The 72,089-nt window shown below is 40.1% G+C and overlaps 1 protein-coding gene across 1 annotated transcript; it reads right to left on the reverse strand.

The window, feature by feature from the left end:
- Positions 1-657: 657 nt before the first annotated feature.
- On the reverse strand, positions 658-35,295 carry sema3d (sema domain, immunoglobulin domain (Ig), short basic domain, secreted, (semaphorin) 3D). Its single transcript, XM_029434353.1, is given in 19 exon segments — positions 658-3,401; positions 9,236-9,375; positions 9,582-9,646; positions 13,426-13,583; positions 14,288-14,329; positions 14,603-14,691; positions 15,069-15,291; positions 15,852-15,911; positions 15,913-15,997; positions 16,076-16,145; positions 16,326-16,440; positions 18,335-18,471; positions 20,496-20,624; positions 21,125-21,218; positions 21,326-21,445; positions 21,547-21,609; positions 23,821-23,981; positions 27,669-27,929; positions 35,165-35,295. Coding segments are annotated over 18 exon segments (2,424 nt in total). The 5' UTR covers positions 27,877-27,929; positions 35,165-35,295; the 3' UTR covers positions 658-2,936.
- Positions 35,296-72,089: the final 36,794 nt, after the last annotated feature.

Consider the following 72,089-nt stretch of genomic DNA (forward strand, 5'->3'; position numbering starts at 1 on the left):
ACAATGGATCAATTAGAACAGACATCACCAACAAGTAGACTTTTCTTTTGACTATTGCCACCCTCAGCTCGGTATGCAGCCTGGTACAACCTTTACATAGCTAAATGGTGCTGTTAACAAGGTGTGGCAACCGGTGTTGATGTGTAGTATGCAGCATCTCGGCAGGACTCACAGCGTATCAATGGTTTCTCCCAGTCTCAGGCCTTTGGTACACTCTCATACTGTTTCTCCACCTCTCAAAGTTTTCATCATATCTCAATCTCATTTAAAAAAATAAATGCCATTTCCACCACTGTCCTCAGTGAACTAATTAGTCCATGTTATTGTAGACCCATGAAAGTGAGGGGCAGGACCAGAAGAATGCAAACAGCCCTGATTTTTGCCAAAATATGTCTCCAAGTACATTTATTTCTACAAAATGTATGCATTTGCTGCTGTGCTTTTCCAACTAATTATATTGTGATTTTAACTTTATTTAAAGTGCACATTACCCAGAGACTTAAATTGTTAGTGGTTTAAGCATTTGTTTATTTATTTAGTAATGCTGTGCTAAAGTCTGTTCCAGTCCTTTCCTATTGTCCCTATTCTGTTTCACTTTTTGGGGAGATGTAGTTTGTTCTTTGCAGCAGACTGATAAATAAACTATAGACAAGGAGGAAGTGCTTGAAATATTTATTGTCTTTGTTACAAGAAACATAGAGAAATCACTGTGGAGAAACACAAATTGGGAGACTTGAATATTGTTCGTATGTGCATACGTATGGAGGGCTAGTACAATACGCACAATGACATGAGAGGCATGGTGGTTTCTGTAAAAGTCAAGGCAATAAAATGTTAAGTCTTCACCATAGAGACAGTAATAGTCGTGTAATAGGGGATGTCTATATATGAGATCAGTAAAATAATTAAAAGGTTATTGAAGAATATGACATTTTTCAATGCCTTCATATTAATATGGGCAGGGATTAGTGTCCGAAAGAATTGGGGGCAACTGGTATTTGCCCGAGAAGTAACAATCAAAATACAAAATAAAATGATGTGATTGTAAATGCTTAAATATTCTAATAGATGTAACATATGATATACCAAAAAAGAATATATTCAAGCTATAAATGGCATGTCACTATACGCAAACAACCACAGAGACCTCATTTTCAAATCCACACAACAAATGTTCCTAATTATTTATTATTTTTGTTTTGTTTGTTTCACCGGAACACTGCCCTCCTACGGCTTCCATTCTCAGTGTATCATGTGACTTTTGTTTTTACTTGACTTCAAATCTAGAAAAGTAGGCTACAATACTAAAGACAGTAAAGTACTTAAGTAAAAAGTTAATGTGTGGTGTTTGTGTGCACATGTACACGGTCTCTGACGGGAACAATCATGAACACTGAAGGGGAAATAAGAAGTAAAGACCTCCAAAGTTACCACAGGTAACTGATTACAGCAATTCAAATGGTACATAAAATGACTAATGTTTAAAAAAAAAAAAATCCAAAACATACTGATAAAACCTGACTTAGTTACAGTAATGTAACAGTACAGTTCATTACTCCCACCCCTGAGTGTGGGACACATTTGTACCCTGTGATACCTGCAGTATTTCAGCAGCTCCACCTCTTATGAATGAGTTAAAACATGACTCATGTCTTTCACAGAGAAATCTTTGTAATATTGTTGTCATCATTATATCAAAGCACTGTGTATGATATTATCTACATCATTATGTAGGTCAAACACATTGGGTTGCATGATTTCTCATGAAACTGATGTTAATGTATTTGGAGCTTTACCAGTTTATTCTAGGAAACCTGTAAATTACTTAGTTGGATCAAACTTCTGAAAACTCTCTCGCTTTTACAAACACACACACGCACACACGCACACACACACACACACACACACACACACACACACACACACACACACACGCACACACAACCACTAACAAAGGACCAGCTGGTCCTGAATCATTCTGACATCTGCATACAGTGTACAGGGACTTGTGCTGCTATATCAGGAGAGGCTCAGCTGAGCTAACCCTAACCCATTATCAAAAGCTGTGTGCTGTTTGCTTGAGACTGGCTGAAACTGCATTTTTATAGTAATAGATTTTTTGTGTATTTGTTTTATCTCTTCACACAAAGTAAGCAAGCAGTTCAGGGCACAGAGTCTCCAAGACAATTTATTTAAATAACTTTTAAGAAAACATCTAATGAACCTACAGTACTGTATATACGAGTTAAACGTTTGTACAAAAATATGTCATTTTGTCAGCCCAAACATAATACATGATTATCATAGTTATACAAATCAGTAATAAGACTAAATTGAGCATGCCGTATCTCCTGTACATGGTATATAAATATTTACAGTCATTCAACATGAATGCATTGTCATCACCACAAGCAAACTCTTTTTTTTTTTTTCAATCTCCTTAGTTCAACCATATGTTTCAATAGCATCAAATGATCACCTCTATTACGCGTCAGTCTGGACTGTTGGGGAAACTATTTTGCCAGTGAAAGCTGTAGGAAAGACCAGTCATGTTGCAATCCTTCATCTGGTCAGTTTATCTCCAGTAGCACTGTGTCTGAAATAGAAGTTGATAGATGACTATGCAAAATGAACATTTTACACATTGTAATAATGTCGTTATTCTGCCTCTGATGTTTTTTTAAAAGGCATGTCATCTGCAAACAGGATAGATGTTTGCAGACCATTCAAGTAGTCAACACTACTTATTTTTTTAACTCTTGAACTGTATATTTCAGGGTTAGTCTTTCACGCCCAATTAACTCTGACGTAGATTTTGCTTGCTCATGAATTGATCTTTCATTGCAATGTTGCAGTTCTGTGTCATGTTCTGCTTCATCACCGGTAGTATTGACAGCTAACCCTGAATGTTTTTTGTCTTTTTTTTGTCACATCCTTCATTGCTTTGCTGTCCTCACCACCCTCCCTCGCTCTTGTTTTTCCCACTCTTCCTCCCTCTCTCTGTGTTGTCTCCTGTTCCTGCTCTTCTTCATTTCCTGTATATGTTTCCATTTGCCAGTTCCCAAGCCTCGTCCTCGCACCCTTGACGGCCTCTTCTGCAGCCACAGTGAATCGCAGTACTCTTCGAGAGAGCCAAATGGTGAGCTCATCACTCTCAGGTAGTCTTTATAGTGCTGGCGGGACTCCACACCGTGGCGTAGCTCCACCACGGGTTCTTCACTGGGCTTGGGCTTCCCATCCAGTTGTCCATGCGTAACAAGTTGTAGCCTGAGATGGAGGAGAGTGTGAGTGAAGTGTGTGTGCTCTTGAGCCACGCAGACATACACACCAGCATCAGAGGTTTGGAGGGAACGAATCAGGAGACCTCGATCTGTGTGCACGACACGATCATCCAGCCTGACCTGGGAGACAAAAAGAAACGTATAGAAGCTTCATTAACAACAACAAGGTCATGTGACTACAACTGCCTTCCCTTAGTACACAATACAATACAAAATCATGCTAAATAGTCCTTTCATAAATCAAGATTCAAAGCTTATATAAAACACAAGAAATCTTTACTATAAAATAAAAATTAATTCTGCGTACCGCACACACACCGTACCTACCCGTAAACAATCAATCAGAGTAACTGCACTACATTGACTGCATTATAAATCACCGGTTTGATAGCTGCCACCCTACACACACATGCATTTTCACACCTGATTTATATCCAAGGTGCGTTAAACATGGTAATGACCCCTGAGACAGGAAACTTATTGAATTGGGTGTGGGGAGTGTCACTCACAGTGTGGGTGTCCAGGGTTCATTATGTGGTGTGGATACATGATGAGTACAAGCAGTAAGCAAAGGATAAATGAGGTATTTGGCAAAAATGTGTGTCTGTGTGTGCGTGTCTGTATGCGTGTGTGTGTGTGTGTGTGTTTGTGTGTGTGTGTGTGTGTGTGTGTGTGTGTGTGTGTGAGTGTGTGCATGTGTGTATGTGTGTGTTTGTGAGTGAGTGTGGCTCTAAGGTGCAAGGGTAAGAAGTGTGCTAATGTTCATGGTCCGCTCTTTTCATTTAGCATTTACCATGATTCATCAGGTGGTATGGCTGCTGTCTGGGCCTAAAACAACACAGCTGTGTTCAGAGGACAGAGCAAGAGCATGACAGTGTGTGTGTCCGTGCATGTGTGGATGCTTCAAAAGCATACCTCCCATGGCCCAGCTCCGACCCCCCAGAGGTGTAGGATAAGACAGAGAAGGAGGCCCAGGCGTGAACTGCATGTAGGAAAGCTTGAATATTTGCCTGTTTATCCTTCTACACAAAAACGTGGTTGTGTGTGTGTGTGTGTGTGTGTGTGTGTGTGTGTGTGTGTGTGTGTGTGTGTGTGTGTGTGTGTGTGTGTGTGTGTGTGTGTGTGTGTCTATATAGCTCTGTGGTGGTTTCTTGGTCTGACACTGATGATGTGTTGTCCAGCCAGAGGCAGACCTCCAGGCCTCAGAGGCTCTTTGGATCTTGACCCTTACCCACTGGTCTGTCTCCCATCACATTCTCATTTCCTGACACACCTGACTGACTTACACAACACATGGGATGTATATTAAAAACATAAAATATCACTTGTGCAAAGCATCTGCGGAAACTTTGGGCAATTATTTAATCATTCAATCAGCATTTATTAGTGTGGCTTTGAAGCCGACGCCCCTCTGCCATCCAGGCATCTGTGACTAAATGACAATGCCAGACATTTAAACTCACCCAGATGGTCTGTCTTTATTTGTGTACCTGTGTCTGTCTGTGTGTGCCTGGGCTTGTGATGAAGCCTACTCCTTCAAGGAATAACAATGCAGTACTTTACAGAGCTCTGTGTTTGTAGAGACTCTTAAATGCATCTTTGTATGTGTGAAGAGGCATGCATGCATGTAGAGTCAATCCAATGAAACACAGCTTTTAATAGTTAAATGAAACGCGAGTGTGGGTGTGTTTTAAGAGCTTAAGCTTTAAGCAAAGTTTAATTACGAAGTTAAGAACTTCCCATGCTTTCAGGATAGCTTTGATCTAATGAACACCATGGATGACATTTTTACATCATCTATAATTTTCTTATTGCAAATGTTTTAATAGCTTCGCATTCTAGGCTCCAGGAGGTAAATACACACACAGCCACTAAGACACGCACATACAAAAACAAACATCCTGTGAGAAAGTCAGAGGAATCTCTTCCATGCTCAAATCTTTATTAGCTTACTTTTAGGGGGGGGATAAGTGTTTTTTATTAGTGTATGATGAGAATAAGTGCGGGTGGTGTGCTGCGGGTGGTGTGCTGCAGGTGCTGCGAGCAGCTGGTCGAGGATGGCTTCATCAAAACCTATCAGGAGCCAGAAAGTGATAGAAACGCAAAAGGGAAGAGACTATGGGAAATTATGGAGACGACACTAAAAGTATGAGGAAACAAAGAAGACGGAGTAGGAAGCGTGAAGGCTGGAATTAAGTGAGGAGTGATTAAGGTGGAACTGATGAAGGAGGTTGAGGGACAGAAGAGGGCAAGTGATGACAGATGGAAGGAAACAGAGAGGGAAGAAAAGCACAGGGAGTGAGAGGGTGAAATGAGCCAGACACTTCAGAAATCACCTGCTCCAACACCACATATCCAGCTGTGAGAGGGATGTCCTACATCACCATCATATTTCCCTCAGGGCTGTGTGATAAATTCATCTTAAAACCAGAATTGTCCTTCAACAGTGATCAACTTTGGGTGTTTTGGTTTAATATGGGCATGATTTTAATATTCTTACCAATTAAGTTCCAGTTAGTATTTTGTACTTGACACAGCTACAGCTGGTAATATAAAGAGAAAGCAAGAAAAAATGACTATGACTGAACAAAAACAACTGCAAAAGCAAGAGACAGTGAAGTCATGTCATGTACAAAGATGAGGAAATCAAGTCAAATAGAATCAATTGCAAGAAAGCTATTTGAATATCTTTAAAGTGTGACGGCCTCAGAGGTGGCTGTCCTGCCCTTCCCAGGCTGTGTGCTTAACATGTCTTTCAGGAGGTTGATTGGTGGAGCTGAGACCTCGTCATCTCCTCGTTAGTGATGCAGTACACCTGAGCAGGCTGGGGTCAGGCTATAAAGCAGACCTGCAAGATCATCTCGGTCTCTTCACCTTGGGCTGCTGACTGATCCTATTATTTGCTTGTGCTTGTGCTTGTGCTTGTGCTTTGTGCTTTGTGCTTTGTGCTGTGTGTTCCTGTCATTCACTTAACTAAACAATAGAGCAAAGTTATGGATTGTGTGGTCTCCCTCCTTGTCGCCTCCTCTCGAGCCAGGTTGTGACAAAAGTAACAAGGCTCAGACATAGACACTCAAAAACATGCCGCATTACACAATTCAAATCAACACACACACGATCACAACTAATCTCATCACCTGAAAAAGTGTGTTTCTTTGACTTCCAGCTTGGTGTGTTTCACTTGAACTCTTTTACTTTGCTTTGACCGTCGGCAGCATTGCTGTGGTACAGCCAAGAAAACAATCAATCAAATGCTTAGTCGTAAATATGAACCAACATGAGAGAAGCACATTTAAAGAATATTATACTATACTATGTTTCATAACTTAAGACTTACTATTTGTCCTGCTCAGTTTGAGAGCCGGGTCAAATGCAGCCATGAATCCAAACATTTGTGCTGCAGTTTCCTTTTGTCTTTTGTATTCTAGGTCTACAAACATTAGCGATGTTCATTGACTGCCTCGCCAAAGAAATACATTAATTTATGCAAAGGCTGGACTATACAGCTGTGTGTAACCATTTAAATAGTTGTTTTTTTTCTTTTTTCTTTTTTGCTATTTTTTTTTTATCAGCACATTTTCCAAGCAGCATTTATAAGTTATGTATCATGATAAGTATGACACACTTGTGTAAAAGCTTTTGCTAGAACTGAGATCTACTGTAAATCAGAGTTAATTTCTCAGAATAATTGTTAAACCCAAAATATTGTATAGGGCTGCCAGTTAGTCCAGGTGGTAGCTCTCTCTACGTTTTCATTGGCAGAGAAGACACTGAGATACAATTTCAGTCACATAGAAATAGGTTTTATGAACTTGCTCTTGGACGCATTGCCATTATAAATACCACCGAACTTGCTGCTGATCCAACAGATTCTGCACATTCTGTCGTATTTGTTTAGCTTCTGTGTCTATCACATGACAATCCTGAGGGAGGAAGAACTCCTGCATTCACTCCTTCATCACTTTGTCTAGAGTACAATAGGTCACATATCATTGCATGTCTAGACACACAAACACAGAAAACACCCCATTGTGTTCATTACCCAAAAACACATGGCTGTCCCTAGGGTGCACTGTGTTATGATTTCTGCTGTAGGGGATCATAAAGAAACACGCGCACAGACACACACACACCAAGTGAAACACAGGGTTTTCTGTTGTGCGGGCCTATAAAGGAACACATGGGTCTTTAGTGGCCTCTGCACCTGTCAGTTTGTTTACATTCAACCCCTGAGCGAGAGGACAGGGGACCAGTCGTGGGAGTAAAGAAGTGTAGCAGGAAGTGGGAAGAGAGAGGAGGAGTGAGTGGGTTGAGTGGTAAGCAGGCCACTCGCAGTGGGTGGAGGAAGGTTTGTATGTTTGGATAGGGGAGGGGAGGGCACTGAGGTGCTGAGTAAGCAGGTCTCAGTTCTCTCATTCAGGAGACGAGTGTCATCTTCAATGAGTTTCTTTCCACACCTCAAATACAAACACATTAAACTCTCTGTCCCTGTATGTCCTTCTCTGTCCACCATCCTGTCTCCCAGGATTTGAGTTTTAAACTGACTTGTTCAAGTGGTCCTATGCAATGGGAAGTAGCACAAATGAAGTAGTACAAATATGTTAAACTGTGGGATGTAAATTAACACTAAATATGCACCACTTTGTAACATTTTCTTTACTCTATCACCAACTAATCCATCGCTTGATAAATGTTCATTTAATTTAATGTGGCTCAGGACCATGATAAGATGGTATGGAGCACAAACAGAACATAGTCCACAATAATAACAATAACGACAACAACAATGGCACACGGCATGGCTAAAGTACAACAAATGTTACTGTAATAAAGGAAGGACATTATTCAAAAAGACAAGTAGTTTACCCACAACCTTTGGCTTATGTGATTGTAATAAAATAAAAAATTGATGGCCGGTTTAAAAAATCCTTCCTATTTGTCTCATATACGATTGTCATTACAAAGGTTACAGATCCTCTGGTTTCTATCGAGCCCTTTATATCTTCCAAAGAGCTCAGGAATTATGGTGTTACAAATAGCCTGCCTGTACTTGAGTTTTTATAAAAATAGATACTTTTCTAATTTAAGCTCTAATGCTAATCATTCAGAATCTGTTCAACAGTTAGTTTCAATCAGTTTAGGTTGTGAAACTTTAGTGTGAGTGAGAGTTGCGACAACCAACAGTCATCTAAACAGTGAACTAAGGTAATGCTTTGTCTAAAGTCAGTACTTTATACAGTTTTACTGTGTTGAAGTGGTCACCGATCAACCACTTCATTTTCGGAACACAATTGAGAATCTATAGTTTCCCTTGAAACTACGGTGGCCCACAGGACTGCATTGCAGCACAAACACTTAATAATAATAAAAGAAAAAAGGTTAAATTCAAAGTAAAATGCAACGCTCAATGTTCTTTCCCCCCATTTTCATATGAGATAGAGAATGTCCCATCCCCTCAGATGGCTCATGTTAAGGTCATTTCTCTACTGCACAATATTTCAGAAATCCCTTGACATAAACATCAATAATGACCTAATGGCTCCTTTATTACCTATAATTCCACAACGGATGAGACTTTTGTGTATCCCTCTTTGTATATGCTTGTAAGCTTCATCAGCATCCTCTTAGTTCAAGCACTGCTTTAATCTTCACCAAGATGAGCAGTACCTGCGGCATTGTGATTTGTGCTACAAACATTTGCTGATGAGTTTTTGGTATGTTTTTGCATGTTTTGAAGTAATTATGTAAGAAATGTGACAAACGTCTGTCTTTGGCCGTGTAACTTCTCAGCTTTGTGACTTGGCATGAAGAACATGTAACCCATCATGTACAGTAAACTCAAGAAAACAAGGTTGGAAAAATAAAGAGGAGGGAGGAAAGGAAAGAGTGACAGAGATGATTTATGTTTGGGTGGTGTGTGGTGTACAGGTGTGTCGATGAGTGCACTCTCTGACCTCTTCCCTGCGTTCAGATCCAAGTCTCTGTGTGTACCACCGGATCTGAGCCTGTTGAGATTTGGGGATACACTCTAGGAAAGTAGAATTGTTCTGCACCCCATAGAGGACCTTCTCCTCCACCCGTCTCCCAACAAGACCTAAAGAAAACACAGCTGTTATTGATCCAAATTCTTTTCTCTGGTTCTTAAAAAAGGTATCTCTTGCAGGTAACCTCTAGTGACTTGTTAAGTAATTCATGTATCTGTTTGCTGGATGTGGGTTTACAGCTTGCAAAGAAACAAAACAGACTTTCTTACAAAGAAAGATAAAGGCTGAACTTCTTAAGAGAACAAAGTCTACGTACCGTCTTGTGTGTCCCAGCACTGACTGGCAGGGTCTCCATGCTTGATGTCCTGTCTTCTGGCTCGCCTAGAGAACAAACACACAGAGAGTATGAAGATAACGAGTTCATGACAATTGAGAGAAAAAAAAAAAAGTTTCTGATTTGGTAAAAAGGTGGGTTTCATTTAGCAATTAGCATTTTAGTATCAGTATTACCACCATCCGAGTTCAAACACACAAATGCTGAACATATTGAACAAGCTGAAAATAACAACTTATGTCATAAGGTCTTGAAATAATTAGATATATGAATAACATTAAAGGGACAGTGCCAACAACCATATTTTCACATACAGAACATATTAAAATCTGTTTTTCAACTGAGCACGAACCTTTTGACACATTCACACGTACTGGCAGAATGTCATTCGGAGCTACAAAGAATATGCGTTGTATTTTATTGCTAAAGGCGTTTGCACAACACATTAATAGCTGTTTCCAAGTTGTTGTTCCGACTTCTGGGACGTTCAATTTTCACAGTAGGGAAATCCTTTTTCCAAATATTCTGACACCACATGAATGCAGCACAAATGCCCTATCTCCCAATGTTAACGAAAGTGAAAAATAATTTGTGTATCCACCCTGGGATTCGGATCCTTTACAAAATGTAATGAGTTCTTCCGTGGCCCATGCTACACCCTTCTACCAAGTTTCATAAACATTGGGCCAAAGGTTTTTTCCATAATCCTGCTGACAGACAGACCAACGGAAAAATAAACCGAGACAAAAGCATCACCTTGGTCCTTGGTGGAGGTAATGACTGGAGAAAAGAAGTTAATAAAAAAAACACCTCTCACACATCTCAAACTGGGGTGTTTTTTCTCAAATGTCAGAATTGCATATACTGGAAAAATAAGAATGCTGTGTTGAACATGTGAAGAAGTTACACAACAACACTTCTCAGTTCATTCGGTCTACTTTCCTGTGATCTTGCAATACAAATCTGTTTATTGGAGGAAATGTTACATGCCAGTTTCTTGAAGTGCACAAATCTCTTGTTTGCCTGAAACATGGAAAACTCCATATAGATTTTTGTTTACCCACATTAATGTTACAGTAGTAAACGTTTCGTTGGCCTCTAGCTTGGTATTGCTCACTGAGGCTCCTTCAGTTTGTATTGATTTTACTTCCTCCACCTCCTGTCAGTCCTCAGTGATGGGACATCTGTAGCACACACTCAGGGACACTGTGCGGATCAGCTTTCAAAGAGCACTGGAGACCAAATGCAGGGTCTCCACTGATCCACAAACCATAACAGCATCCCCACTGGACAATAATACGGCAGTGTGACCTCTAACTGTAGGGTGTAGATTCTGTAGAGCAGGGGTGTCAAACTCATTTTAGTTCAGGGGCCACATGCAGCCCAATTTGATCTCAAATGGGCCGGACCAGTAAAATCATATCATATCAAATGTATACATAAAAAATACATAAAAGTTGTGGCTCTTTGTACTGAAGCTGCTGACTGACATTATATGTCACAATGTTCAACGTCTTAAAATATTTCCAAAGTAAGTATTCATTTTCACAGAAATATATTGTTCATGGTGCAAAAGTGTCTGAAGCAGCATTTGCAATAAGTGTAGTATGGCAGGCTATAGGTAACGTCTTTATCACTGAGAAGGCTGTCAAACTGACGCTGATTCAGACCTCTGGCTCGGATGAAATAAACAGTTCGGACAACCACTGCCATGACGTGATCCATTTTTAACGACTTGCAACACAACCCTTCCTGGTGCAAAATACAGTGAAATGTCCAAAAACCATGTCCTCCATTTGCAGCCTGTACTTTCTCTCTGAGTTTTGTCACAACACCTGCTTTTTCCCCGATCATTGATGGCGCACCATCTGTAGCCACGCTAACAGCACGGGCCCAGTCCACTCCGACCCGGTCCAGTGCTCCAACGAGAGCGTTGAAAATGTAATTTGCTGTTGTGGTGTCCGTCATAGTACCAACTCAAGGTACTCCTCGGTGACGGTCAAAGTCTCATCAACACCACGAATGAATGTGGCCGGTTGAGCAACATCCGAAATGTCCGTGCTCTTATCAATTGCAACCGAAAATGCAACAAATGACTTGACTTTGTGCTTCATCTGGCTGTTTAACTCTGCCGCAAGATCTGAAATCCTATCTGCCACAGTGTTTCTCGTCAGGCTAATGTTGGCAAAAACCGCTTCTCAGGGCACACGAGTCCTGCAGCCTTCAGCATGCATGTTTTCACGAACTCACCCTCACAATCTGGCTTTGATGCTAATGCTATTTCGCTAGCAATAAGGTAGCTAGGTTTCACTGCTGCATCGCCGATATCTCGGCTACGGGTAAAAACAGACTGCTGCTTCTTCAGACCCTCTAACAATTCATGTATCTTCTCTCTTCTCAGTTGTCCTTGCAAGCTGTTGTATTTTTCGCCATGATGAGTCTCATAGTGACGCCAAATATTATATTCTTTGAGCACTGAAACCTGCCGCGAACACACCCTGCACACAGCTTTCCCATTCACCTCTGTGAATAAATAGGAAACGGTCCATTTGTCTTGGAAAACTCTTCACTCCGTGTCCACTTTTCTCTTTTTTTGACAAAGACATTTTGTGTAATGACGGTGCCACAGAGTGTAATGTTGACAGAAACCCGCCAGCTCCAGAAGTTCTTTACCGGCAGCTCCAGCAACAACAGTTTGCTTGCTTGACAGTGTTGTATGCAAGACCCAGTGGACACATTTTAAATAAAGTTGCTTTCATTGAAAATTGCAGTTAATGTCTTCTCTGTAATCTTTACACTTTGCAAAATCATCCCGCGGGCCTGGAACTGGCCCGTCAGAGGGTCCAATCCGGCCCGCGGGATGACCGTATGTTTGACACCCCTGCTGTAGAGTCTGGATTCGTAAAAGCAAGCACACAAAACAAAAAAACCACAGACACACATGTCGTACACACACATGTGCTTTTGCACCTCAAGCACTGCTCTCTCGAGATGTAGAATGACAGTAGCATTAATCAGTTGAAGAACAGCCTCTATAATCAATGCCTCAAATGGACTAATACCCTCTGGCATGGAAAAAGAAATGCTGAAGCGGTGAAGAGAACCAAAATAGAAAACATATTTAGGTAGAACTATGAACTTTGCCTGAAAGTCCCAGAATCTCTCACACACACACACACACACACACACACACACACACACACACACACACACACACACACACACACACACGCACACACACTCAAAGCATGGAGAAGTAGGGCAACAAAAAGGATATTCTTTTGGATCAGATATATTAAGTGTAAAAAAAATGAATGTGCACATTCTCTGCTCCTGAAAGGAAGTCAGTTTAAATGTAAATAGTAAATGTTACATGTTAGCTTTTGTGCTCTTTTTTGTGTGAAAAACTTATATATTTTCTTATTATTTTAGCCAGCTACTTACTTATATTACTCATTTAATTAACATTTTTGACTCTGCATGTTTTTTAAGTGGTGATAAAATGGGTGATGTGAAGCAGTGTAAAACTAAATAACTACGTACAATGGACGGACATGACCATAAACATTTGTTCCATCGTCTGTCAATAGTTTAACTTTGTTTTCTGCAAAAGGTTTCACAAATCAACACCAGACCCTCCATCTTCTTTTCTGTCCCTTGTATGTGCAGAGTGTTACAGATTTGAGCTTTAACAATCCTACATTGTTACTGTGAATGTATGCCTATACAGGCTCTAAAAGGCTCTACAATAATTAAAGGGACACAGTATCATGCTTCGGGTAATGCTACATACTCGCCAAAGTGAACGTTCAAGAGTTTAGCATACCTCTTGGATGCAGGGACGTATTGTGAACATGTGTGTCCGTCCCAGGCGCAGTAGGGGTCTCGTGCCAGGCAGCATTCAGCACAGGCTTGGCCATAGAGGTGACATCTACTGAGTGAAACCTGGGCTAGCCCTTCACTTGAACCCACGTAGAGCTGTTGCTACAGTGAAACACACACCACAGTCTGCTTTAGCTAAGGTAAACATACAGATCGATTTCAAGTTCAGATTAATTATCCATAAAGGAAATTCCTTTGGTTATAGGATCAAAAAAATACATAAATAGAGAACAGAAGGAGCCCATACAACAGTGCATTGTGTGGTTTCTTCTAAAAAGAAGTTTAAGATTTGTTTCCCCCTCAGACATATTTATCCCTCAACATTTCAACAGGGTTCCACCTCGTGTATATTAAGCCCAAAACCTTAACACATTTCTTTAATGTGAGGAATTGTTACAAAAGTGACTCTAAGGATCTGCTCTGACTCGTCTGAAGTTCAGGAGATTCCTGAGCAGAACTTCCAAACAACCTCTGGAAAACACTAGCGAGCATGCACATACAGACACAAGCACAAGTCAAACGCTGCTGGAGATTTATGGAAGCAATGATTGGAGTGGAAGTGTCTACTGACACCCCTGACCCTAAGATAATGAGGCAGAAGGGGGAGAGGGAGAGAGAGCTACAAGAAAATGGGAAAGGCTAAAGAGAGATTGTGAAATTGAATAGATGAATGAATTGGGGATAAAAAAAATGCTATGTCTTGTGCTACATCAGGCGTATACACATCATTTGAATGCATGTGGCATGAATAAAGGCAAATAAATTGCGTGGGAAGAGTAATGCAATGGATGAGAATGAGGCCAAACCTGTTTAGAAGACATCTCCATACTGAGGATTGGAGTGGGAACCTAAAAAAAGGAAAACAATCGAATGTCAGCAGCTTTATCACCTTGGTAATTATACATTGCTGGAGTAATGTTTGAGGAACAGATGAGTTTGTTGATAGATTGCTCAGAAAGATCCATCAGTGTTGCACAGTTTGTAGCAGAGGCAAGATGAGTATTCCAAGCGTCCCACGGAGGAAAGACAGAGAACAGTTGGCATCATTCATCAAAAAGCTCAGAGAGAATGAAAGTGTGTGTGTGTACTTGTGTTTCTGTATTTGTGTGTGCACACAGAACCTGGAAAATTTGAAGTTCTTCAAGCACCACTTCCTCTGTTGACCAATTCTCCTGAGTGATGCTCACCACCTTCAGAATTGAGCCGGCATCTACAACAGAGAGTGATGCAGAAAGCAGGATGGGTGATTGGGATATATCAAGCCACATACCACACAACATTCATTTTTAATTCAGTAGTGAATACTTTAAACCAGCCAGGTACTGTATTGTTTTCATAACCAATGAAACACGGGTCCGTACACTCACACTCTTCTTCTAAGGCACTGAAAACATCTCATCTCATTTACCTAAGTAAGGATATTGGATCCAAGTGCAAACTTTAATTTAATATTTTTTCCAACAGCAAGACAATAATGGCATCAGCAAATTTGTTTTTGGGGACAAGTCATAGTGATCTAGTGCCCTCTGCTGGTTAAATATATAATTTTAACAATAAAAAAAAACTGAGAGGAGAGGTGTATCTTACCTGTTCCCAGAAACATGACCTCATATTGTCCATCTTCGGCCAAAACTCTGTCCACCACGATCTGCGTCAGGGTGTAGTCCACTCGGATGCGTGTGAACACAGGTCGGCCAGTCAGAGGGTAGACGGAGCGATACATAAGAGGGTGGAATCGAATGAAACTGACCACATCATCTGGGAAGTCCTTGGTGGTCTTGATCCTTGGATCATATGTCTTGCTGGGACACTAAAGGACAAAATAAAAAATGTTGATCTTGTGCAAAAGGTTTCACAACCACGTGACAATTCCAGTTCCCTAATGTTTATTGTGAAAGTATTTTTCCCATATTCTTTTCAGCTGGTGGTTTCTGCCTGATAATGTAATGGTGCATGGCTCCCTCTGGTGGTCAAATGCAGAATAGCAGGAGGCAAAGCACATCTGGAACATCTGTGTCAGCTACCCTTTTATGTGCATATTATAGTTCAAACAGCTGTACACCTGAAGCATACATTGAATTCTCCATACATCCCTTTCCCTTCCTTGATTACATGTTGTAAACAAAATTAAACAAGAATCTGATTAACATGTTGAGTAATCTAATTGAAGCAAAGGTTACATCATACATCATGTGCAGATGTGAGCATGCATACCCTAAAGCATCTTGAACATTTCACCCTTGAATCCACCACTTTTAAATTAGGCCATATTTATTATTCTGTAATTAGCGGTAAAGTTGAGGATTGTATTCTAATTTGTGAATAAAAACAATCGTCTTTAGCTTTTGTGCCCTTCAGTGGGAAACTCACAGTTCCAGGACGAGGATACGGTATCCTTCCCTCGTATTCTACCCATCTGTGGTCGGGCCCCTTCCTTGTGGGCGTAAGGTCCGGTAAAAACGGCCCTTATATCTGCCATGCTGTATACACACACTGCTGAGCCACGGAAAATTGAGCTAAGAGGAAACAAGAGAAGAGGTTGAGGAGAGACCGTGGCTGGGGTTGATGGCAGTTATAATGAATAGTGAACTTACCTGGAGGTGGTGAAGACTGCATACACTTTGGGGTTTTTTTCATCTCTGGTAGGGAGCAGAAAGATGTCCTCTATAAAAAAAAGACGGGAAGCCACATAAAGGTTATTTATTTTTATCTGCACAGAAGATATTTTTCTACCACTGCTGGCATAATTGGAAATGCTGTCCCTTTCTAAAGTGCACTCAGAGGGGAGATGAAACTCAAGTTTATTGGTCTAGTTTTTCACATATTATTCTCACAATCACTTACGAAGCTCATCAAAGTGTGTGTCCACTCCGTCTGGTCCAGGGATAGAACACACGAGTCTGCTTTTTAGGAAGGTGGTCCATTTATTGGTCAGACTCCTCAGCCCACCCACATCATTCTGAAACACAACCAATCACATTCACTGTAACACAACTATAAGTTAGCAAAGTGCAGCTGTCCAACATGACCAAAAGACAGCCAGAATGAATGAAATACACACTTTGTACTTAACCACAATCCCACTGTAATATATCTACTGGATTTATACACAGAGTCAACACACAGCGTCACAGCCTGAGTCCGATTTCCTGCGCTAATTAGGAAAATAAACGGGTAAACCGTCATGACTCTATTTATTTAATGAATCTGTATGAATCTGTTTATTTAACCAGCATAAAAGAGACCTTCTTGTTAGTTTAATGACACTCGGGAGTAATTGAAAAGGGAGGGGAAAGAGAAAAAGAGGGAAACAGAGATAGATGACTGTAAAACATCAAGGGGGAAGAGAAACTAATGGAGGTGCAGCATGTTGGAAGAGCATTAAAATCAAGCAAGGCTGCAGACTGATAATGCAGGTTTTATCTTTGCATATGAATTGCTGTTTTAAGTAGCAACTTCTGATGAGCTATTGTAAGAGCATTCAAGTGTACCTCTTTGTAATGCTCGGAAAACTTAAGAGATCCTCCCTTTTAAAGTCGGATAGTGCGCTCACTAAGTTCTATAGAAAACACACACAAAAACACACTTGTGTTTAAGAGACAAAAAAAAATGTAAGCACTTAATGAGGATGTTTCACAATGTTGATAATCTTCAAAGAGGATTGAAGTGAAGAGCCCTCACTCCTTTTACATGCAGGGGAAAACACACTTATGATTAATGAAAGAGAAGGAAAAATACAAAGACCAAAAGAGAGTGATAGCTGAAAGAGAAAGAAAAAGAGAGGGCTGTAATCCGGAGGAATCTCCTTCCAGTCTGCTTTACAGCTTACTCCCAAGTCATAAATAAACTGAACGTTTTTTTCTAAGAATGTAGCAATAGGCCTCCGAATGCTAATAGCAAACTGCTGCGTGGGCAAGTCCCAGTTGGAATGACTAATGGTACACTGTATGGTATACAAAAGGTCCCCAATCATGAATCTATTCAGTCCTCAGTCAGCTGTGCAGTGCCAACCAAGCTTACAGTTGTTTTGACATGCTGTCAAATAGCATTTAATGGGCACTGACACATGATATGCCTCTCAAATGTCTTGCAGCATCTAACAACTGAAGAAAGAGCACGCTTGTGTTAGCATAATGGTTCGGTTTTGCATTGTGCTTCTAGCAATAGACCTTTTTAAATGATGACATGTAGCTCTTGTTCAGTTGAGGCTAGATGCTCTCACTGTAAGTTGTATTGGACAAAAGCATCTGCCAAATTAACATAGTCTCATGTAATGTAAAGGTACCACACAAAATGTCCTTTCTTTATCATCCTTTTAATAGAGAATACATGCAAATCCTTTGGGGAAAACAATATGACAATGAGATGGTGAAAAGCTACCTCGATGTCAGTGGCAATGTAGGCAACAGCACTAAGAATGTCCTGTCAGCAGGGCACAAAGGGGCTGAAACATGATTTACTGCCCCTGACAGACTCTTTTAGATAACTACAAAAGCAGAATGTATCAAGAAGGCATCCTCCTGGGGGACATAAAATACTTCAGTGGCCACCACAAAGACCCTTATCGGATCAGATCACTGCAGGAGTTCTGACTCACACTCTGTAAGAGGTCTTGCGTTCCTGTCTTTCTCTATACTCCTACTATGTCACACCTACTCTATCTTTCAAGCACCATTTCATTTACTCGCATTTCCATCTGGGTCTCAAAGTCCATGTCCAAAGTATCCCAGTTGGGGCTTTCCCTTTTCGATCCCCTTCTTTCTCCCCTACCTGTTCAACCATTCATCTTTTCCTCACCTCCATACCTCTGTATACCTCCGCACTTTCCACACCCCTCTCGTGTAATATCTCACCTTGCACACACGAGCCACTCGGGACAGGATGCTCTTGTCATTGCCTTCCCACGACACCTCGCGGAAGAAGAAATATATCTTATCATCATCTGGATTGTAGGTGTCTGCGATGGGATGAGCAGATATAAACCTGGCCTCTGAAGACACAAAAAGGAAAAGGGAGAGAGGGGGGATTGTTAAAATAATTCAGGTAATGCATTTTCCATGAACTGCAGCCTTGAGGTGGTATTAACACTACACTTAGCATATGTTTATTTACAACCATGGTCTATTTCTACAGAAAGGTCTGACTTATTACCATTTGTATTTAGTAAGCTAACGCTTGGGCTTCTTATAAATCTTCAACTTGCCGTACATTTTGATTAATGAGCCAATACAGTGATTGCTAGGATATTTAGGTTAGTTTAAGAACACTTTTGTTTACTTTTTTATGATTTTAAGCCGGGTCTGGCAGTATCTGTTTAGCAGCAGGGTGGCATAGAGATCCTCTTTAGCTGGAACACCCAGGCTGAAATATCTACCTTAATCACAAGTGTTTGAAACAGCAGTCACATCCTTTTATTAAAAGTAGGGGCAGCGGAACAAAGCTGTAAACACAACATTGACATATTACCACCTTACGGAGTTGAACATGTTGGCAAACAGTTGCTCATGTACACATCGAGCAGACACAGAGCAACTAGCATTTATTTGGAATCGTGTTCTGAACGCCTAATGAAATAAGACAAATATAAACTCTCTGTCTTCCTCTGTTTTGGTCTCCAGTAAATCAAGGGGAAGATCTGGCTCTTTAGCTGCTAAATGTTTCATTAGGTCACCAGCTAGTTGCTAACTGCTATTTGGTGCTTGACAGGTATATTACAGTGGGTTTATCAGAGATGTTTTAGCTAGAAACAGCCTACTGCTGCGGCAGCAAACTGAGGTTGATTGAAGTGGTTTAGAAAGAAGAAAAACAGCAAAGTTATCAAAAAAAAGAAATGATGATTAAACACTTTGTAGAGCTGAGGGAAACTGCATAGTCGGGTGATAGTTTGACATCATTTGACCTATTATTAATATAAAAATACTGATTATTGCAGGTTTAAAAGTCATAAAAGTAATAGCATTAAAGTCTTGTATAAAATGTGTCATATTGTATAAGATGATCAGCACAATATTAGTAGCTATAGCTGTCAAATGCATAATAAATAAATGTGCTGCAGTAAATACTACTGATATTAATATGATCAAAGGTTTTCTGGTAAAACAGGAATGTTTAATTGTGACCATTTTTTTGCTGTTACACATTGTGACAAGAAGAACAATATATCCTAAATATTATGTAGGAAAAAGCAGAGGGGAAAGGAGACAATCAACAGCATGTAGCCATCAGTGTCCTGATTCAGGCGGGAACTAGTCCAAAGGCTTAAGTGTTGCAGTGAAATTACTTCAACATTAGCTCAACCCCTAGAATCCGAGCCAACCACCAGAGGGTGATTCCCCAACTGGAACAGCTTAATGTGCGACTGCTAACACACTCAACAGAAGGTCATTGTTCATCATGCAGCACTGAAAAGATGTTCCACAGGCTCACAGGAACAGAAACACTGCAAAAGAAGTGATGTGCTCTTTCTCTCTGCCTGCCCTGCGGCAACACATGCCGTACGCACACACTTAGAGGGAGAGAGGGAGACATAATTACTCCAAACATCTCTGACTGCGTGGTTGTGAAATGTGGAGGCCATGTGTAAGGATTTAGATCCCGGTGACCCATCAGTGGTTGTAAAACACTTGAGACTGGAGGTGTATGCACAGAGAGAGGTTTCCCTCCTCGGTGATGTGTGTGTGTGTGTGTGTGTGTGAGTGTGTGTGTGTGTGTGTGTGTGTGTGTGTGTGTGTGTGTGTGTGTGTGTGTGCGTGTGGCTATGCGGTTGTGCATTTTGTGGCACACTGTAAATTCCCCCGTAGGTGTGGTAGCCTGTTCAGCTATGGCATTCATATAAAAGTTCCAGCTAAATGAATAAGTGAGCTGTTTCCTCCTCACTGGAATGTCAATAACCATCCTGAGGGCACAGAGAGGCTCTTTGTGTCAGTAGAGAGGCTGGAAGTTTGGAGAAAAAGCAATAACAAGTGTTGAGTGCACTCAACATGTTAATGTGGATATGTGCAAGCATGTGTGTACCATTGATCCAGTATTCTTCAGACATGTCTGTGCGTATGTAGTGTTGGTCAGGTGGAGGTCCGAGGGATCGTGTGAACGTTGTGTCTTTGCCCAAGAAGTCTGATGATGTGCCCGCATACAGGTACTGATCTGGACCAATTACAGACACAGGTCAATCAATTATGGCATTATAATATGCAGAACATAAATCACCACAATTAGAACATTATTGTACATGAAAAGACAAATAGCTTCTTACAATCCTATTAAACATGTACACCATAAAAACAAAAAGTAGATTTGACAGTTATTGTTTAGCTTTTCATCCATTTTTCATTGACTTACCTCAGTGAACACATATAGAAAAACATTTTAAAAAACAAACCAGAGAGAGAAAAGGCTCAAAAACAAGTCAATACGTTGCTGCCTAAGTCATTTTTACTTGCATCTTTGTCGAGGAAAATAATTTGCAGAAAAGTACCGGGCAAACAGACACAAGACTGTACATTTACTCAAACAGCAGAGTGGAGACTTGAGAACAAACTGTATTTATTCCTGGTTATATGGTGCTGTGCAGCAATCAACTTCTGGTGCACGACAGATAAGGCAGGCAGAGGATTGCCACAGTGTTGTGTGATGGCTCGTAGTACCTGTGAGGACTGAGGTGAACGGCTGCAAGGGATCAAAAGGACATTTCAATCTGCCAGACTCCACTGTACTCGACAGCAGTTGGAACACGCCATCCTGAGAGAAAAAGGGATAAAAGTTACACTTTCACAAATTTAAACCCAACTCTTGAACTAGTTTCAAAATGATTCCTGCTGAGGTCCCCTCGCTCATGGTAACTTTACCTCTCTGCGGCCAGTGATTTCAATGAAAGCACAGTTTGGGTGGAATGAGCCGGTCCCACAGGCATAGACGTGCGTTCGATTGTAGTTGTGGAGGACCCTGACAAAGTTAGCACACTCCAACTAGGACAAGCAGGGACAGAAAAAGAGCAATGATTTACTATTATAGAAATGTGTACAGATAGATTTAGAATCTATATGATTTTAAGTAGTCAAGTACTTACATTTGCATTTTTGCCTGCCAGTTTGCACATGTCAACACGGTCCCGGGGAGCAGGCCAGTGAATCTAATGACACACAAATAAAAGGTGAAACATTTCACATCTCATAATGCAACCTTTAACTATGCTAATCATACAGTTATTTTGCATTTACATGCAACTATATAACAAGGTTTTTTGACACCGTCATTTACACATTCATTAAATCTCTGCCAGGCTAGTGCAATGTGCCTTTATACCTCTTTAAGTTGATAAAATAACAATATAATATGTTCAAGCTGCAGTAGGTTCTGAATGCAGCAGCCATACTTCTCACAATATCTGAAAGGAGAGTGCATATTATTCTGGTTTAGCATCTCTACACTGGCTACTTGTGCACTTTAGAGTGGAATATAAGATGTTATGGGTCACTTTAAAGGGTACTACTAAGTAAGCTCATGACCCCCTAACCTGATATGAGCCTAAGTGCTGCTCATGATCCTCCAGAATGTTCTTTGTAGTGGCTCTTAAAGAATAAAAACAAGAGGACGCCAGGCCTTTGCCATAAGGGCCCTTCATTTCTGGAGAGAACTGCCAGAGAAGGCAGGCAAGCCAGTTCTTTATTCTGCTTTACCGTAATTATTCTAGATTTATGTTTCCCTCTGAACTTTTATGGTTTTCTGTATGTTACTTCCCTTTGGTCTGTATAAATGTGTAGCTTTATGTTTAAAAGTGTTTTATGAGTTAATTGAGAAAAATCAATCTTTCTGCGACATATTACAAATGAATAACTTGGTGGTGGTGGTCTAGTGGTTGAGCTTCACTCTGATTAAACAGCACTAATTCATTATTAAATTAATCAACTGAACTCAGTTGTACAATCATTAACAGCTCCAGGTGCTGGTACGAGAGAGCCATGCGCATATAACATCCAGTGTTCCTTCAATGTAGCCCACCATGTTCACACATGTGTTATAACAGGCTTATGTGCTTAGCGTGTTACTTCCCCTAAATCCTACCAAGGAGAGCTATCGCCAAACTTATTCATGGGACTACAGAGCTGGAATACGCATGCAAACACATCGGCATAAATATTAAAACATCTCATGATTCCAAATCGTTGCATGCCGGAAAGGAATTCATACAGAAAACCAGTGTTACAACGTGATGTGTTGACTGAGTACGGTGTGGGGCCTGTGACAGGTTTAAAGTAATCAGTGGTTTTACCACAGCATATGGGGATATTTCAAAAATGTAAAGCGGTTTACAACATAGCAACTATCTCCTGCAAATCAAGGCAGAAACAACTGGAATGTTTGCTTGCGGTATATTTGTTTGTGTTTAAAGACGATCCCTTTTTTTTTTTTTTTAAGTATGCCTCTTCATTAACTGATAAACACTAAGATTTGTTTTTTTTAGATCATATTCACTGTCAAGGGCTTATCCCAGAGGGCAGAGAGAATTTGACTTGTTGGTGCATATCTCCCTGGCATCAGTATCAATAACCAGAGAGGCAACAAAAAGGCAACACTTTGAGAGCAAGACTTTAGAGTTAAAACAACCAGATAAAAAATCAAATAAACACACCGTCGACCCACTTGCGGATCAACCTCAGCTGCATAAACACACAATCACATCTACAAACTTTAACATATGGCATCTGTCCAAATGCATGTGTGTGTTAGTGTGAGCATTCATAGTCCTTAAATGTGTATATACGTGTGTGTGTGTGTGTGTGTGTGTGTGTGTGTGTGTGTGTGTGTGCCCTCCGACATGATGACCCTGACCTCACCAGACAGACAGTTTCAGACTGATGTTGACTGAAAGGTGAGCTCTTCTCTAAAACAGTACAGGGCTGGGTGCTTTTCAGCTTAGCCACACAGAAATAGAAGGAAAAAAATAACTTACATCACCCAAATGAATCGCAAGACATGTATAAGTGTCATGGGCTGAAGCATGTGCTCTCTTTATAATAATGAGCTTCTCACAGCATGTCTGATGTTTGCATGTCTGGAGATTGGGGCTTTCAACTATGTGCAGATCCTCCATCTCCTGTTAAAGCCCTATCCTCCTTTCAGAGGGTGTTCTGGATTGTTAAAACAGCTGTACACACTTCAAAGTCTACGTAAACAATCTCTCAAGTATAGCAAATGGACGCAATAGCTAAAAACCCAAAAGCTGATGTTTATTTATTGCACTAAATTCATTCTTGGACTCATTTCTCTGTATGAGTTTGGATTGTTCTATATCCTTCTATATATAGTTTACACATTCTGTGCTCTTCACAGCATAGTTCACCTTTCTGGGGTCTCTGGCCAGATTGTCAGGGTCAAGCAGGTAGATGTGATCCCTGGCTCCCAACAGAAGACGACCTCTCTCCTCATCCAGCAGCAGTGAGTGGGAGTGGAGGCCATCGGAGGGGCCCAAAAATAGAGATGCACTGCCAGGTTGCAGGAGTTCTGGCCCAGAGAGAGTGACAGACAGACATAGACACAAACAAGGAGATTAATAAATTCCTGTTGTACAGTGTATGCATAGAGCTTACATTTAAAAAAAGCACCATCTAGAATTGAATTACAGGATGTTTCAGCAGGATTACGCTGCCAAATGTAATATATTCTCTTAAATTCACTCATCCCAAAGACAAGCACTGGGGTTCCTCCTATAAAAAAAGAAAACGTGTCTTTGCTTGACTTGACACTTGGCTAATCCTCTGTGGTTCAACACCTTAGCTTCACGTGCTGATAGAGAAGACATACAGTGGCAGAAGAATTCAGCAGCACGCTACGTCAGTAGACACACTGTCAGATATCTTCATCAGGGTATTTTCATAGCTACTTCATTAACCATGAAGATATATCTTCAGTACTTTCCTGCCTAGACTTCATTTGCAGATGACTGAACATTGTCATAAACGTGAGCTGTGGTTGTACCACAGGTATGTCATGGGCAATGTGAGATAAGCCCATGATAAGAGCAGGTGGAATACCTGTTGCTCACCCATTAAATGACGGTGTAGTTTGCTTTTGACTTCTATATGATTTGTTGAGGTAACTTTTTAAATATTAAATATATATATACTGTATATATTTAAATACACTGTGTATATAGGCTGTGTAGCATCACTAGGACTCCTAGCTTCCAAGGTCTATTTCTGGGAGCTGAACACTGACAGCATTCTCAGCTCAGTTCTGTGTCCTTGATCTCCTTGATCTGAGTAAATCTATTCTATCACCGGGCTCTTTTCATTGTGCCAGTATAGCAACATGCCTTGAATAAACACCGGCTCAATGCGGTGGGGTCCTGTGGGAGTCACTCTGAAAGGATTGACATTGTGATTACCCTCTTGGTGTGAAGGATTGAAGAGGTTAACAACCTTCAATATTTTAACTTCTTGGACCCCTCCACACCGCACAATTCTGCTTAATACCTTCTCCTATACACAAGCTCACACACACACAGCACCGCCACATGCTTATATCTCTCAACCCTACACACAGATCATGCACCCAGCAGACTAAACCTCACAGAGAGATTAGGCATGCTAGCCCTTGGCTAACACCATTCTGCTCTGTAAACATGTAGCACTGCGAGCCCATTGAAGTTTAGCTGTTGCTGCTTAGCATAGGGCTCTACACCTTACTCCAGAGAAGAGAGCCCCCATCCTCCTTAAAAACTCCTCTGCTGGAGCTCTGAGGCACTCTCATCCACAGATTTATTTGAGTAAGACGTCACCATGTTGGCTTTAATCTCTGCTGATGAACTTAGAAAGATTTCATGTCTGCTATTAAGTGCAGACCACCGAACACAGGATGAGCAAGGTAATGCTTCATCAGCCGCATCGTTCCGTTTGGTCTGAAGGTTGAATTTGATATAAAAGCATGGATGTGAAAAAGATACATTGCTGTAATGAAGCTGTACATGAATCAGTCATATGGGCTGGGAGAAGACTCACATCATTTAAGCATGAATTGAAACGATATTCATTAGAAGCACATACTGATCATTGTACTCTGTTCAGCTGTTTTCATGTTGCATGATCACAGCCTCGGTCTGGCGTTATTAATATGCAGAGTAGGATGTTCTGTCCAAGGTTTCAGAAGACAGAGAGTAACGCCACAGCCATTAATGTTGATAGGAACTATTAAATAAAGGAACCAATAAAGATGAAATATTCATCACTGAAATGTCTTTTGATTTGCGGTTAATATGGAAATTAGTTTGGGTCTTGAGTAACTGTTTACGAGAAGGAAAATGTGCTATAAATTGTTTCTACTGTATGACTAATAAACTGTAGTTTTTCAGTAATACAGGCCACAAGACTTATGATAGAATGCATGTGATGTAACTTAGTCCTGTTGGTCGCACATTAAGAACAAAAGCATAACAACAAGCTGAATGTGCCGCTAAATAAACATACATAAAGCAGATGACTTCACTTCTCATGTGGCGAAGTTCAAGTTTCGTCCAGAGTCACAACATAGACATTGGGGCCCAATGTCTATGTTGTGACTCTGGACGAAACTTGAACTTTTTTGAGGGGAGAGTGTTTGGAGTAGAAGGCAGTTGTTTTGGAGGTGTTCACTCAATCAGGGATGATTTCACTTTGATCGTTTCACCCTTCACTCATTGAAGCTGGGCTTTCACTGGAGAGCAATGTGATGTTTGAAGAGTGATCGCTGGTGGGAGGTGTTGCTTTTGAAGAGTGTGCACTGATGAGATGATGACAAGTTGTGTGCGCATGATTTGTGCACTGGGTTGGCGGCGAACTTGCCTTTGATAGATTCTTCTTTGCTTCAGCCATTCTGACTAAGAGAGCCAAAAATGGGCATTGTTCTACTGTTGTTAATCTGATGTCCAAAGGAAACCACTGCACTGTGTCAGATGGCCTCCTAAATAAACAGTGAAGTTTATTCAGCCGCGTTCATAGTCAAAGCCAAGAGACACACCCTGATAGAGTATCAAAAAAGTTGTCTCAGATATATGGTCCTATTAAAATGCTATATGAAATGATTAACTGCTTTATTTCATCAACTTCTTGATTTGGAACTAATGTAAAATGAGACAAACTGTAGAGCTAAACCCGAACATAACTGCTGAGTAAACACTGTCCCTAGCAATCATTATTCCTTCAGCTACTTACATATATTTATGTTGGACACCCGGGACTTACATGTGTATCTATTTCCAGCCATGGGTTTTGGATGCCTTTGACCATAAGAGAGCCTTCGGAGGTTGAAGTCGGAGTGAGTTTACTTTTAGGCCACAGTGGGGATTCAATTTTATGGAGCAAGACAGAAGTTCATTTGTGTAGTTTCTTGTAGCTGATGCATAGCATGAGGGATGAAGACTTTGAAGTAAAAGTTTGCACAGGAATTTAGGATGGGTTTTAAGCAGAGCCATAATTCAGCTTTCCCCGGGTGGCACAAAACAAACAGTTAACGTATGGAACACATGGACGCAGTGCACATTGCCGGCTAATATACACAGAGCAGATTGATCTCCTATGGACCAAGAGCATCAACATGAAATGTATGTTCTGCATGTAAATTAGACATTTATGACCGGGCTACAACAACACTGCATTTTATTAACTGAATGCTATTTTTTGTAATAAGGTTAGGTCAATGAGAGGAATAATAGATTGTGTTTGTGTTTCACAAAAAGTGATCAGGGAACATTCACATGCCCATCAAACGTAACAAACAGGAAATTATGAGGTGGGCTAATGATCTTATATCTCTTACTCCACTTTACAGCGCTGTTTCAAAGACCATTAACTTTAACAGCGCAACTGAGTGTAATAATCTCTCTTTTCACTTTTCCTCTTGGCTGTCTGCACAAAGCCACAAGAGAAGGAGAGACAAGATGCACACTGAATGGCTGAAATACTAACAGAAAAAAAGACAAACAAGACAAAAAAAAGTCAATAGAGTCATATATCTCATATAACTTTAACAATAACTTCAGCTAGGTGCAAGTGCACTAATGACGAAGGTTGTTGGCACAAGATAACATATCTATAATCACCTCAAATTATTCAAACTTTAATTCGCTCAAACTGCAATACAGAAAGTATCAAAGTAAATGTAAATATGAAATAATAAATAATAAAAATGAGCAGACAAATCAACAATATTTCTTACCTCTGTGGCTGAGTTTCACCCTGGGGACAGTTTGTTTGATGCTTGCTCCAAAAGGGAGGGTGGCCAACAACATCAATCCCACTAATGGAAACCCTGGATGGGATAGCACCTTAATCCTCTTCCCTTTGCTGCCATAATTACTGCCAGACATGCAGAGCATAGCCCCAACTTCATTCAGACTCTGATTATCATAGTCTTCTTTCTTCATGGTGTGTCGAGTGGTCTTGTTCCGTTTTCACTCTGTCCTTTTTCTCTGCAACCCTGGAGGGAGACCGGAGTAAAGAGTCAAGCTAGGGAGGAGCAATCATAAGTGTGTGTGTGTGTGTTTGCATGAGCAGGATATGCACACAGGTTTCTGTTGTGACTATTCAATCGTTTCACCATGGAGCCCTACAAGCATGTCCCCTCTCTTTACCCGTCCTACATCAGCTGTTGCCTGTCACTGGCTTCCCTTTTGTGTCGCCTTTAAATCTGTTTGCCCAAAACAAAGGTCACGCTAACAAAACAGTCACAATCTACTATCTTTCACTCGGCCATGCCTCTTTCAGTTTCTCTCTCTCTCTCTCTTGACTTGGATAACTCATTTAATTCTTTAGCTAAATGATTCTTTCCAATAGTTTGAGCATTGGCTGATGACCCTGTCAGCGTCTCCTTTATGTCCTGTGAAAAAAATGGGCCACGTAATGTCTGGGACTTCACAGTGCATTAAGGAGGCCTGTAGCACACACATTAGTTCACACTCAACGCAAAGAGAGACATATGAGTGAACAGTCATGGGAACGCTCTCAGGTTTTTCTGGCACTAATAAGCAAGGAGAACTTGAGCGATGTGTACTAATTGAACACGGGACTAAGTGAAATCATTGTGGCTGAAACTGGACATTTTTGTGTTACGTTCACTAAGGAACATTAACATTTAAACATTGGGATAGAAAAATGAATCCCGGTCATTTTGAACTGACAAAGATCCAGGTGGGATTGAAAAGTTGTCCATACAAATTCAATTTGGTTGGTTTGGTTAATCGTTTCTACGATGCTGATTTCCAAGAGCGTTGCACTTACATGTTACGTGCACATAACTACGCTCTTTCAAACATGCAAATGTGATCATCCCTAAACACAGGATGTTTGAAGGACAATTGACAACACAAGTCTGCAGAGAGGATGTTGTTTTCTTTGGTAACATTTTCATAGTAAGAGACAAGTAAGAAAGAAATCATGAACTAAGCACTTTTAACAAGTCAATAACAAGTTGTGCTTGAAATTGGAAACTATTGCAAGGAACCAGAATCCAATTATTTATAGGCATCTGAATCTTCATTGTGATTTCTGTCCTAATTAACTCCTGCTGATTTACTCTGAATCAGGTGCTAATCAGCACAATTACGAACTTATTGGCTGTTAGTCTGTGCCACCTCAAGAAAAATATGCATCGTACCACGTTGGAAAGCATCGTTACCTCATGATAAGCTTAATTAGAGTTGTTTTGTATGTAGAGCATCACAGTACCCAAGTACCAACTGAGTATCAACAGTGTTTTTAAACCTGCATTCCTGCACATTCCACAGCCATCTAGCTACTAATTAAACCAACAATCGATGAAGAAATTAATGAATGCATCACAAGAATGCCTCCCCCCAAGACCTTATTGCTACATTCCACCCCCAACTCAGATAACACACATCAACCTGTCTTGAGACAACATAAACAATGTCAACCTAAATTAATAGATCCGATGTTGCAAACACACAAAAGAAGTCTCTCCCTTTACTGAAATGAAGCATGTTGAAGAACTGGAGATATAGTATACAAGAGAAAATCGTCTTTTGCGCTGAATATGTGTAAGTAGCGCCTAGGAAATTACATAAATCGACCTTCTGAGAAAAAATATTCATTCAGGCCTATGAACACAGATTTGCATGGCATGTTGGCAGACAGATACCAGCTGTAAAAGTACAATTTAATTTCACTTCATTTATTTTCCCTGTCCACTTTTGGCATCTGGTGTTTGAAACGTGAGCCCATTACGAAAAATCAGAGCAGAGTGGCACCCATCCAAGCCCCCTGTAGCTTTAAACTGGAGAGGATTAGACCCTGATAAACAGACTGCTGTTTACTTAAGATGACAAATTGAAGCACCTTCACACCTTCAGGGTTAGAAATACAGATATAGAGCTGTGTGTGATGGATGGGCAATCAGCAAACAGAGTGAGAAATGGAGCAGGTTTAAAGCTGAGCGGTCTTTGCACACTTTGTGAGCGACAGTGATAGTGCTGGCGGTGGGGCTCATCCTTCCTACAGTATCTTCAGGAAAGCAGTGACACGATTTCACCCATGTGAGTAGTGTTCGAGTAATGTATCTCTCTTTACCGCTTGAGTGCCCGCATCTATCAGCAGTACAGGCCTGTGCAGCACCCCTCTGGAAAAATACACCTCCAAACATAGGAGAAAGCTCAAGTGTTAGAAGAGGAGCATTAAAAACCCTCCATCTGTTGAGAAATAGATGACAACATGAGATCCTCAAGCGATATAGCAGGAGCGGACATAATATGCGTGGCCAGTCAGTCAATACTTCGAAAAAGGTGAATAATAGAGATGAAAAGAGAGATAGAGAAAAAGAATAAGAGAGAGACAGAGGTGCGAAAGAAAAGAAACAGACAGCTTGTGCCATGTGGGTTAAGCTAACACCCCTGTTTCCTGGCGGCTAGAGTCCCTGTTGTCTTTGGCAGCATGGCCGGCACACGGTGTAGGGGGTGATGGGAAACAATCTTGATGGCGATGGTGACAGATTTAAAGCTAGCAGCCAATATGTCGCTGCTGGCTTCTGATGTCAGCCCAACGTATAGCATCTTATAGATGTCACCTCCTCAAATAAACTGGCTTTTCCGTTTTGAGGCACAACTTCAAACAAATACAGTGTATATAAAACAATCATTCACCAGCCATTAATTAACAATGATCCATAATCTATTATTACTAAGATGCTGTGTAAGAAATGTAAAGTAGCTGAACTTTTAAAAGAAAGAATATTCACAGCAGAAATTGTCAGTAGACATTAGGAAGGAGCAGATGGTGAAGAAGTGCTCTGGCTATGGGCATTTTCACACAGAGACCACCCCTAATGAGGCATTTAGCAACACCCAGGTGCCCTGTAGAGTACATTATTATCAAACCCCTCCATCTCCACAGGACAGAGTGCATTAGCACGACTATTTGTCTTTATTCCCCGACCACAGGCACTGACCTGGCAGAACAACATAGGTAATTGTTTCTAGCTCTCAAGACATTGAGTTGTTTTTCTTGGCAACAGTCAATCATCTTTTTTTAACCTTGTATTTAAGCAAGCATTTAACTCCCCTGTGAGTCTGTGTGAGTTCATGTCTCAAAGGGAAAATACAGGACAGCCACCAGGCCACACTGTTTGTGTTTTCACTAAACACTAACTATATGGCAGAAACAAGGAGCATTAAAGTTGTTGTGTTGGCTATAACTTCAGTTACAGATGGCAGTAAAAACATTTTTCAAATAACGAGAAGCACCGCTCTTTGACTTTATGTCTTGGCACTGTAAATTATATTTACATAACAAGCTAAACTACTTCTAGATACAAAGTAAAACAACATTGTCAGCTCTGTCTCCTAAGGCTACTATTAAAAACTAGTAATAATAATCTATAGGGTCCAACATTGATGTCCCCTGTCTAAACTATATGGCTTTATTAATGTTAACACATCAAACACTTGATGCAGCTCTCATAGTGTTTAACTGTATGCTGAGAATTAACTGTTGCCACAGAACAAGTAAATATGAAACATGTGATCTTTGTGACGATGTAAGATTATTCTGGACTGAGATCAAAAACCTCAACGTAAATACTCCACTAAAGCTTTTTGGCAGCTTTTATTGTATAACTCCGTTTTTTTTTCTGTACTTTGTTTACTCAAGTCATAAAGTAAACATCAAGGCAGCAAGCTGTGATTCATTTTGGATTTGAACCACAAACATTACCCCACATTATCTGAGTGAAATAACGTATCTATCGGCGCAGCATGTGTATCTCTTGGGAAATTACAAATCACACCAAAACAATGAATGCAAAATAAATTGCAAAAATATCCCCTTACGCGCAAAATGTAATCATCCGAACTCTGTGATAAAGATGGAGATGGGCTTTGAAGTTGAACATGCAGCCATAAATTAGCCCTAAATAATGAATGAATGCATCGCAGAAAACATGTTAGGTAAGGATATCTATTACCTCTCCGTGGACTAGAACAGGGATAATTTGATCCCTTGCCATTAGGAAAGCCTGGATTTCCTGCAGCCGTTTACCTGCAAATAAATCCTATAAATCATAAATCCACAGCTGTCTGATTACAGAAGGCCCCTCTCACACAACTAAACCACTCTGTCAACTAACTCAACTGCCCTAGAGTTTATGTGACGATTTCTCTGAGTGAATCATGCAGGCCCTGGTCTGCATCACATGAACACATTACCAACACCACATTAAAAATAACAGACATCTCATGACAATCACACTTGAAAAACTCTATGCATGAAATCATTGGACGGTAAAGCCCAGACGAGACGACATTCCAGTGGAATTTCCTTCTATTTTGAGGCGAAGCGTATGTCTGTGGCGAAAAACCTAAAGAGATGGATAAAATTCCAACCCTGAGGTCCTGTCCACATTGTGTCCCTCCCTACGCAGTTATCTGAAAAAAGAACCTTGTAAGAGAATACTCTACAACTGTAACCAAATACACAAAAGACACATAATAGTGCTTGTGATGCCTTTGTTAAGTCTTTATGTTTAATGTTGCTGTTTAATCCTCAAATCTTTGTCTGAGGAAGACGGAGCCCACAGCACCGAGACAGTGCCAGCTCAGGTCTGCTGTCACACCAAGGGTGAAAGGAGAGGTGGGAGTGTGGGGGCGGGAAGGGTTACTGGATCTGTGGTTTAACTCCTTTCAATAGAGAGGATGGAAACGGATAACAAATGGGAAACAAAGTTGAGAGGGTATTTAAAACAGAGAGGAGCAACCATGTAACTGAGACAACGGCATAAAGATAAACATGTCGATAGGTTTGTTAACAAGGGACAACGAGACAAGTAACTCTACACATGCTGAACGGGGCATGACCCGGGCGTGCAACTCTGAATGTGTATGAGTGTCTGCATGTATGGACATATGTGCATGTGAAAGCTAATACCATCCTGAGGTAGGCTGATGGGAGCAATAGGGCATGAAAACACTAAACAGTGACTGACAGTTGTAAGTGCTCTCACTCTCCCGACAGCCTGAGGATACAAGGGTACACCCATGTATGCTATGCAACAACTCCTCTCAAGAGCATTAAAGTCTCCAACAAATATAGGAAGCAACTCTATTGTTCTTTCTCAGTCCGGGGAGGGCTTTTGTTATATAGTATTCTCCACAACAGCTCCGTTATAGTTCAGTACAGACAGAGGATGGCCAAAAAGCTGCAGGGCAAGCAAACCCAGTGTGTGTGTCTGCAAGTCATTGGCACCTAGCTGTTGTAGACTTTCTAAACATACTAACATCACCACTGCAGTAAAGGTGCCCAGTCTGCTGCTTTGTCTGTGTGCACTGAAGGATTCTGGAAACATGACTATATAAGGCTAGGACAGTGTGCAGCATGGCTACAAGAATGTTTTAATAATACTTTCCATCCAAAACCTATAGAGCTTTAAGAAAGAACTCTTTCACTTTTTAGTTTTCATCACCGTCCAGGAAAAAAACCTTGACATGAACGGCGTGAGGTTGTCACAGAGCGCAGACATGGTGTTGTAGGCCATTCATAACACAGAGTTCTTTTGGGGAGTAAAGTTGGATCAGTCCAGACAAGCAATATAGAACAGTTGGGAATTAATGCACACAGCTGTGGCTCAGGGTTAGCACAGCATGGGTTTGAAGTGATACAATGAACAAAGAAACCCACATACCCTACCAAACCCCTTCAATCAGACTCACATTCGAACGTATTATCAAATCCACTTGCTATCAAAGCATGCCTTTCAAAAGTCCCTTCCAAGTCCTCAAAGATCCCTAGCGTACACTTGCAGGTTGTGATTTCAGCAGCAGTCCCTAGCCTGCCCCATCCGCAGTTGCTGTGTATACAGCCGTCTGCATTAAGTATGCCTAGCAGACACCACTTCAGTGACGTAATGTTTGGACAAATGTTTAAAGGAGAAAATCAGACAAGTTGTCTTTCTGTGGCCCGAAGCAGAAATCATTTATTTACCCCAGTCATGCTGATCGAAAGCCCTGAAACACTGCCAGAGAAATCAATATCCACACAACTCCCATCCCTCTCTCTTTCTGCCTCACTTTGATAGTTTCTTTGCCTCTCTCACAACACCGCCTCAACCTAAAGTGCCTTGTAGGGAGTTAGATAAACCTTTAGAAGCACAGTAGGTCTGGAGTGGGTCCTTAAGACTGTTAGATGTACAGGGAGGGGAAACATGGTTAAATAACTACACTAAACCACAGAAAAACACATATCACAGTGAGTTCTATAAGTACTTTCACTGCAGTATGTTTAATGCACTGTAGCTCCGCAATGTCAATATTTTGGATCATTGAAAAGAACTTGGCTGTGTAAGTGCACCTAGTCACATTCAATTTGAGTTTGGAGCCCCAACATTTGCCCCCTCGTCAAAAAACTGTCCAAACACTCGTCAAACAGATTTGGTACCCTAACAAACAACTTCTCTTATATACATATATACTTGTATCTTTCTAGATCTATGTATCTCTCAGTAGAGTAAAATATAACATTAATGCATCAAGACACATTGATTTGAGGTTGCAAATCCAGCTGCATTGATTTGAAAAGTTTGAATAGATTAATATCACATTAGTGTGATTGTATCCGTAGAAACACAATCAAACCATCAGTGTTTGCACAGCTGTCTAATGAACAGCAAATAAAGATTGATTATTTACTTTTACATTTCCAGTAATTCAAAAGGATTATGCTCCTTATTGGTTAATAACAAATTGACAAAAACCCAAAGCATTAGTGAAAGGTTAGCTGTCACCATGCTTTAAACAAAGCTGTTTAGAATTTCTTAGAAAATTGGTAAACTGTTCTGCAGAACCTAACATTGGAGAAGTGGTCGAAATAACAAATATTAAAATGATAGATAGACAATGGATGATAGAAAGACAATACACGATAAATGAAGGTGAGTAAATTTAGAAAACTAAATGTCTACAACAGCATTCAACTCTACAACATGTATTATGTTAAAAAGCTATGACCATGACCAACGAAAACAAGTACTGATAGAAGTCTCTGTCTTCTAATCGGCTATCGACTGACTTTAATAATAATTAATATCTTAAAAACGTTAATTTCTAGTATCTATGTATATTTAAGTATCATGACATAGGATAAACTAAGTTTTTAATAAACTGCACATGATTTCCATTGTCGTTGTTGTCGTTATTGCGTGTTTCATCCTACCTGCGCATTCAACTCCGTCTCTTCTCAAATGCAACACATGCCCACGCCGTATACAGCAGCGTAACTTTCCTTAATTGCCTGACGTACAGCGAAAAGTAACCACAAGTGTGGACACTTGCACGAACTCGTCCCGACCAAAAGAAAAGTGGATGGATAAACTGGAAACTTCCCCGAAATATGTCCACTCCCCTTAATTGTAGTCAAACGCACTCTAGCGCTCTTGAACTCTCGGTGCACTCTCAGTGTGTGTGTGTGTGTGTGTGTGTGTGTGTTGGATGACTGGTTACTCTGTGGCAGTTCGCCGCGGGAAAGACAGACGGTAAACTCCCAATTATGCTGCTGCTGCTGGAGGGCTGGAGGGGAGGGGCCCTCAGCATCTGCACCGCTGCCGGCCAGGACTGAGTTGGGACCGTTCAGTGGTCACTACACATCCTCAAAATGTTAGAAATAAGAGGAAAAGTAGAATTACATTGATATTCTACAAGATATGCATATAAGCTATTACAGTACAATGGAGTAAAGAACGCATTAATAAAGTGTTCTTATAATAATCCATCAAGTCTGCAGTTGAAACAAAAGTTGTTTACAAATGCATTCTGGTCCAGATGCTCTGCAGCCCTTTTCTAGAAAGTGGTTGAACATTGATGGAGTATTTTTGATGATAAACGCAAAGAAAGTGCTGATGGAGTTTCCACAGTCTAGCAACCCAAAAGTTGTTAACTCATCCATAAAGCATTAGTAAAGCCATGATATACAGCTTATAACTATTTATAAATGATGTCTTGCATAGATATACATTGAATAAGTATAAGATTATTAGAATGGTATAGGGTGGAGAGATAAAGAGCCTTGTATGACTTATTTTCTATAACGTGTGATTGACTAAAATTAATTTGATAATAAAAATATGTGTCATGCCACTGGGATAAACCAATAATTGTTAAGTGTGTGATATGTGAGCATGCATGTCCAGTCAAGGCCTAGTGGTGATCATCTTTCTAAAACGTTGGTTCTCTAGGTTTTCCTTGGGCACTGGTAAGAGGAAAGAACAGCTGTATTTGGGGTTAGCCAGCAGATCATGCTGGGTGGGATGCTTTGGCCACATGTCGTTTAGACGGGAGCGTGCTTTCCCAAACCCTTGGTTCATTTTCAAGTAAACATTGATTTTTTTCTCAAAGATGTACACCCAGACATGAGTCAGTCCAAATCCACACCCTTTTTTTGTGTTGTGTAAGGGTCAGAGCCAAGTACACACAGAGGTCACCTTTATTTAAGATGAGAGCTGTAATGTTGGACCCAGAAAAGAGAGTTGCAATGTGTCCCACTCATAAAGTGAGATGGGATACGCTTGTTATTTCACTTTGTTGGCAATTAAGCTATTACTGTTCCAGCTCTGGGTGTGTATCTACAGCAGATGTGACTGGGTCCCAGTTACCCAAGAGGGTTAGGTTAAAGGTTAACAGGTTAAAACATAGTCCTCCCACCCTGTTGGGAGGTTCAGTGTCAGGGTGAGCACTTCCTCAGGACAACTCCCACAGACACACACACACACACACACACACACACACACACACACACACACACACACACACACAAACTGAGTAAAACCATTTGTGATGAGCAGCATTGATGACATAAATTGTTTTAAACATCGCATATTGTCAATCCTATCCCTGCCCATTCTCCTGAGAGTTGTGCTAAACGTCATGTGTGTGTGTGTGCATGCGTACGTGTGTGTGCGTGTATGTGCTCATGTACCATTTATCATTCTGAGGTCCAAATTTCCACAAAAATGAAGAATGCTTGTGATGTTGTTAATGACTGTACTTGTAGCCCCTTTGTAGGATTTTAAATTGTTCCAAAAATTCCTAGTCTGAAAAAAGAGCGATGCTGCAAATTAGTTGAGAAACTGTTTTTTGTGGGTAAGTTCAGAGGATGTTGGCAATGTTCCCAAAACAGCTGCCAAGTTATTTAAAAATCAGGTGCAAAGACCGATGACAGCACAGCAAGTGGTCCATTCGTCCAATTAGGGGCGGACAAAATTGTTGATCATCTATTGTTCAGGCCTCCTCAAAGAGATATTTTTGCAACAAAATGTCTGCTGAGCCAAATTGTGGTTGAACTACTTCTGATTATGGTGACAATTAAAAAAAATACTATTTTATTTTAAAGTGAATTTTCTTCTCTATGCATAGATATAAAGCGTGATGTGTGTATAAATGTGTTTGTGTGCACACCCAAAGACATGCCTACACACATATGATAATTGTGTTTCTCCCCACTACTTACACAATGGTAGCTTGTTTTGTGTTTCTTCTATCCCGCTCCCTTGATATACTGTATGGCGTGTTGAGTGAACGGTGGGGGTTTGGCAATGCAAGACATAGTAAAGCAAACCAAAGAATAGCCCCATAATCCCCAGTCATTTCCACAGTGTTGTTATCCAGTTGATCCTCCATTAAGGAGGATCAACTGTTCACTCAGGATGAGGTGGGAAGCTGCAGAAATGTGAGCTCAGCAGTTAGTGATTTTCAGAAGAATATACCATCTTGGATAGTGCTGATTATACTCCCGCACATTTGTGAGGATATTACTCAAATGTAAACAGGAGAAGATCATGGACACTGGAGGAGGAATAGTGTGTTATCTGAAGAAATAAAGGAGCAGAAATGTTTCTATCAAGATACAAAATCTTCTCTCATTCTAAGGGATTATCTCATAACAAATTGGAAACACTTTCCCTAGTACATTATGTGTTTGGGATATGTAAGTGGTTAATATATCACCTCATAGTGTTTGGTCCATATTTCCTCTCTCATTTTGTTAAACGTCTGCTTAAGAAAAGTGAAGTTATAGTCTCCAGTAGGGTGAAATGCTCTGTGAAATCAGGTGAGAGTGGCGAAATTCTTAGAAACGTTGGAATTAATGCGCCATTAGTAGGTCTGCAGTCCTCAATTGTTTATAGAGTGAAACAGCTTTTCTTACATGTTCATGGTATTCTTGTGAGAGAGGGCCTTGTGCACAATCACATAAATAGTGGATGTTAGGGTACAGATTGCAGAGCAATCTGTGAGTAATTTCTAACGGTAATCGCGAAGATCTCCAGTGAAAGGGCAGTCAGCCAGGCTTGGTATCCCAGGGAGCCTCTACTCTATGTGGGACACTCACACACATGCAGGCCTCCAAGCTTTAGTGCCAATAGACTTGAACTGATTAACTAATCTTGATTACATGAGCTGCCACCAGGCTTGTAGTGCTTTAGCTACAACTGGAGCTAATTATCAATGATTGTTACTTATCGATGATTAAGGATAAGGAACATTAATTAGATCTCAACTAGACATGTCAACAAGCATGGAAGGACTTTAAATTTAACCAGAACATTTAAATTTACAGATGAGCAGCAGACTAAATATACACACAAAGCATGAAAGTTGATCAATAGAAATTAGGTGAAAATACTAATTTCTTCATAGGAGTGGTAAATAAAGTTGTGAATGCCTTATTTTTCAGAACACCTTTCGGCATATACAGTCACAGACAGTCCTACTTAAGCTGCTCCTTCAGTGAATCCAAGATAGGTAACCATAAAACTCTTTAATGTACAGTAAAAGTGAAGAATGACAGTGAACACAATAAAACTAAATGGCCAACATTCAAACCATTGTCAGCATATATCAAGGTTATAGCTGTGTTAGGATGACAGTAGCAGTACTGTATATATCACATGATTGGCTGTTTTTTACACTATGGGTGTCACTTTTTAACTGTAGGATCCAACTTTAACAGCTTCTCTGCAGTAAATAGCTGGAAGGTTGGAGAGAGTACAACATTCATTCAAACGTAGGTTCTCTGCTTGTTTAAAAAGCTACTGAATTCCCTTTAAAAAGATGCTCACTATACAACCTGGTCTCCTAAAAATTAAGTTTGCATATGACAAAACTGCATTGACAATTACATTTCGAGGGAAAGATATTTTCTCACTGATTATGTTTGTTTTCGATTTATAAATGAATGAACGATTTTAAAAGCAGGACCGTAATCTGGGAGAAAATATGTTTCCCTCGAAACGTAATTGATTATGCAGTTTAGTTGTATGGGAACATACTTTTTTTACGGCAGCATAACATACAACTGTAGCAGCAGAAGTAAAAACAAATATTATAAATGAAGTACATTCAGTGAAGCAATGCATTTAATTACAGTTTTGAGATGTTTCTTCTTTTTTGAGTATTTACATTCTTTGAGACGATTTTTTTTGGTACTACATTTAAGATTTAATTTTCTTTTGTTTTTCAGATAGACATTGACCTTAACTATCTACAACATACATTTTACTGTCTATTAGTGATGTTACGTGCTGTGCCGAGGCTTATACTGTTAATACAGTGTGGGGGAATTTACCCGAAAATACCTAAAAACGACATACCCAAAGTAAATTAAAAGCTGCTCTTCAACCATTTGCACCATATGCATGGTTTTGGTCTCATTCAAAAGATAACACTCTTATTGTTCTTGCAAAACAGAATTACTCCAAGTGCTTCTGGCACATAGCATCAAGTATTACCAAGTTCAGGTTCAAATTTCAGAACAAAACCACAAAAACACAACATATTAGACAGGTATTTCTAAGAGTAACACCAGGTGTTTCCAAGGTGAGCAATTTGGAGATATTCTAATATTTATTAATAAAATATTATTTGTATTGCTCATAAATAACTATTATACACCTATATTCCCTGTTAGTAGTAATGACAAAGAGTAAGTGAAGTATAAACACATATCTTTTTGTTTAAAAATCACACACATTGATCAGCTGATTAAAAAAATTGTAACAGCTGTTTATGACCTTTTATCGATGTGACCATATTGACAATAACATTTTTTTACTGGAATCGATGTATTGGACCTTTGGCAATGACACATTAGTGTTTTTTGGGATTATTACAGATTACAGAATTATTATGAGTTGGCTCAAAGTTATGATTTTGATTTTGCTTGCTAGTTTGAGGAGCTGATTGTACCTGCTGTTGTGATTGTGATCTCAAAATCTAAATTGAGGAGACTCTAAGATTTCTAATGAGGTACGGCATGGGTACCACATCCAGCATGGTGGACTATACACAACACATGGCAAAATAAAACTCCTGGTGGGGTAAAAGGCCATAAACAGTTTACTTCAGGAAGGAGACACAGGTGAGTAGCCCTGGTCAAATGAGCCCCATAGCAAATGTGGAAGCATTTCTTAGCGTACCATTAAACAATAAAGAGCCATTTTTTGTGTAGGACTGCCAAGAACTGCACACCAATGAATTATCCATGTTACACAAAGACAAACAATAATACACACATAGCATGAATTAAAGAATATGAGCTAGAGGATATTCTCCATCACATAAATATAGCTATGTTTACTCGAGCGAAAGATTTGAGTTCATGTCCAATCACTGCTAGTAAGGCAAATGTGCTTCAATGCCTATTAACACACCACCTCATCTTATTGAGATGAGCTTATGTTCTTCTTATAGCTTCCCATGAAACCTCTTACACCTCAATAGTTTTGTAACTTTTAAACAAACACTGGTTCCTCAGGCGTAAAAAATATTTTTCCTTGCAGCCACTCCATTGAGTGCTCTCTCTCTTCCTCCAGTACACACACAGTGACCCAAACTAAACACCAACAGACTGCTTTCCCCAGACTAAACGGGAGGCAAACAATCACAGCTTCAAACATCACAGCCATCTACTCTAAACATAAAAACCCACAGCCCAATTAAATGCATTTTCCAAATCCACACACTTCAACAAACACATTTCAAACTTCACCAAGCCATACTGCCAAAGGTAAACACTAAACATGTAGGCCCATTAGACTGCAACTGTAGCAAAAACATACAACCAGAGAGGTAGAAAGTGAGCACACACTTTGAAAATTAGTTTTCCTCTACATCTCCATTTTGTTTATTTATATTCTGACTTTGTTAGTGATTGTCAAGTGTCTAAGCATGGGGTTGTTTATTTATTTTCAGCAGGAATATGCAGCTTTGTAACTTGGAGAGCGACAAGCTCTACAGTAGTAGTGTAACCTGAAAGTGGAAACAGGTGGGAGAAGAGAAGAGAAAGACATAAAGTGTGAGAAACCTTGAGGTATGTTACTGTATGAAAAATAAATAAGAAATCAAAGCACAAAAATGCCATACCCATACATTTCTTTATTTCTCTTGTTGCATCTCCTTCTGATTATTTGCAGTCTCAGGTGTGTGCTGGATAACAGCTGGTGGACAGGGTATTCCACTATGAACCGTTAAAAAAGCATGCTGATTCTGTATCTGAAATTGTTCTGTGCAGGAAATAACCAAAGGGAAACCATAAATGTATCACTCAGGTAGTCCCGAATGTTTCCAAGTGAACAGTTGCCAACAGCATCACTTTCTCTGGAGCGTTTATCTTTTCTGCGCAGGAGAGAGGAGGAAAGTACCGATTATGAAGGAGGGAGTGTCTGTCCTTCCTAGGAAATGGATGGCTGTTATCTTGCCATGACTTTTAAAAAGAAATTTTATTCTAGAAACGGGTGTAAGAGATATTCAACCTCATAGATGTTAGCTTGAGTTTCATAATCTACGGAATAGACAGTAGATCTTGGGGAACCATAACACTGCTTTTAATATCACTCCAACCTGTCAAAAGAAAGGTACTTTCCTTCAAGTCAAATCCAGACAAACTCTGCAAATCTACTTTTCCATGGTAGACTGAATAATTGAGCTGACGTCGGTCTGAAATCTTGATAGGCCTTCACATTCCTCTATGGTGAGATAAACATCTGTGGATCCCATCAGATGAGCCAATAGCTTTTCTTAGTAGTTAGAAGACAGAGGGAGAGACTGATAGCAGCATGGAGTGTAAATGAGACCTTTAGGGGAGGAGGCTTACACACGGCCTTAGATGGTCTGCAAGTCTTTGAACAAAACACATTTAACAACATACTCCCCTGTGTAGTTTGTGAGCGTGTGTGTCTTTGTGATACAGCACAGCTGTGTTATGTGTCATTTTATCAGGGAGACCTCTCCTCCCTCGATCAGCTGTTCCCACTGTGTCAAATGAATCCCAAATCTACAGTTATGGCTCAAATAAGGGAGGTTTTCCTTTACTGATCCCATTATCTTTCACTGCTAAGTGTTTAACAAGGATTATATCTGTAATAAGAACTGTAAACTGTTTATCCATCTTACAACTCATGTCCCCTCTTTTGTGAGGTAGAAATTGCAAAAGAATAACAAACTTGTGATGTGTTTTTTGTGATGTATCGTAGCATGAACAGACAAATCTGAACCAGATACAAAGAGATGACACACAATCAAACCCACACAAAGCTCTCAGTGAATAGGCTCGATGCCATTATGCTGTTATTTTCTAGTAATGTAGGGGTTTCAATTTGTGTTGTCATTGGAGAAGGTCAGATGTTGGCAGCGAGATAAGGAAATGGAGACAGGAGGCATGTGCACTCAACTTCCTGTCAGAAGGCTTAATTGTTGTGTGCCAGTGGGGACAGTGGAGTTTTCTTATCTATTATTCACCTTCCCTCTCTCCTTCTCCATCTTTTTTTCGCTGCTACATTGTTGACATGTGATTTATATCTACACCTTCAGGCCATCAAATAGTGGGGGTAGGATAGATAGAGGAAGCTCAAGGGGAGAGAGAGGACAGCAGATAGAAACATAGCAACGACTGTGGCCCAACGTGGCTGAATATTACTGCAGCGTTCTCACAGCTTATTACATTACATTACAGTTCATTTAGCTGACGCTTTTGTCCAAAGCGACTTGCAAAAAGCTTATCAAACGTCACAGTTCACTCAGGCAATGGTGGTGAGGGGGGTGGGCTCGTTCCCTTAGGTGGTCCCAGATTTACAAACATTGAGACAGGTTGCCTTTAAAGATTGAGTCAAGATTTGACATTCCAGAGTAAACAGTGTATGTCGGTCTGATTCTAGTGATCAAATGCTTGTGTGTGGTAACCCTAGAGAAAGAAATTAAAAACACATTTCATTGTTACTAAGACCTAAAAGGGCAACCTTTTAAAATGTGGTTCTTTGAAAAGGACATGTGTGTACTCTATCAATACCTGCTGTGCATATTTACAGTATTAATGTAGCTTCAGTTAGTATTTTCTGGTGCATGTGGGTGGTATGCAGGGCTGCAGTGGGAGTTTTAGCGTGTCAGCTCTCTGCATTCCCTAAATGAATCATTTTAAATCACTGCCGCATCCTGTGCTGGCTTCAGCTTGTAATTGTGGTCACTCAAGCATAAAGAGTGAGAGACCCTCTCAGACAGAGGAGAAAAAGCACAAAATAGAAAGGGAGATGGATTCTACGATAACCTTACTACCCTTTACTGAAGCGCTGTAAACGTTCAGGTTTGGAGACCATCAGCATGCCAATGACCTTTCTCTTTCTTGAGAAGAATGTTACTCTTTTTATCTCTGTTGAATCCTGTCAACAAATACCAGAAACCACGTGATTTATTTTACATTGTCAAGCACCAGTTACTCTGTTCCAGTCTGCCATCTCTTCCCCGGAAAGTTAGAAGAGACATGCCAACATAGCCAAAGTTGAACAATATGATCAAATTACTGATACAGCAAAGACTCTGCTGTTATTTCTAATATTCTTTACCGCACCACTGACTCCCTCATTCAGCCAATTATTATTGGGCTTGTATTTCTGCACCTATTCATTCTAACAATGGAACGCATTTACATGACTTTCATTAGGTCTCAGAGGAAAGTGTTGACGATAATGTGCGTGCCAGTGGACCGTGACCTTGTCTACCTCAGGTGTGTTTTTAATCTACTGCTTCACTTTGAGGAACGCTCTGTGTCGATGTCTGGTGCTGGCTGGCCTGTTGGAAGCCATAAATCACTCTATTACAGTATTTCAAACTATTGAGAAAATTAAAGAGCAGTTAAGCACCCAATTAGCAACACTTTCAGATTATTGTGGAACCTCAGAGTTGTTACAGAGAAGTTCAATGCTAATATGGTCACAATACACGCTGAGTTGATTCAGTCCACTATAAACCCAAGATTTAACTGACCAATTTAGGCTAATTGGAAACAATTTGAAGCAGTTAGGATTTTCAATAAAAAATAAGACCATTTATAGAGTGGTTCGATGGAGGCACATAACAAAGTTCTAGGTGGCCGGGTGCAGGGTGAAAAACCCCAGGGTCTCTGCAAGGTGGGAGATATGAGTAATTCCAGGTATTTGTGTATGCATGTAACTTTTCATGTACGGATATTTGTAATAAGGCCCTCAGAGAGAGTCTTGTGACACCTGACTGGCTGAATGGACCAGACAGAGCCATAAAAACACCTTCACCTCCATTAGTCAATAATGAGTGCTGTGTCAGGCTCCTGGATACTGCTGGATATGGCTGCTACCACACAGCTCAAACCTTCACTGGAGAGGAAATGAGGAGTGATTGGTACAATGACTCACTGTGAACTGAAAGTGGCACTGGGATAAGCCAGGGATATATGCTAGGAGCAGTGGCAGGGTTTCCATCCACCGTGATGCTTATTAACCTGCAGGGTGTTGGTGCTGAAACAGGAAGCAACTTGTAGCCTTTGCGTCTCTGTGCGTGTGTGGCTGCGTATGGGACCGATAAAAGTAGCAGCTCAATGTTTTAAATAAGGGATTTCAATCTCTGGCACCATTCTCTCCATTGCTCCATGTTAGCACACCTCCCTCTTCAACACTGTCACAGGCTGGTAACACCTAATTGTGTCATGCAACAATAATCTCCAACGGCTGATTGCATGAATACAGATGGAGTACTGTGTGGAGGCACGTAAAAAATACAGTATGTGGTGTTAATAAACCTGAACAGCTAAAGCTTCTGCACTTCCAACATGCAACATGAGATATGGACTCAAATTGAATTTCCTCCACGTTTATTTACATGACATGGCACATCTTTATAAATTACATGCTACTATGTTTTGTAATCTTATTATTGTTATCCTAAAGTATGAATAAGTTGCTCTAAGTGAATACTTTTTTTCTGTTGACAGCACATGGGAGTCTGAGGCACTAAATATGCCTGACTTTGACAACCATAACAAGATAAATGGGCAATAAATAGAGAGGAGAGAAAGAGGAGGAGATGAAAGGTGTAAAGCAGTGATAAAGTTTGGAAAATGAAACCCTTTATCTGCTTTTCATTTGTGGTAATGGTCATTAGCTCAGTGTGTGCTGGCTTGCAGTGCATCTTTAACCTTTCAAATCACAAGGTTCATTCTTTAGAATCACTAAAAGGAGCCGGTTATAAATCTAAAGGATTTTATTTTTTCCCGCATGGGATTGCTCATTAGATTGGAGCAGTGCAACTGAAACCAATACCATATGGTTGTAAACGGAAGAAACTCAATTAGCAAGCTAACAGGGTCATATGAGGGCATTGGGTTTCAAGAGAGATTGACAGAAAGAAAAGAGGAAGCTACATATGGCGGTAGACCGAAACATAGGGAGACACAGTCTCTGTGTGTTTGCTTGAAAGAAGGAAGCTACATGATTCTCAGAATATTCAAAATCGAGACCAAATAAAATGCAATTAGGTACTGTGTCATCTTTAAAGGCAATCTTAAATACTGTACAGTTAGGCTATAGGCTACATTTTAGAAAACGTCGTATTCACATTTCTTGCTAAGAATTAGTAAAGAGTCACTCTCATGACTTTATGATAAACATGAAGCTAGAGCCATGAGGCCAATAACTTAGCTTAGCATAAACACTGGAGACCCTGGAAGTGTTTCTGAAGCTCAGTATTTACATGTATAACTTCACATTTTTGACACTTTGAGATTTTTGTTTTTGAATGGATTAAACAAAGTTTAAATGAAACGTGTTAATTGGTGAGTTTTAGAGATATTGACAGCCAGGCTCGCTGTTTAACCCTACCAGCTTTTATTCTAAGATACGCTAACCGTCTCCTGACTCCTAGCATAAAGATATGAGAGAGGTATTGTTTTTTCTTTAAAAATAAAAATAAACAAGAAAGTGAATACAAAGAAAGCATATTCGCATCATTGTAAAGACATTTTTACAGTTTGAAAATGTTTGACAAAGTTGAATCTTCCCATCTTAATTAAGAAAAACTACTAATGTGAAGAGCCATTCATTGTTAATAACCCTTTGCTTATTGCTTATTGCTCCCTCAAGCCCAACAAACCATTTCTCTGGCCTCAACCCAGACCTTAACCTTAAACCCCAACAAATACAACCTACATTTTAGCCTCCTCACTCCCTAAACCAGACCACCTGGGAAACTGTCTCTAATCTCTGGTCTAACCTCTACTTCTGGTGAGTTAATCACATCACAAAAAGCAGTGATCCTCGCAGGAAGCAAGACTAAAGAACCAGGAAGTTCAGACAGAGGGATAGCCTGAGGCTGGTAATCAATCATGATGTGTCTGGGTGGAGGTCACCTGCATGTGTATGTGTGTGTGTTTAAAACATTCATTCTTTCCAACATGTCGTACAATGTATCAAGGTTTCACATAATCTCTGACTTTGGGAATTGCCAATACAAAAAATATGACCTTGACCAACCAACCTTTGTAAAATAGCAAAGTAAATGGGATAAGACATTTGTGTTGCCACAGTAACCACCAGCCTAGTTTTGGCTTCATTGAAATTTGGAGCCATCCTCACAGGAAACGTCATTATTACTAAAAATGCAGTAACATGAAAAAGAAAATGCTTTTATGAGAAGCATGTTTTTCATGATTGTGAGATGACCTTTATTGCTGAGGTTTGTGAATTTAGCATGACCCCTGTTTCCTGGGTTACAACATGGCACCATCCAATTAGTGACAATGTTCTGAGTGGCAGGTAGACACAGTAAGAGCGCTGATTCTTCCAGCTTCACAACCTGTTCTCCTTCTGACAGTGGAACAGAGGAAACAGGGATATGTTTTATATTCTATTTCAGTATTGTTTTGTCTTCTTCGTCATTGTGCTCTCTTAGGTTTACATTTAATATTACCTAACTACTCTTCATCCCTTCAGCTGCAAATGTGTGGCTATATGTACATTTCCAAGATGATCATTGACGATCGTAAATTGATTATATGATGTCGCCACTTGATTCATGTCTGATGAGGCTAAGTTTTTTATGAAGACGCAAAGATTATGTGATCTAATGTTTGCTCTGTCTTTTTGATTTCTTACTTGCCCTTACACATTTTACTCTAACGAGAGACTGTGTGTTCACGTTCATCATTCACAGTCAAACTAAAAACTTCTTCAATCCCACAATCCCTTAGGGCCCAACTGAAGAACACAGGCTGTCAGCAAAGAGGAAAACAACACATCCTGGGGCCTGTGGCATGTGTCGTTAGTTAGAATCAAAATAGATTTATTCCCTCTGCTGACGGTCTGCAAGATCAGATTTTTGGCTACACAGCAGTAATAAATCACATTAATATGGAATGTATTTCATTTGATTAGCTTCCTGCCTTCATGTGCACACACACACACACACACACACACACACACACACACACACACACACATACACACACACACACACACACACACACACGCATGCTCTCATACGCATGCAAGGAAACACACTCACATTTTACAGGGAATAGCTCTGGCACTTATTAAGTGCTCATGTTTAGTCATATGCAGTTTGATACACCACACGTGTTGCACATTGGCTGAATGAAAGAACAGGGCAGGTCTGTAAATACACACTCTCCTGCTGTTTATAACTTTGCTCTCAAGTACCCTAACCCCCTGCCTCTCTGTTCTGCTCTTTAAGCAAGTTTTGTCAGGCCCTTCTAATGGATATAGCTGGTAGCTATGGTTAATGTACCGTATCATCATATGTGACACATCCTCCTTTCATCATATCCCTTTACCGTACTGCAAATGTGTGTACATTATGTGTATTAGTGTGATAGAATCCAAGTCATGGAGCAGATTGTTTTCATAGCATCTCCATTACCAGTCAGTTCTTGTACAGGTCTGAGGAAGCGTAGAACATGCTTTCAAAACAGTCTAAATTTCAGTGAATGTATAAAATGTTAGACACTTACCCTTTGCATACGCTGATGGGATCCGTGCCCTAAAAGCCATCTTGTCTAAACTTATCCAACCCTAATGTTGCCCTTGAATTTCTTCATGTCAGTAAAACTTCAACAATGTCCCTTATATGGAATGAACACATATTGTTTGTGCTGTATGTTCCAGCATCTTAGATTCAGAGGAATAGTTCTACAAATTGGAAATTACACTTTTTTTTCACTTTCTTGTTAAGAGTTAGATAAGAAGGTTGATACATCTCACTTACTAATACATTACGAGGGTTATCTTAGCTTGACAAAAATAATAAAATAGGGGAAATAGGGGAAACTAGCCTGGCTCTGTCCAAAAGTAACAAGATTACTAGCTAACACGTTATATCTTGTTTGTTCAATCCATGCAAAAACCGTCAAAGTGACAAGTTATTGTATTAGATGGAAGGTAGGTGCAGGACTATTTCTTGATTTCAGTGACTTCCTGATTTCCTACTTCCATTTTTATATGGATTAAACAAACAAGATATACTGTTAATAAGTGAGCTTTACAGGTACTTGCATGCACACGTTGTAACAGAGCCAGGCAAAAAAGGGAATAAGTGTATTTGCCAAAATGTAGAGCTAGCAAAATATTGAAAGCCAGGATGTAATGTTGTGGCTGCACCAAATGAAAGCAGAGTTTAATACATATTTGACATTTTTTGTAACTTTGGGAAACTTGAGAAGTTATGCAATTGGACCACAATTTTGATTTCCTGCAAGTTCTTGCAACATGCATTTGAATGATGGATTCACCACTGAGGGAAAATATTTAGCTTTTATACAATTAAGATGTGAAATTGAAAACAAGCTGGAACTTCCTACTAACTTGTGGATTTGGTGTATTATTTTTTAGCTCCACCTTTGCAGCTGCAGCACATTTGTCCTGGGGCATTGCATTGTTCTCTTTGGCAAAGCTTAAAGGACATCAAGAACAGCAGTTTGCTCTTTGCCCTGGCTATTGTTTAAACCTTGAGCCACCTGGCTATCCATATGGTCAGTGTCTTTATATAACATCTGTTCTGCTTTCTTAAGAGTGAGACGTAGGGGAAAATATGGGTTATTTTATATATATATATATATATATATAGTTATGAAGACGGTGGTTTGTAACATCATCTCCCTGTTAAAAGCTAAAAACAAAGCCATCGGGTATAGCTCTTTTATCTGCCATCACTGGTTGTACAGTACAAAGAAAAATGTAGTGATGGTTGATGCTTTCAGGGGTGCCGCCGAGGAAGAGCGCTTAAACGATTTAGGGGCCCGGAGCTGGACATGCCAAGGATTATAGATCTCTATTGTGTTAGAGCTCTCCTTGGGCTGTTGACAAAATCCTTAAACTGCACCCCTGCTGACTTTAGCTGCAGCAACTTTATAGACTCAGTCAGTGAATGAATGAAGTCAACGTTGTAAACCCATTTTCATGGACTCACTCTCCTCTTTAGACCAGTGAATTTTATTAGTACCTTTAAAAGGAAATGGTCTGTTGACTGCCTATACCAAAGAGCTGACACAGTCCCTCTGGGCCTCGGGAGTGACTGGTAGGAATGAAAGGACAGATGGAGCCAGAAAGTACTGAGACCTTTTGATGTGTGTTTAGTGATAGAGCTTCAGGTTGATGTGTTTGATGTCTGTGAGCTGGGTTGAACCTGTCAGGTCAAACAGTCAAACTTAGCGCATGCACCTGGAAGACTGTAAAATAGATATTTTATTCAGAGGATAATCAATAACACCAACATATTCTAGTCAGTTTTCTGAAAAGCTTTGTCTCCAAAAGAAGATGAGATGATGCACTGCAATGTTTTGCTGTCTAAACTCAATCTTTTTTAACTTTCTTTATAAACGCAGATCAAGCATTTTAATACCTTCTCTCATCACGATATGAGAGAAAGCCTGAAGACACCTAACTGTTTATTAACACTTAAAAGAGTAAAGAAAACAGAAGCAGAAGCACTAAAGTCAACTATGTCTCCTTTTTAGAAGAGGGTTCACTTCTGTTCCTTTTATACTTTGTACTTTTGTATTTCTGCTGCAGAATGTTCCAGAGTCTTAATGAAATGAACTGTAATGTTATTGACATTGTGTCTATCACACCGATATGTTCTAAGTGTAAACACATCTCTTTTGTTGACATACACATTATATTAGTTGTTTATGATTACTTATATCAATTTACCCATCGTGTTGGACGACCCAGGACTCAAAACTGTGCATAAACCACAGTTGAAGTCTCGCTGCTTTACTTCCAGATGTTTACTTCATTATAGAGGCTTTCTGTTTTTGATATAGAAACTCATTGATGCGTTTTTTAAGAGCATTCAAAGTGTGTTCACTGAGGGTAAAGCACTGTAAAACAGTGGGACTCAGCATGTCACACACTTTCTCACACACATACACACACACCTATATATGCACACACACACACACAGACACACGGACTCCCCTGATGATGCCCCAATTAAGCTCTACCACATGGAAGCCATTGAGTGTGAAATTGAAAACAGGGACAGGGACGCCATTATAATGCCAGTGCTCTAACTTCATAATGGCAGTTCAAAATAAGATCAGATGGTTCTTGTGCAGGCAGCAGGTCTCACATCAAGATCTCTGACTCTTGTGAAAAGATGAATCAGTGTTTTCTCTGGCTGAGAGTTGATGTTGATAGATGTGACATAAAGAAAGTGCCACCATCTAATGTGATATATACAGTAGAGATGTGAACGTTTAAGACAGTTATGTAATGAAGCTGCTGCAGAACTCATTTTTTTTGGCAATACAATATGTGATGCTTGAACGAGAGGCAATTACCATTAAAATGCAGCAAACAGTGCAGCTTAAGTTCAAGTGGTTGAGATATATATATATGAAAAAGAAACTGTCGCTAAACTAGAGCTGCAGTAACAATTAAGCACAAATATCACAGTTTAAACTGAAAAGAAGATGTGAAATTAATTGGACAAATAATTAAAGTCAATATAATAGACTGAAGAGGCTTTTCTAATGAGCTCTTTGACAAAATCATTAAAGGGTTACAGGAGAGAAACTGAAATAAACGGAGTGAAGGAGTGTAGCTTATGGATTTCAAAAGGGGTCATATCTCATGGTGTTTCAAATCAGCACCCTGTGGACAACACACACACAAAAAAACAAATGTTTCCCTAGTTTTGTTTAATATAGAAATAAAGCCCAGGCATATTGTCTGTGAACAAATAATAGTACTGTACTAATAATATTATGCCCTACCAAATCTACATCATAACCATATAGAGTGGAGTAGATAATACATAATGAATGAACTCTTTCATCCTTTATATTTCCCTTTCCTACAGTTTTTCCACTGATCTGTTGTTAATTTAAGGCTCTTGGCGTTGGAGATGTTATTTCTCTCTGCAGCCTCAAGGCTCCAAAAACAGAGCAGCAGCAAATTTCCATCTTCTCTCCACTCCCCTCTCTTCTGTGCCCAGGTGACAAGAGAGGTCGGTAGGGAGGTTGCAGCTCCATCCAGGAATCAGACCGTCTCTTACAGGCTCTGGTCTTCAAAGAATACCCAGGAGAACCACAACGTTTTGCCTCTTTTAACCCTTCTTCCTCTCGTTTGTCACGGAGCCACCCTGCTGACAGCAGACCCACTGCACTACTCGCACAGTCAGCAGTGTGATACTCTACACAGGAGGTGCTGTGCTGTATGTTCACATCTCTGCACCTCGGACCCACCATTTCCCAGATACTATCTTTTTCATTTGACCTGAGTTCACACTGTCATCACAAAGTTATTTAGGCGCCAAAACTGTTACTTCTCCAGTATACAACCTTTTTAGAATTAAACCAAAGGGAGGTACTGAGAGAGTCCGTGTTGTCAGCTGGGATTCATAAGACCTTTGAGGCTGAGGCATTGATATACCGATCTGTCATCTCTTTGTGTCTTCTTCTATTCCATCTGTATGTCTGTTCCCTGTAGGGGTTGTGACATGCCTCCTAATGCATATTTAACGTCTTGTCTGCCCTGTCACCACGTAGTTAGGATGATGTCCACCCTGCCATCCTGCAGGACGCGCTGCGGTTTTGATGACAGTCGAACTGCTGGATAGCTCTATATCTGTCTGCCTTTTTATCACTCCATCCATCCTGTCCCTCCATCCCACCATCATTCCTCTCTTGGGGTTTATGTCTCCGCGTACCCCCTTTGTCACAGCTTGTCCTGTAATTACTTACACTGGCTATACGATGACAGGAGAGCACAGAAGACAGAAGAAATGTTTGTGTGTATGAGTGTGTATATGTGTGTACACTCAGCATCTTATTACATCGTAATCAGTAGTGTAGCAGCCAACAGCAGGGAGAAAAATTAAGATAATTGGGAAACACTTCATGTTGGACAGCTGGGGTTGAGCTGGATTGATTAAATAAATATGATGTCACAGAGGAAAACCAACCTTCCCAGAGCTAGAGAAACGGTGTATGTGTGTGTGTGTGTGTGTGTGTGTGTGTGTGTGTGTGTGTGTGTGTGTGTGTGTGTGTGTGTGTGTGTGTGTGGGGATAAAAGACACAAGAGAGAAAGATGTAGAGAAACAAGACAAAGGTTTCTGGGCTAGCCAGTGAAAAAACACAAGGTAGAATCAAAGCTGAGATGTTGGAGAAACATCTCAATGGGAGCAAAATGATTCAAATGAAAAAATAAGCTGTGCTATTGTTTGTCATCAGCACAGGTTTCCATCCACATACTCAATGCACAAGACTCATAATTCTCCTGAGTGACCACTAGATGTCACTATTATCTGTGTGTTAAATCTCACGTTGCCCTTGCTGAAATGTTTGGCTCACACTGACAACAGTTGCCAAATTTCACAGCAATACACTGTTGTTTTCAAAACACTCCCCGTAAGTAAACATTTGTCAAAATGATAAATGGTTTCAATGATTACAAAGCAGCTGATGATGTTGGCCTGTCTGCAAACACCCATCATGAAGTCCTAATGAATCTGCTGTAGGGACTGCTGTTATAAATGTGCGACATGTGCCTGTGTTGTTAACATTTCTTCTAAGGTTGCCTCAACTCTACTGACATAAGGACATTTTGGCTTGAACTAAGATTATGCAAATGAGCAGCAAGTAATCAAAGTTCAAGCTGAATTTTTTAAGAGTTCATTGAACTGGAATAAAAAGATGTGGAGGAAATTACTTCAGTTTGTCATCGCTGTGGCAAATTAGGCAAGGACTGAATAAATGGATTAGCAGAAATGTGTGTGCTTGCAGGGTGTGTGTTGGAGGAAGAATAAGTGTATGCGCATGTGTCATGCGGTTGCGTATGTGCATTTGTGTAAGCCCATTTTATTTCATCCATACACAATTACACAAAAGTATGATTTTGTGTCCGCATCGGAGACGAGATACCAGGATACACAACGCTGCTTCCATCTTTTTAATGGCGCACATCCTACTCCTCCCTGTGTTGTCATGGTGATGTGTCCCTTCCCAACCTTTTTTTAGATAGGTATGCAGGGTTTGTTCCTCCTTTGCAATCTGACACACATACAGCAGAGCTTCCATGAACATATACCATATTACAGACTCATTGAAAAAATTGTCTTGTGGACCAAAATTCTAAACTTACTCATCCTCAATTGATGGGGACAATTCAAACTTATACCCAGGCTTATGACAGACCTAATGTTAAACCTAAACAAACCTAGAAAGGATTTGAATTTAAAAATGTTCAGTAATGTAGGCTTTCCTCCCTCAAATTTCCTTCAATTTAAGCCGTCCTCATTTATAAATCCACCTTGCTCCACCCCCTGAGGTGCAATTTAACAGCGTATAACTCTTATTGCCAGGCATTAGTAATCGATTTAGGAGGAAAACCGAGAACTTGGCCGCTGCAAAAACTTTAAACACTGAACTGATGTTATTTTGATTTAGTCAAGGAGAGTAGAGAGGGAGAAAAAGAGAGGTGTGGATAGACAGGCTTGACTGTCTTATCTGCAGCCTGTGGTCACATCTGCTTTTCACACCTTCTGTTCTATCTTCTGCCCACGCAAACACACATAAGCACACACAAGTGTACGTGCATACACACACTCAAAGACATGGTGGTTAATAGAAACGTCTCTGGATGATTAATTATCACATGTATTGGAGATAATTTAGCGCAGTTAATACATTTACCAAAGCAATGGGTTGTCAAAAACATCCTCCCGTATAACTTACATGATTGTGACCCTGATTTGTTCATTATTGGTGAAGACAAAGAACAATAATTATACTAATGTTAGTATGTGCAACATGTAACACACCTGTAGTAACTCTATTATCCCCATCTGTAGCCTGATTCCTATTTTCCAATTCCCTCTTGTCTGCACCTAAACAAAGCCTTTGTTCCACACATACACACACACACACACACACACACACACACACACACACACCCATATTCAGCAAAAGCCCATAACACATTATTATCAATGCAGACAAAACAAACCATTTTACTGTGTGAGTGGTTTCCTGTTACATTTGAACAGGAAGCAAATTAGGGTGAGGAGACTGTTGCTGATGAGAAGTGTGTCTGTATGCCAGGTGCAGTGGAGAGCTTGTTTTGCATATCAGAGAAGTGCTATTATGAGTAGAGCCATGCATACTCTGCATTAGTGGATGTAATGACCGAATGAGGGGCGAGTAAATGAGGGGTTACCGTACACACACACACACACATATACACACACAGGTACTCATGCAGATAGACACTGGCGCACACGCACAACTAGCAATAAACTCAAACACACTCAGTCGGTACTGTATATGCTGTGTGCAGGGTCATCAGTAATGGAGCAGACTATGGGAGCGAGAGCGACAGCGATGGATCCACATCTCCATAAAAGCTGTTCTCTCCTCGCAGCCTCCATACATATTCAGAAGGTCCGACTATAGCCGTGCCACGTCGTTAGCAAATGAAAAGTAGTTTAGCATTAGAATGTGCCCAGGGGTCACAGACAGAGAGATGCGCAGAGACAGAACAAATTCCACTCGGCCTGTAATTGGCCCAAGAGGAAAAAGGGGGGGATAGGCAGAAAAGAACATGTATTTCATTTAATAAGCATTAGATCAAGAGTGCTGCCTGTATCCGGATCCATTTTTGTAAGGAACATCTGTTTGCATAATAAAGGTATTGTTATTAGACAGAGCCGTCTGATATTGAAATCACAGTGGCATTGGTTAGTTCCATATTCAGTTAGGGTGATACATTTGCATCGGCGAGGGTTGTGAGCTCTGATTTGATACAATGCCAAACGGAGGCGGCACCTTGCAGTTCAAATACTTTGGAAACTTTTGAGAAAACATTCTGACAACAGTAACTTTGGGAGCAGCTGGCATCATTTTGTTGGCAGAAATTCATGAAAGGTTTGACATCTTCTGCTTTCCCCTTAGTCCTCCACATCCATCTTACAGTGCAGTTTATCCACAACATCTCCACATTACAATAAGACACTTGTTGACTATAACCTACTTTCTGTCAACAAACAATTGGTGTAATCGAGCCTCCTGCGATTCACAGACTTTTTGAATCACATTGGCTGAAGGACAAGGGGAAATTTAGGCAACTGAAACCACTTAGATAAGGTTTGGGGATCGTTCAGTGTCATTCTGACGTTTAACACTCGTAACCTTTTTTCCTCAAAGATGTCGCACCTTGACCGACATGTATTCTGTATCAACTATAGTAATTGCTTTTTTCAAGATAACATTCTGTGACAGTCCTTTATGCTACCAGCAACATTGCAAAATAATATTTCTTGTAAAAGCAGAACTGATTATTATACCCTGCCACACTTTTGAAAATGTGTAATTTCTGTTGAAGTAATGGTTTCGGGAAATCCGTGTATTAGCTTTCTTGTCGAGAGTTAGATGAGAAGATCGATAAAACTCTCATGTGTGTCCATTAAATATGAATTCAGCAGTTAGCCTAGGTTAGCATAAAGACTGGAAACGGTGCAAAGAAATCTGCCTACGAGCACCTCTAAAGCTCAATAATTAACACGTTGTATCTTATTTGTTGAATCCATACAAACATCACCCTGAGGTCACTCCGGTAATAACACAACAGTTAGCTGTTTTAACCACGGTATTAATTGATGTTCCACCAAGAAACCCTGATGCCTGATCATTTTAGCTAATGAAGAGTCAACAACAATGCGTACACGCATTGCTCATTGGGGTGGTTCTTTGAAATTCTTTGGCAAACTGGCATTTATGAGCCAATGCGAGTGAAGGCTCAGCCCTCCCCTGACTTGCTTTTTGAAAACTTACCAGAGCAAAATATTGATTTGCTGGCAAGATTAAGTTAGCCAAGATGTTCAGTTTACTGTTGGCTCGATAGTGCAGGGCAGAAGAGGACCAGCACCAATCAGTAATCAAGATCAACACCAGTCTGAACCAATTTATACCACGTAGAAGACAACCTGGCATGCTTCACTGCTCAAACCCCCACCTCTCTCTCACACTCACTTTCTTTGTCTTTCTTTCTCCCTCAGTCTTTTTTTATATGTAATCTCTCTGGCCCAAGTTGTCCATTGAGTAGAAAGTCATTAAGTGCTGGAGAGGCGACAGTGCAGTGATGGTTCAGCCTGAGAGAACACGGTCTACCTGAGCAGGTCTGACCGCGGCTGCACAAGGATTAGCTCATTACAGGTCGTACACTTACTCACTGCAAAGACAGGGAGGGAGTCCAAAGGGCAGCTAGGTGATGTTCTCAATGGGACCTTTTCATTTGCAAATCAGTTTGATTCTTTCCTTTTTTCCTTTTTTCTTCTTTTTTTCTTTTCTCCTTTTTCTTTCTTTCTTTCTTTTGTTCTTTGTTGCTTGTACTTCTTTGTTGAGGTATCAATAGGGTACTTCAGTGTATTACACAGAAGTAAGCCTCAAAGTGTGCTTCTCTATCACTTATGCTTAATGTTCCTCCCAACACACACAAACAGACATTGTTTTACATTTCTCACTTCAAGATACAAACCCGGGGGTGAAAATAAGAAAATCATTTCCCAAACCACCTCAAACTTTGCCCTGTCAAGTTTTATTGATTATACAGAAAAACACTTATGCATACTAAAGGCCAAACAACCATCACAGTCAAAATGTCATGTTGTGTGTGTGTGTGTGCGCGCGGGCGTGCATGCGTGTCTGTCTGTCTGTCTGTCTGTCTGTGTATACCTCATTAGGCCCACAGCGGCGGATATATGCCTGGCCAATTACACTGAATTCTTATTTTTTTCTCTCTCCTTCCATTCTCTCTCTCTCTCTCTCTCTCTCTCTCTCTGCCTACATCCTTCCCTAACTTCCCCAAACAAACACGGCCATTTGCATATTGCTTAATGGATTGCAAATCCTCCAACCCCCAAAATGAGCTTAATTGAGGTAATGCATCATATTGTCGGCTGATTTAAGAAGAAGAATAATTTTTTATGTCATTTTCATACATTTTGCCTTTCCTTACCCATTTGTTTACACTGAGCAAAGGGTCTTTGAAGGAGTGCAGTTCCCAGTCCTGATCGGATTGGTACAATGCATTTTTAGTAAACACATTTTCTGTAGTTCCTATTCAGACTGTGCAACCCTGTTTCCTGGGTTTGCATGTTTTGATATGTGGCAGCATTACTCTGCCATCTATGGACACTGATAAGGAAAGACATGCATTATAGACACCTATAGTATGGAGCATAACATGTGGGACCAATGGCCTTCTGGGTCTTGAATACAGGTTAAGGCATGTAAAGCTGTAAACAAGTTGGCAAAAACAAGGGGTGCTAATCTGCTCTAGAGGGGGGACAGAGCAACTGGGAGAAGCACCATGTTACACTACAACCTCTGATGTGTGTGCGTGTGTGTGTGTGTGTGTGTGTGTGTGTGTGTGTGTGTGTGTGTGTGTGTGTGTGTGTGTGTGTGTGGTAAGGGTGTGTGATGAGATGGCCAATGGAGACCCTCAGAGAGCAGGTTCTCATGACCCATACAGTCCAATAGGAGTTCTCTTCAACTTGTAAAGACACCACTCTGCCAATAGGCACACACACACACACACACACACACACACACACACACACACATACACACACACACACACACACACACACACACGCACACACACAGTGCGACCACACACAGACAAGTATCAGTAAATCCAATCAGATCTCAGGCTAATTTGGCAAACGCCATCCTCTCTATCTCTGCTCCCTTTTCATGCTGCTCCTGAAGATTTCATCTGTCCCAGAGAATTCCCAGGCCGACTGATCTACACTGCTCAAATTTAACCACACACACACACGCGCGCGCGCACACACACACACACACACACACACACACACACACACAAAGGCATTTATCAAGCATCGAACAACAAAAGGCAGAAATCCAGGACTGTAGTTTGACTCAAATGCAAACAAGTGTCTGACATAATCATCCACCAAATCTTCCACGCTCAATGAAATAAAGTTCAAAGAAACTTTTCAAAGATATGTTACATATCTGGACAGCAAAATCTTTGACAGAGAAGCTGTCTAGTCGAAAATCTTCTGAGGTTATCATCTGAAATGATGTGAATATTTATGAGCTGAGTGGAATGAGACACAGTCGTATCTAAAATATGAATTTCCTAATCAGAGCTAATAAATATTTGACTTGTGGAGTCTATCGAGCAGATTAATAGATATTCAGGGCTAAATTCTTAATGTGAAGCAGGCCATACTGTATAGTTTCTCATTAGGACCCAAGTCATCTTTGTCACTTAATGATGACATTGTTGCCTGACCATATCATTTCAGACTTTTTCTATTTCTGTCAAAAAAGAAATCCTGGACAGCTCTTGTGTTATACTCTTCATATTACAATCCACCGAGGTTATGACAAACTAGTAACTGTTGAATGTAGGCTTTTGAGGATTTTGCAATTACCTGTATTGGGACAGATTATTTGTCTGTATTCTAGCCCAGTATTGTCACGATGCAGTGATGTTTCCTTGTATGGGATGACTGATGCGGCAGCCCCTTACCTTCCTCTGACCGTCGGTCACCTTGTTATTTCACCATTGTGAGAATTTTAAGAGTCACCTTAACGTTCTCCTGTAAGCAGGGGACTGGAGAGAAGAGATAACAGAAAATATGAGATAATCAAGATTTTATCCCTCTGTTATTTTAAATTGAAAAGTGTGCTCTAATCAATATTTTTATGTTACTGATGAATTTACTATTTGCATTATATGTATATATGTTTATATAAAAGGTACACAATAACGAGATTTAATACATGCACAAGAATGGGAAACACAGAAGTGAACACATAAGATAACATCTGTTATGGCAATGGTCAGTAGTAGAGGATCCACATACTGTACAGGAAATTAACAATCAAAACTGCAACCTGCACAAAGAAAATGGCCATTTTCAACTGCCAATATGCTAAATGATGGTGAGCGGTAGTAATAGATTTTAAATTATTGTCAAAATCATGAGGGTCGCTTGACGTTCTTATCTTTGAAATACTATATATAATTTTTACATGAACACAGTTGAGGCTGTTCTCTGGCCTAAACAAGCACTCCAGCTACTTCATGTTTTTTAAGCCGTATATTTGAACAGCCCTTTACAAGCGTAGAGGAAATGAGAAAAGGAGAGGGGGAACTAAGAAAATATAGTCAGAAGCATGAAGCTGGGAAAAGAAAGGTACCCAATCTCCTCGGTTCTAACAATAGAAACCCAGAGCGGAGTCTATTTGAATTCCCTCACAGGTTGCCTATAAACAGGACCACATGCTGAGACTGATAAACCAGTGGATTTATTCATCCACCTCATCTTCACCACTGTAGCCGTCCACGTGTTAGCATCCAGCCTGATAAAGTAACTCAATTACTTTATAACAAACTGTATGTGAGTGCCTACACGCCTGTGTGCATGTGTGCATGTCAACACCAATCACTGTGCAGACTCAAGGTACAGAGGTAAAAATAGTGTGCATGTATATACATGGTAGTCACAACAGGCGACAACACCTCACGGCAGTCCTTTCTTTCAAAGTGTGTATGAGTGTGTGTGTGTGTGTGTGTGTGTGTGTGTGTGTGTGTGTGTGTGTGTGTGTGTGTGTGTGTGTGTGTGTGTGTGTAAACCAGGATAATGCTGGTCACACAGGAACACTGAACAAGGATGAGACCAGTATGGATTGAGTGATGCATATTTTCTTTCGTTTAGTATTCAACACACTAACTTAATGTTGGATATAAAATGATACATAATAATAATGTAATGGAGAGCTAAAGTTTGAATTCTAAACACAAATTCTACCATTTATCTACACCATCTTTAACAATGAGACACCCCACTATATGTGCCATCATTTTCCTTAAAGGAAAAGACATTTTCAGAACTATTTAGCTTAAAATGAGAAGGTTGATCCCTCTCACATATCTGTGCTCTAAATATGAAGCTACCACCGGTGGATATTTCGCTTAGCACAAAGGTTGAAAACAGGGACAAACAGCCAGCCTGGATCAGTCCAAAGATGACAAAAACTACATACAAACTCCTCTAAAGCTCACTAATTATATTATATACATACACTATATTTTGTTTAATCTTTATGTGTTACTTTTAAAGTTCAAGTACAAACCCTCACAGGGACAAGAAGAATATGGGATACAATTAGATAAAGAAAGTGCTTGTGCAACACCTTTAGCTCTGACACAGTAGAGTGAAGTCAGCCCTCAATCATGGATCAAGGTTATGCTAAAAGAGCTCCACTATGCATAAAAGTGCATGACGCCGTGGGGAAAGTAAATCAGTTGAATATGAGAGTGTCTCCCCCTCAGCCTCAACTATAAAAAGGGCATGACTCATGTTTCCAAAACTGAAGCATAACATATTGTTGACATTCATCTACAGCTGGAAAAAGGATTCTGTAAATATGTTTCTTCCTGTACATATTTCGACAAGTCTTGTAACACTGTTTAAGGCTTCATGTATCCTCCACACACGCTTGTATGCATTCACTCACACTCATTCACACTCAGCAATACTGACACGTAAAAAAAAGCCTCTGTGAGAGACAGATTACACATTGTTCCTATCGTATACATCGCACTGTAATTGTGGATTGCTCTATACGCATAATGTTTTAGCTAGGAATACTGACAGTGTTGTTTATCTGGAAGTGCAGAGTTAAAGGACTTGGATAGTTGCTGTTACTTCTACCTTGACACAGCTTGAGTGTTCGGAAGAAGTTCAGGCAGTGACAATCAGGAAAGTTAAACTCCTCAGTTAAATTCTTGCTAAATTCAAAGTGAGAGACACTGTAGGAGGGTTACTTAAGTTCAGCTCTGTTTCTCAGCTCTTTCTCTCTCTCTCTCTGTCTCTCTCTCTCTCTCTCTGTTTCATCTGGCAACAAAGCTATCCAGCAGTATGCAACACTTGGTTTGGTGCTTCTGCACTTCAAACGCACATCACCTATTCCTTGAACATGTGCACAGGGACACAGGCACAAATGCAAAGATACATACGCTACAGATGTGCAATAGACAGGCACGCACACATACAAGCCCCCAGAAATGCACTGACTCTTTTTCTAAAAGCTACACCTGTTTGGAAGTATGTCTTCCAGTGAGGCAGGAAACACATTGTTTATCTAATTCCTACCTAAATTGTGGGGGTGGACAGCTCTAAGAAAAATGTTGTCATGTGTTTGACTGGATGAAATGGTGAGTGGTGGTCAAACGGTCAGGTCACGGTCCCTTAGAAATATGTTTTCCATCAAATTTTAAGCAAGAAAGAGACACTAAAAACACGCTGCCCAGATACAAGAAATATACAAATTCACATTTCAGTGAAGCCTTGACATTCCTGCAGTGTACTAAGCGAGGAGGGGGCTGAGAGCTATATATTGTGGACAGCAAAAATAAATGATTTTTAAAAAAAGACAAAATCAAGGCCAAACACTGGTTTGATTTATCATGTTATCCACAGAATAGAAAAGCGCAGAGATGTTTGTAGGACACTTGTATCATTTGATGTATTAAACTTTCCTACTCATCAATAGAAGCACAACATGAAAAGTGTTCTTTAAAAGCAATAAATCCTGTATTTACTAGCACCATCCAATGAAATTCAAGTTAAAATGAGAATACATTTGTTTCCCTGTATATAAAGTAACGCGCTTATTTGCAAGTTTGCAGTGAGATTATATCTATCTATATCTATATAGATATTTATATATATAAACATATATCTATCGATCTATCTATCTATCTATCTATCTATCTATCTATCTATCTATCTATCTATCTATCTATATATATATATATATATGGCTGAATATGGTCTATTTTCTGTTTTCAGTCTAAAAATAGCCCAGTAACCCAGCATGGGGCAGGTATATGTCCATATATGTGTATGTAATGATGTGATGACATACTATAAATATGGCACATGACTGTATTTGTTTTTAGAATCATGAAGACATAGCTGGGGTTCTGCAGCTGCAATTGCAAACTATTCCTGTTGTTTTACTTAGCAAAACTGAGCAATGTCGGTGTAAGGGCTTTTATCTTTCTTTGAAATATAATGCACACATGTGGGCGCACATGCACGCTCACATGCATACACACACACACACACACACACACACACACACACACACACACATACAGATCCCCGAAGCACAGCAAGACATGCTATCTAGATTCCACTTTCTGAAGATCAAACTCCTCACGTCTCTAAGACGAGACAGTTCTGCTACCCTGCCCTGTACCCAGCGAGGAGGAGGAAGAAGGTGGGAGTGAAGAACGAGAGCTGGGGCAGAGGCAGGAAGAGGTGAAGGAGAGGTGGGGAAGAGAGGGAGGGAAAGACAAGGTGATGCTTTTCTGTGAGCACTCAAAAAAAAAATATATACAGTATATATATACAGTATACTGTATATATATATATATATATATATATATATATATATATATATATATATATATATATATATATATATATATATATATATATATATATATATATATATATATATATATATATATATATATTCAAAGCCAAAAAGATTCTTGTCAGGCTCTAAAATTCTTCCTAAAAGTACAGTCACAGCTGCTCATATAAATGTATGTAAGTGTGTGGGTTTGTGGGTTTTATATACATTAAAAACACCTAGAAGACTTCAGAGAAAGAGGTGAATGGATTTATGTATTGATACCCATAGTTTCTGATTCCTGGTATTTTAAGATTCATCAGTGCTTCATGACTTGCAAGCTTCATCTTTGCCTCTGCACTGACAAATATTGATGCTTCAAGTGTATTCTATCCAGCCTGCACTTGAGCATCAGCTTGCCTGTTTCCCCTCAAGCTATAAAGACGCGCACACACACACACACACACACACACACACACACACACACACACACACACCTACACACACACATCCTCACATGAAGGCCTGACAGCACAATAAGAAACTCAGTGTGTAATACCATGATAGTGAACATTCTCCTGAGGGATTTACCACTAAATGTTACAAAAACAGATAAGATGTAACAGCTTCTTGCGACCTATTGATTAGCGATACATGTCCAGCTACGCATAGATGCACACACGGACACAATAAAATACATTTAAACACAATTATAGTGTAGCAACAAAACATTACCCTCTTCCACCTGCATTGTGTAAACACAACAAAGAGTCTACAGCCACGCCAGCAGGTTTGAGAGGCTGGACTGAAACACAATGATGCTTGAGCTAAATGCTAACTGCAGCTATACAATGTATCAGGTTCCCCATTGTAGTTTGATAACTAGCTGTACAGAGGGACTGTTGGAGCACTAAAGCCATAAGGATTCATCCAGTTTTTTTTATGACAATCCTTCTTGAAATTTCTAGAGCCACACCACTAGTAGCCTATGGCTAAAAAGCCACATACAAGTCAGAGAAAGACTTAGCAAGAGTGCTAGGCAATGACAGGTGGACAGACAGACAGAGAGAAAACTTGGCAAAGACAGACAGCTCAACAGAAAGAGAGGAAAACTCACAGACACAGATTCCTTTATTCATTTGATTCCTCTTTTCCAGCTAAGCAGCACGCTTGTTCCTTTATTTTTCCCCGTAAGAAGATTAGCGGCAAGAGGTGACGCAACACTCCCAGATTACAGTGCATGTAGTTGTTGTGATGCTCTATTCATCATATCCTTACCAGCCTTAATAGATTGGCACTCATCCCTCGAACATTTTACAATAGCACTCTATTCATAGATCAGCTCCTGCTCTTTGAATACAGACATGCTAAATCCATAGAAGGGAGAAACCCTCTCTATTTTACACTCACAAGACGCACAAAAACATCAGAAGACGAGCATCCTCAAACACAAGCAATTAGAGTTCTCAGATTGACCCGCAGATGACAAGGTGACTGCTGTGTTTTGTTATCGAGCTTATTCTGGGTTACAATGCGTGCTCCTTGGAGTGCCTCTCACCTACAAACTCATGCTCTCCAGCATTTGTGGTACAATTCCTGTCTGATATCATCCATACTTTATGGTTCATCATTTGGATTCATACGCTGTTCCACTTGTTTATGTAAATGCTGATATGAGTATCTGTCACTCCACTCAATATCGTTATGATTAATGTATGCTGCCCCACATACTTAGCTAACAGATCTCTAAGTCTTCGTGGCAAATGCAAAAACGAACATGATTTTTATTTTCGTATTTAGCAGCATGCATGAGAATTTGAGGTGTTTTGCATGGAAAGTGGAAAAGAGAGAGATTTAGTATTCAGATGAGTCATGAGATGATTACTGCCGCATGCACTAAAAAGGATGTTCCACTTTAACATGTGTGTATTGTCTTTGGGATAGCATATAACAGCATATGGCATTTTAAAATACATTGTCATTAACATGAGTTGTGTTGATAAAGTGACACAAATGTGTGTCTCAAAGAAGACACACAGATGGGTTAAAAGACATGCACACACTGAAACATACATGTGCGCCTTCACATACTGTGCAGCATGAAGGCACATAGTCACACTGTTAAGGTATAATTACCCTCAGAGAGAACTATGTTATTCCTTTTTGCCTTATGCTGGATACACTCTCCTTTAGGATCCCCTAGTCAAAGAAGCAAGCTGACACACACTTACAGACAATTTTATAATTTTATATATATATATGCCTGGAGCATGCAATTACCTGTGTGTATGTGAATGACTGGTGGCAGTGTCATCATGGTGGTTGGAGGATATTAGCCCCAGCAGGAGCGGCTGACATCTCCGTGCTGCCATAGGGCTGTCTAACAGTGCAGAAAATAAAGGCTGGGAAACCCATTAAGACTCATTTACAATGTGTTGCTACTGAGTGCTCTAATTTAGACATGAAACTGACTTCAGATCTGCTTTTACAAACTGTGTGCCCGCATGCAAAGCAGATTAATGCCCCAGCCCCAGCTTGAACCACAAATCGTCCACTGCCTGAAGAGGGTAGAACTAAACTGAACTATATAAGGCTTGTTGTTTGTTTTGAAGAATTGCTACATATTCACATGAATAAACATGTGAATATTGGATTTGGACTGTTTGCATCACAAGTTCTTTGTTTTTTTGAACATTTCTGCGTTCAGCAGTTCATTTCAGCAGTGCTGGTCGCAAGAGAACCTCAAATGTGAACAAAAATAATCCACATCTCCTTGCAGCAAGAAGCATAACAGTTTTTGGGTGCATCTATTATTTCAAAACAAATTTAGAAATGTCGAGTCTTAGAACTAGTAAATAACAGTGGTTGTTAAAGTCATTGGTCCAAACCATCTATTCAACATTTCGGCCCAATATCACTGTCTGGCAGCCAATAATGTGTGATATCATCTATTCACATTGGCTCACCTGGTAACTGGCTTGTTTAACTTGATCAGTGAAGAGGCCACCTCCAGGCTGCGATTTGAAATTGTACCCCCAAGGCTCTATGACCAGGTTCACACATATCCCCCCACCCCAAACACACACACACACACACACACACACCGGAAATGAAAAAAATCTCAAATGGTCATGAGCAAAATGTGTATAGGCCTACCCAGGCGCGCACACACTTTCATGAATAAAATACATTCTGAGCCTCATGTAGTCCTTCATCTGTAAGATTATGTGAGCAGGAAATTATTTATTACCCACATGACTTTGTTTCACTCGTGGTAGCAATCTGCTTGTGTTTGTGTATGAGCGTACACACAGGATGTGAATGCATACACGTGGGTCACTTGAAAGGTTTTGTTTGCATTTGTATATTTATGTGTTTGAAAGTGGATGTCCATGTGTATGTCGTGTGCGTATGTGCATGTGCATGTAATATTATAGATGTGGCAGCTAATGAGATGCATAAATGAATGCAATGGACTGTCTTTCAGAACACACTTGGCTTGGCACTCAAATCTTAGACCATTCTCGACTACATGAGTAGATATTGACTACATCAGGGTAGAATAAAATTGTTTTAAAGAAGCTGGCCCATTCATACCAGACTATGGAGAATGTGCCTATGCAACCGAAAAATGATGAGGACCAAGATCACTGACTTTACTTGGTGGCATTAAAGGTATTGCGCAGCACTAACCATAGAAAATAAAGGATTTCATAGCACAGGGGTAGAGTTATGTATATGTATGTCTGAAAACAGATTGGGATATGTAGTAGAGATCCAATACTTCCCGTGACCTCAGAGAGTCCCTCTATTGACTCTTGAGCTCTTTAACTGAGGCAAAAAAAAGGCTCCAGTTGGATCCTGCGTAGTGCCCGAGCTCCTCTTGTCATACAGACAGACAGAGAGACACTGGAGGCAAAGAAAAACACAGCGTTGCCCTGTGAGGTTAACGTCAGTCCACACTGGATCTATTTTGAGCACACGGAAAAACAGAAGAGAGCAGCAGCTCTTGGAATCAACGTTTGGTGCATTTTGGGAGCACCTCCGAGGATCTATCAAGTGATGAGTTCACTTTTCCCTACATCGCATTGCCTCTCCACAGTGTCTTTGAATAGAACAGCACACATCATTAGACACACATAATTACACATACATACACACATACACACTCGCATCTGTAGTCTAGCTATGATTTTACTGATTAGAAGAGGGGTGGCGAAATTAAGGGAGGATGAGAAGAGGAAACAAAAAGAGGCGGACTGAGAGAAGAGCTGAAGTCCAGAGAGAAAAATAAACTGCTAAAGCACTTAAGTTGTAATTTTTTTTCGTAGTGTTTGAAATGGTACCAAGGGAAAGTTTCATGCCAGAGCAATTGTTTTCCTGCTTTTTTGTTTAGTCCAACTTACTATTTTAATAATTAATAATGTGTGTGTGTGTGTGTGTGTGTGTGTGTGTGTGTGTGTGTGTGTGTGTGTGTGTGTGTGTGTGTGTGTGTGTGTGTGTGTGTGTGTACTTGAAAGAGCACATATGCACATATTCTTTGTGTAAACAGTACTTGTGGGCATGCATAGAAAGCTCTAGATTGAGTTCTCATGTGTCTGTGTGTGTGTCTGATTTTAGTGTGGATTTGAGTATTATCCACAACACTGCAGGGCAATTTGAGTCCCTGAAGGGCACTCTGTGTTGTGAAAGTGCAGAAAAAGCTCTGCCATTGCCAAGCTCTCACCTGGACAGCTCTTCAAAGCAACACTCTCAGAGCAGCCATCCTGGAGCGACTGGCATGGGCAGAAATAGCAGCATGACGGCCGGGGATACATAGCCAACACCAACCGAGGCATCCACTTAAAAAAAGGGAGGTGGTAATCTTGTGGCAGAGCTATAGATTTATCCAGTGTCACTGCATGCTCAGGACCCAAGATCTCCTTAGTTCTGGACATGTTCCCAGGAATTTTTTTATACATTTCTCTCAACTAAACTTCCTGTTTATTTAATGTTTTCTGTGTCTTGTTGCCATGTTCCGAAGGGCAACATGGCAAAGAAGGGAGATGAAATGGAGAATATGAATAAGGGAAAAACCAGGCAGAGGAGGTCTTCTTCTATTGAGAGGTTTGTAATTAGCAACTGTGATAATTAACCAAATGGGAGATTAATGGACAGGGATGAAATGATTTCTGTGTTATTTTAAGCATACATGCACATGCAGATAACAAAATATGACGTTAGATAATACTGATTAAGAGATAAGCTAAAAAATACATGTGGAAAAGCAGAAAACAACATGCTTCATCTCCAAGTAAACCAAAGCATAAAAGTACAAGGCATGTAGAAGTTTCAGTATCACAGTGCTGCGCTGGTTTGGATGACTCTTGATATCCAGGGATGGATCACCTCATTAAAGAAACATCATATTTTATCAAATCGCAAAATTAAATATTAAAACGTGTGATAATGACCTATTCTGCCTGCCTAACTACTCTGAGTGTCAGGAGCTGAGACAGACAAGACACACTTGCATGTGCACAGGCATACAAACACACACACACACACACACACACACACACACACACACACACACACACACACACACACACAAACTGCCCCCTATTCATCATCGAGCACCTCTGCGACTGGCCCCTGCCAAGTCCTGGAGAGTTTCATCAGCGCTGACAGTGGACATATCTCACTCTATTCTCTCGCTGATGAGCTCGTGCTCTCTCAGCTTGACTCCGGTAAGGAGACATCAAGCTCTTATTTTCGCTGCTAGATGACTGTCATTATCCTAATTTTCACTCCTATTATCATAAGTAGTGTGTGTGTGTGTGTGTGTGTGTGTGTGTGTGTGTGTGTGTGTGTGTGTGTGTGTGTGTGTGTGTGTGTGTGTGTGTGTGTGTGTGTGTGTTCACCAGCATGAATTTTGTAGTGTCAACAAATCATACCCTATCAGCAGGCGGCATTACTACAGTGACTGTTGAACCATTGTCAGTCAAGTAAAAACTTCATTTGTATTATTCTCACACTTTAAACTAGCCGTGTCTCTTTTGGACTCCAATCAGCTTAATGACAGATAACTTTAATGAAACTCTGTCTAAACACTTTCAATGAGACATTCCCATCACTCGGGATGCTTGAAGGCTTTTATTAGGCCAAAACAATGAACGATTTAATGTCATTAGAATTGGCCAATGTGATAACAAGCACAGATTGGTCCTGTTCTTAAGCGTGCAGAAAGCTCCAAAGAGGCACAGACAGTGCGCTGTATGCATGTTGTGTCTTATGTGTATTTTTAAAATGGTTCCTGCCAATGGAAAATATACATCTGAACATCAATCTAAACTACTTTTCTACTCATCTCAAAAATATTATGGTACATTCATAGTGATTTATTACGTTTTTCTATGTTACAAATTACACCCTCCGAAATTATCAGCTGCGTTCTTCCTAAAAGAAAATGAATATAATCAACCAAAAGCCAATTTTCATTAAGAAAGACTGTATCTTCGTATGCTTAGCGTGCTTTCACACTTGGCCATGTGCCATGATAAATAAGGAAGTGGACGTGGTATAATGAAAGACAACAGCATGTTGATGAGCACATAGGATGCATACACAGTATATATTGAGCGAGACGGGCCAACAAAACATTGGACTTTGACATTAGAGACCACTATTCGCTTCCAGTTTCCTGCCGTCAGTCAGTGTTGGTGTCTTTTAACCATGAGCAGGATCTTACTCTGAACATATTCTCAGGAACTCCCCAACCCTGTCAGATGAACTCACGTAGCCCTTTATCCATTCCCAATGCATGTTCCAAATATTCATTCTATAAAAGTGGATATGGAGAACTTTTTTTATACAATTGAACTGCCAATATTTAAGCAATCGCACTACTACTACTTTGAATGAAGCCGAATGTTTCAACCCTTTATCCATTACGTATCATTTGAACTGTTTAGTCAATTTATCTACCATTTATTCACTACCTTTAGCTCCCTGTTAAAAACTTCTGTGCGCGCTTGCTAACTAGTTTTCATACACTCTCTCATAACTGCTAACTGTAGTGTTCACGTCTTACAGCTGACTTTTAATCAAATCACAATTTCCAATGTTTCAAATTAGTTGATCTACTCTACAATGTTTTACATGTTCCCCCTGGCAACTGCAGAAGAACTCTCCGGTTGGGAATCACTGTGGTACATTTATTCTAACCCCTCAACCTGAGCGAGTCATCCTTGTGCCTACCTCCGACCACACCTTAACCATAGCAGTGTCAAAGCAGAAAGCGCTTTTCTTTTGCAACAGTTATTTGTAAAAGTTCTAGAAGGCACTGACAAATGATATTGTACTGGTGATAGGGAACAGTGCAATTCTGGGTTGTGGAAGTTGTGTATTGACCCTCCATCATCCTCGTTTTTTCTTTGCTACAAAAAAAACCCCATCCGTGGCAACCCATCCACAATTTTCTCACTATAACGCACAGACAAAAAAAGATGCTGCAAACAGAAGTGCAATATTCGGGCTGCAATAATCACAAAAAGACACCGTGAGTATCTGTTGGGACTGACAAACTGCAGAGTGTTTGCGCAAAGAAATTGGGTTAGTGTTGTTTCTAAAATGAGATACAGCATCAAACAACTGACACACAAAATTGCTAGAAAGGTGGGAACATTATTCTTCAACATCTAGTTCCAAATGTGAATACTTTTTTGACTTAAGATGCCAATGTTGCATCTAAATTATTATGTACTGTACAATATGTCAACAATTGCTAAAAAATGTCTACACTTGACCAGTGAGTTTGTCAAGAGTTAAATTGTGTGTGAGTGAGTGATCATATCTGTGTCATATGTTGGGACCGTTGCTTAGCGTCGCATTAATTTGGCCTCTCCTTCCTCTCATCCATTCACTCTTATTGTCAGAATGCTGCTGCAGATCGCCTCATATCATTAATCAATTATTCACCAGTAGCCTGTTAATGTTTAATGAGTGAGGCTGCTGCGGTCAATTACTAATGAATTGTGATCGTGGTGAGAAAGCTCATAGGAGAGGCTGAATCAGATAGTAACTGTTTGTGTGTGTTCACATGTTTACATGTGTGAATGTACATATACATGTACATGCAAACACACCTGGAGTGTGTCTCCATGTGCATGTGTTAAGCGTGATTATTTGGGTACAGTGTAACTGTACAATTAAGGCCTCATCATTTTTGTTTTTATACTGATTTCTACCAAATAGCACACAGATTTGTTTTTTAAAAGCACGTTGACTCTCACCCAGATTCCAAAGGTTGTTGTGTTTGCTGTCACATGTAACACAGTGCTCTGCTGTTGACAGTAAATGAGTCCTTCAAAGAGAAAGCATAATGCTTTCAGAATGTTTTTTTGTTACTGTATAGCGTAAAATTAAAAACTTTTTGTAGAATTATATTGTTCTGTAATTTTTTATGTATTCAACATGAACAGTGATACATTTAGGATTTCTGATGGAAATAAACAAAAATAAGAACAGAAACAAACTGTAAACATTTTACACAAATAAAGCTTGTCTTTTAGATGTATCAGAAACAACAATGTGTCCATCTATTTCCACATGGCAACAAATAAAGTTTGGGTGTAATGACAGATGGTTTTGTGAGGTGAGTCACTGCTCAATAACGAACAATAGTTTGTTTGTGGGTGTGTATGTATATGTTTGTGTGTCTGTAACTGTGTGTGTTGGATTGGCGAGCAGATGAACATGAGACAGGTCAGTGAACGTCCTGTGAAGAGTGTGTGGCCTGCAGTCTGTTGGCCATGCCTCTGTAACCAAGATAATTAGAGACCAACCCCCCTGTAGGAGCCATAAACAGCCCATATGATATTCACACACG

This window comes from Cottoperca gobio, chromosome 6, assembly GCF_900634415.1.
Source record: "Cottoperca gobio chromosome 6, fCotGob3.1, whole genome shotgun sequence".
Classification (NCBI taxonomy): Eukaryota; Metazoa; Chordata; class Actinopteri; order Perciformes; family Bovichtidae; genus Cottoperca; species Cottoperca gobio.